At 44.8% G+C, this 72,089-nt stretch overlaps 1 protein-coding gene across 1 annotated transcript; it reads right to left on the reverse strand.

The window, feature by feature from the left end:
* Nucleotides 1-2,867: 2,867 nt before the first annotated feature.
* Nucleotides 2,868-54,897, reverse strand: LOC149470421 (vomeronasal type-2 receptor 26-like). Its single transcript, XM_089664305.1, has 4 exons — nucleotides 54,157-54,897; nucleotides 19,849-20,070; nucleotides 16,738-16,861; nucleotides 2,868-4,090 (listed from the first exon to the last, which is right to left on the reverse strand). Exons 1-4 carry the CDS (start codon nucleotides 54,895-54,897, stop codon nucleotides 3,198-3,200), a joined length of 1,980 nt encoding a protein of 659 aa, XP_089520431.1. The 3' UTR covers nucleotides 2,868-3,197.
* Between the last annotated feature and the right edge of the window lie 17,192 nt (nucleotides 54,898-72,089).

Consider the following 72,089-nt stretch of genomic DNA (forward strand, 5'->3'; position numbering starts at 1 on the left):
TTGCACACATCTCAAGAGGGATTTGGGACCACTCTTCTTCACAGATCTCTAAATCCTTCAGGTTTCTTGGCTGTCACTTGGTAACTCGAAGTTTCAGCTCCCTCCATAAATTTTCTGTAGGATTAAGGTCTGGAGACTGTCTAGGGCATTCCATGACCTTAATGTGCTTCTTCTTGAGCCACTCCTTTGTTGCCTTGGTGGTATGTTTTGGGACATTCTCATTCTGGAAGACCCATCCACCACCCATCTTCAGTGTTCTGGCTGAGGGAAGAAGGTTCTCATCCACGATTTTACAATACATGGTCCCATCCATTGGCCCCTTAATGTGGCAAAGTCAGCCTGTACCTTTAGCAGAGAAGCAGCCCCAAAGTATAATGTTTCCACCTCCATGCTTGACTGTAGGGATGGTGTTCTTATGGTCATAGTCAGCATATTTTTTTTCCTCAAAACACAGCAAGTCAAGTTAATGCCAAAAAGCTCAGCTTTGGTATCATCTTACCACAGCACTTTCTCCCAATCCTTCTCTGAATCATTTAGATGTTTATTGGCAAACTTCAGGTGGGCCTGTGCATGTGCCTTCTTGAGGAAGGAGACCTTGTGGGTTCTGCAGGATTTAAATTCATGGCGGAAAATTGTGTTACCAATGGGTTTTTTTTGGTGACTGTGTCCCAGCTGCCTTTGAGATTATTCACAAGCTCCTCCCATGTAGTTCTGAGTTGGTCCCTCACTTTTCTCATGATCATCCTTACCCCATCTAATGATCATCCTTACCCCATGAGGTAAAAACATGCATGGAGCTCCAGACCGAGGGCAATTGATTTTGTATTTCTTCCATTTGTGAATAATCAGTTTAATAGTTGTCTCCTTCTCACCAAGCTTCTTGCTGATGGTCTTAGAGCCCATTCCAGTCTTGTGGGGGTCTACAATCTTGTCCCTGACATCCTTTGACAGTTCTTTGGTCTTGCCCACAGTGGTGCCCATGAAAGAGATTCTGTGGACAGGTGTCTTTTATACACGAGTTGTCGTTAGGATCACTTTCTTAAATTGACAGGACTAATGTGTGTGCCACATAAGAACATACACAGTCTGTGGGAGCATGAATTATTGTTGGTTGGTAGGGGATCAAATACTTATTTTACTCACTGAACTGCAACTCAATTTATAACATTTGTATCATCTGTTTTTTCTGGATTTTTGGTTGATATTCTGTCTCTAGCATTTAAAATACAACTATGATTACATTATAGACCCTTCATTGTTTTGTAAGTGGGCAACTGTATAAAATCTGCAGTGGGGAAATAATTATTTTCCCCTCTCGTCTGTTTGGTCTCCAACTAAGTACATGACTGAGATGGTTTCCCATTAGAGGTTTTATGTAAGCAATTTGCAACCCTCACTCAGGCGTTAAAGAACTTGCAAGAGGGATATTATCAATTGGAGGATTACCTGCAGAATCTTTCTATGTCTACTGCTCCCACTGATCAGAGCCTACCTGCCACATCTGCAGTATCTGCTGTTCCTGCTCAGGAACATTCAGTTGTTTCCCCCACTGTGATGGTATCTCCTCCAAAACCAAGGGTGACTGTTCCTGAACGATTCTCAGGTGACCAAAGGATATTAAGGGCCTTCAAGAAAGCCTGAAAACTATATCTGGCACTCCAGCCAAGGACTTTTTCCCTTGAAACTGTAAAGTTGGTGTTTTTCATCTCCCTTCTCTCTGATGAACCTCAGCCGTGGGCCCACAACCTGTTGGAGCAAAAGAGTCTTGTCCTCAATTCTGTCTCCATGTTCTTTAAAGCCATGGGGCAACTGTTGATGCCATTCATTCCCTTCAGCAAGGGCGTGAAGCTGTGGAGGACTATACTGTCGACTTCAGTAAATGGTCTGCAGACATGGGTTAGAATGAAGCTGCTGTAAGATATCAGTAGTGGCCTGGCCTGTCCAAAGAACTCAAGGATGAATTGGCCAGAGTGGGGGTTCATACTTTATTAGAAGGCCTCATCCAGTTGGCTATCCAACTTGATTGATGCCTGCGGGAACGGTGGTCAGAACAAACTCATACCTTCATGCACACTTGGATGCTGCCCAAGATTCCTTCTATCACTATGTATATGTATGCCTCCTCTCCGGCTGCTGCTTCGAAGGGAGAACCTATGCAAATTGGCCTGGTACATTCCACTATGACTCCTGAGAAGAAAATGTGCTGCCAACAGGCTAATCTCTGTCTCTACTGTGGTGGAGCTGGACACCTCCTACACAACAGACCAGTGAAACCTAGTAAGTCCACTTCACCTTGTCCTGCCTACTTCCTATTCTCTGGATCTTCCTTTGCTCATATCACTCTTCCCATCTTTTTACAGGTGGCAGAAGGGGAAGTCAAAGTTCAGGCAATAATTGACTCTAGATCATGCAGTTGCTTTCTGGACATTACTTTGGCAAATAAACTACAGATACCTCTTAATTTCAAGAACCAAAACTGGAAGTTCATCTGTCTGATGGTACCACCCCCCGATTAGGGCCTTCTACTCAAGAGACTATACCTATCTTTACACTGACAGACTGTGGTCACCAAGAAGTCCTCTGCTTTGATGTACTTTGTTAACCTATGTTTCCTGTAATCCTTGGAATTGCATGGCTGAGGGCTCACAACCCGCAGATTGATTGGCTCAAAGGAAAGCTCTCTTTTACATCAGCCTCCTGCCTTCAGCACTGCTTTGCTCCTGAACCCACATACCCTTTGGCTGGCACTGGCTGGGTGGTTAAACAACAAAGTGTTCCACTGACATTAGCAGCTTATTAAAGAACATGTTTAATAATTTACATTTATGGAGGGTAAAATTTTTACCATCTTGAAAAGCGATGGGTGGTGATGGTATCTGACACTTAATAAGGAGAAACCAGTGTCCAGAGGGGAACAAAAACATCACAAAGTGACTACTTTGTTCTATAGCGATATAACTGCCAGTGGGAGGAACTACTACACCCAGCAGGAGACAAGGTCTCCCACAACCCAAAGTGTCAGATACTGGCGGTGTTCTTAGTTCTTCAAGAGAGCAAAAATTAGACTCACCATCTACCTGAGAGGTAAGTAGTAAATGTTTAAAGTTATCATTCTCAATACACTAACAAAATACTAAAATTAACAATATTCGACATGAAGCTATAGCTACTGGTAGCCCAGTGTTCCTCCATAAATATTAGTGGATAACTGTTTTTGTATTCAGGTCAGGTCTGAACAGAATTATGTAACATTTGTGGAAAAATATACAGCCAAGAAGTCCAGTACTTGATGCCATTATAGCAAACACCTCCACAGCCACCATGTATTTCCCTCTGGTGCTCAGATAGGCCGGGATCATGGCAATCCAGACACTGCAGAACACCAGCATGCTGAAGGTGATGTGCTTGGCCTCATTAAATCTGTCCGGTAATGTTCTGGCTAAAAATGCTATAATGAAACTCACAGCTGCCAGAAGCCCCATATATCCCAGGACAGAGTAGAAGCCGATAACTGAACCCTCATTACACTGAATGATGATCTTTCCCTGATAAGAGTGAGTGTCCTGATCCTGGAAGGGAGGAGAAATAGACAACCAAGTGACACAGATTATGACTTGAACCATTGAAAATACACAAATGATAAGATTGGCCAGTTTAGCTCCCATCCATTTCTTCCAGTGGCTCCCAGGTTTGGTGGCTTTAAAAGCAAAGCACACCATGATACTTTTGGCAAGTAAAGATGAGACAGCAACTGAGAAGATGACACCAAAAGAGGTGACACGCAACATGCAGGTTACATCTACTGGATGGCCGAGGAACAAGAAGACACAAGGGAAGCTCAGCATGATGGAGACCAGGAGAAGATAGCTTAGGTTACGGTTATTGGCTTTAACAATGGGGGTGTCTTGGTAATGTATAAATATTCCCAATATTAAACCAGTCAGAAGACAACAGAGGATGGAGACGGCTGAAAATACTGCCACAATGGTGTCATCAGTGTAGGAGAGAAATTCCACCAATTTTGGAACACACCGATCCTTCTTCTCATTGGGCCATTCATCATCAGGACATTTCATGCAGTTTTCACTGTCTGCAGGAAGAACAATACAAACACAATGAGTATCAGGGTCCAAGCTTTTGAGGAAACAAATTGTCTCGTGTTGTCTCAAAGCTAACAATGGGATTTCCATCAGTGTATTGTGGGAGAGTAAAAGAAGATATAAAATATGGGCTAAATATACATATAATATTTAAATGTTAGATTTACTAATTTAACCTCTTCACGCCGGCCGCACACAAATGTGCGGCCTTCCGGCGTCTGGGCCTAGACTCCGAGCGGCCGTACATTTGCGTGTAATTAACAAAAAACATATGTGCTGAAAGCACGCACCCTGCGCGCTCCCAGCACAGATATCTGGTACTCACGGAAAGGTCCCGGTCTGCTCTTTCGATCGGGACTTTTCCCGATCATGTGACCGCCGTGATGATGCGTCACGGCGGTCACATGATCCCTAAACCCCGCCCGTCCCGCCTCCCGACTTCTGAAATGCTTAAAGGGCCGGGAGGCACCGGCGGGAAGGGGTTAATATAGATAGATCAGTAGCACTACTCCAGTAGGGGCCACTAGATGATGTCTGTCCCCTGTTGCTGCCCTGACCTTGCAAGCTCCCCCACCCTTCTGACACTCCAGGTTCAGACATGTTTAGACAGAGCAGCGCTTACCAACCCAATTGCCAAGAATATCAGCAAAGAGCACAATAAAGGCAATGGACACTGCAATGGAATAGCCACAATTGTATTGAATACCTTTAAAAACGTCTCAAGTTATTTCTTAGGGAAATACAACTATTTGTAGCAAAACACACAGTTCAATGGACTATAATGGTAATATCAAGAGACGAGGAACACTACATGAATGAGATCAGCAGATTAGATATAACCAATGTACATGCAAGTGCAATACATGTTATAGGGGGAAAACCTCAGAAAGATGTCGGTTCCCTATGGACCACTGTAATGGGACCAAATGAATACCTTTTGATGAGTATCTAGTATAGGGATAGAGTGCCTCTTTACCAGTGCGGCTCCAGAACAATTTTGGTTCATTTTTTGGCAATAAAATTACTTAAACCCCCAGATCATTATATATTTTCTGAAAGCAGAGGCCTTGCAAAATAAAAAGCTGTGTAGTTGCAAATGTTTATGTCACGTGATATTTGAGCAACTGTTTACTAAATGCAAATTGTCAAGAAAAAAATATAATAAAAAGAATTTTAGTGCAAAAACACTCAAGATAATACCCACTTTTGCTTATAATGTAAAAGATGACTTTTTTTGAGTAAAAAGATAAATATTTCATGTCTTAGGTTTTGGGCAGTCTTTTAGTTTTTTGGTGATATTGTGGGTGCACACAATCGTAACACAGGTGATGCTTTACAAGCATTTGCAGCTCATCAGTTTAGAGTTAACTGGGGTCTCCTGGGCTATTGTTCTCACTGTGAGGTATGCGGTGATATGTCACACATGTAGTGCGACCGCGATTTACATACGTGTTTGTGCAGGTGTGCGGGGTTAACAGGGTTTATGGCAATTGTTTTTATTTCAATATATTTTATTATAATTTTAATTTTTAAAACATTTTTCTTTTTTTACATTTAGTTTTACTTTATTTGTATCACAAGGGGTTAATAAACCCCGATCTGATAGCACTGGGTATTATTATTATTATACAGTATTTATATAGCGCCAACAGTTTGCTCAGTGCTGTACATTACAATGGGAGACAGTACACAAGACAGTACAGTAACAATACGATTCAATACACGAGGGGTTCGAGGGCCCTGCTTCTTGGAGCTTACAATCTAGGAGGGAGGGGATAGTCTTACAGGAGGAAATAACTGTGGGGGATGAAGTGGTAGGAAGAGTGGAGGAGTTCAGTAAGTAGCTGAGGGGTAGGCTTCCCTGAAGAGATGGGTCTTCAGGGAGCGCCTAAAGCTGAGGAGAGTAGGTTATAGTCTGATGGATTGGGGTAGGGAGTTCCAGAGGATGGGGGAAGCCCTGGAGAAGTCTTGGGGATGGGCATGGGAGGAGGAGACCAGGGAACTAGAGAGTAGGAGGTCTTGTACAGTTTGGGTGGTATTTGGATACCAGATTGGTGATGTAGTTTGGGTAAGTATTATGAACAGCTTTGTACATCAATGTTAGCATTTTGAATATTAGCCGTTGGGCAATCGGAAGCCACTGGAGGGATTGGCAGAGGAGGGTGGCGGATACGGAGCGGTTTGTGAGGTGGATGAGTCTGGCCGCAGCATTCAAGATGGACTGAAGCGGGGATTGCCTGCGGTGAAGTAAACCGGTGAGGAGGGAGTTACAGTAATCAAGTCATGAAATAATAAGGGAGTAAGTGACAGGTACTCTTTATGGAGACATTAGGGGTTTCAAAGACCACAGATGTCTCTCACTCCATCTAACCAAACACAGTTTGGCTTTGTTAGATGTGGCCCCTGGCTGTTTAGAGATCGAGGCATGGATTTGTCTTGGTCTCACAGTGCTTTCCCTCCCTTAGCCAGAGGATGTGTTCTCAGGCTCAGTTAAGAGTGGAGATCCTGGGAAGCATGGTAGGAGTTGGGGGCAGCAGCAGGAGGAGGGGAGTGGGCACCGCACTGTCGACTCTGTGAAAGGATTGCCAATTAGACAGTAGCCGGCTGAACAAAAAATACATAAGCTGATGGCTGCTACTGCAGTGTCCGCCCTCTGTGAGTGTTCCATTAAGTTAGATATGCTACATGTGTTCTGTTTGTGTAACTTCTCCTTCTTACCTATTATATTTTGTGTTGCTGTTATTGGATTTTCTTCACGAGTACCTCAGTTCACAGGAACCAGCAACTCTGCATATCCACACTGGAACTTCCCACATGGAGAACTGTGCCATGAAAGCAATGCTCCTGGTTACTTACCAGGGGACCATGGTTTTGTACACTCCCCATTATTTGATGTTACGCTCATTCCAACTTTTGTTGCCCATTGTATCTCTGAATCTTCTTTAAACTACGTGTACACTGGCCAGCCCCAAACATAACTCTCCTTGCAGCAGAAAAATGTTAAAAGTGGCAAAAAAGGGGTACCACATTTTTGCCATATTTTTTGCCACGTTTAGCACTTGAAGTTTATTAATTCCATTGCCCAGAGCACTTGCCACTGAAATGAATCAATTCCCAACTGCTAAACAAAACTAGCAATTAGGCACGTTTGGTATATTGTGGCCAAAATTTTCCTCTCCTCTACACGATTCTTCTGAATTCTGGAGGGATGTTTACCTATCCCTAAACTCTGACAGAAGCCTATGTGTACATTCACATATAGGCTTTAGTTGAGTTGAGTTCAGAGGCTTTGGCAAAAAATGCCAAAAGCTCCTCAACTAACATTTAGGAGCAGCAGTGTACCCGAAGCCTAAAGAGATATCTGGGAGGCCCATATCAGGCATGTGACATTTTGTTTGCTTTGTATGAGATGGCCTGTTCCCTACTACAATTTTGCCTCTCTATATACACTTTTGTTAATTTTTTGTTTTGGATGAGATGTATTATTTACTGGAATGGGACACATCTACCTGCTCTTCGTCATGTAATGCCTGGTCTTTCCCATCCCAGAGCCATATGTGCTGGCTACACATTAAAAGGATGTTAATGTTCATATCAGAAGTTCAAAGGGTTCTGTTGCTTCTTCATTGCTGGTTTACCCTCAGTCCCTGAATATGTGCAGCATGCAATAAAAGCTTTGGTATCTGTCCTACAAGGTGGATTGCCTTTCCGGAGGAGGAGGATGGCAGTAGAATACCCTCTTTTTCCCTTGGTCTAACCATAAAGCAGTTTGATAATTACCTGACTTCAGATCTATGGATTTGTTAACACCTTTGAATTGTACAGTTTGACTCATTTGAGCTCACTGTATGGGCATAGTTTTCTATACTGTATTATCTCTATTTACATTGCAGCTGGTCCCGTGTGCCTGATTGAACCCTCATCTGACAATGTTGAGATGCCCAGTTGTCCAAGACCAGGTGAACATTACAGCATTCATACTCTATACATAGGCATATGTCCTTACTCCAGGATACTCCCTGTATTGCTTTAGAAACCTCCACCAAAGGTTTTCTTTCTGACTTGAAACTTTCTATGTTGCGCTGATCACTTCTGAGATGTTTCCTTGCATGCCGTTTATAGGCAGGTGCAGGCTACAGGTAGGCAGGTGCAGTTTCGGTGCTCGTCCATAGTGGCAATGTAGCTGGTGGAGGAAGTCACAAATCGAGTTTCTCCGTGATTACCTCTGTCCTCTGGGGCAGTGTTCTGATTGGCTACACTTGATCTAGGTGACCCTGGTGGTCATCTTGGGTCACACAGAGTCTTTATAACTCCCTGCCCCCAGGTTTTGGGGTGCATTGGAGCAAAGTGCCTAGTGTAGGGACAGAGCTCCAGCGTGTCAGGGACAGCACTAGCGGTAGGGAGAAATTCCGGAGGAGTAGGAAAAACTTAGGGCCTTCTCCTGTAACTCAAAAAGCTCCCCTTTGCCTTAGACTGGCCAGGCTGCACTCCACTCCCCTGGACAGGAGCTGTCTCCAGCTCAGGCCAACACACTGCTGACTCTTTGCTTTGATTGTTGGAAGCTTCCCGATAGGGTGTGATTCCCCGTCGAGCTGTTGTACTGTTTTACTATTTTGTAATACATAGTTTATTGCAATCCAGAACCCTGTGTACTTTCTGCCACCACACTGTGCTTTACCTAGTCCATAGGTTCATCTTTGTTCATTTGTAAGCACATGGATGGCTCCTATGCTCCATGTTCTGTTACCTGCCCCATGTAGTAATGCCTGGGGCTCTTTGGCTGCTCCTGCCTGGGATTGTTGTGTTAACGCCCTATACCTTGGTTGTTTCCATATACTTCTAAGGTGGCCTAGGTAAATGTTATCTTTTCTTACTCCACCATCCCCCCGCTTACCTACTTTTCCTTCTCACTTCGGCAGTTGGCAATATATTTGCAAATGTATCAGTAGATCATTAGAGACAAGCCATCCATGTTAGGCGGCAGACCTGAAGGAGTATAAAATTAAAGTAGTGTTTTTCCAGGAAACACATTTTCCAGCTGGAAAGATTCCTAAGATGACAGCTTATTATTATGAATATTATTGTAACACCCTACATTAATACTGGTTGCAGGATGTTAAGTGAACACAAGATGGCAGTGTTCTACAGTTCAGTTCTAAGCCTTGTTGAACTTTTATGCTGGTAGTGGGACAAACAGACAAGGAGTGAACAGACTACATTTCCCAGGAGAGCTGACAAAGGAGCTGGAGCATATACTGTATATTGAGATGCCTGGAAACTTAATAGGAAGGAAGTGGATACTGAGAGGGGAAAGATGTCTGTGTGTGAAAAAAGGCCATCCAGGACTTGATTATTATAATACAGGATTTATATCACACCCACAGTTAGTGCAGTGATTTACCAAATAAAGGGAGACAGTACAGTTACAATACAATAAAATAATAGATTGTGAGGAACCTGCTAAGAGCTTACAATTAATAGGGTGGGGCAAATGGTACAAAAGGAAATAACTGTGAGGGATGAGCTGATAGAAGAATAAAAAGTTAGTCTGCTATGTGGAGGTGGAATAGGCTTCCCTGAAGAGGTGAGTTTTCAGGGATCTCTTCAAGGTGGCCAGAGTAGGGCGAAAAGAGAAGTCCTGGAGATGAGCATGGAAGCAGGAGGTCTTGGGAGGACCGGAGAGGATGGTCTGGGTGATATTTTGAGACAAGATTGGTGATGTAGCTCTGAACAGATATGTTGCTGGTATTTTTAATTGTATTCACTGGGCAATCGGAATCCAGTAAAGGGACCCAACCTCAAAGCATTATTTAATTGGGCAACTATGGGACCAATGCAGCTAACATGGAGGGGCATTTAGGGGCAGAAAAAAAGACAAATGCCTGTAAAACAGGTGTTTAGGAGCTCCGGTGTACCTGAAGCCTCAGGCTTCATTCACACACAGAGATTTCAGCACCGCTAGGGATGTCTTGAGTTTTTTTTCTGCCTCTAGATCTGGGATCAGCAACCCGTCGATCGCGATCTACTGGTCAACTGTGGCCAGGTGATGGGTAGACCATGTCTCTGTATTGCTGACCCTGAACTGCACTGGTCCTCCCTGGTACTGTCAGAGCAAGAGCATGGTGGAACATAAGTTCCTGAGCAGGGAGAGAGCCGGGCGGGTGGAGAAGGGGAAAAGAGAGCTGGGTGGGCAGAGTGGGAGAGAGCCGGGTGGGTGGAGCGGGGGAGGAGAGAGGCAGGTGGGAGGAGCGGAGGAGGAGAGATCCGGATGATTAGAGTGGGGAAGGAGAGAGCCAGGTTGGTAGAGCGAGGGAGAAGAGAGCAAGGGAGGAGAGAGAAAGGAGGAGAGAGCCAGGTGGGTGGAGCAGGGGAGGAGAGGAGGCAGGTGGGTGGAGGGGAGGAGGATAGAGCCGGGTGGGTGGAGCGGGGGAGGAGAGAGTTGGGTGAGTGAAGTGGGGGAGGAGAGAGGCAGGTGGGTGGAGCGGGGGAGGAGAGAGCCAGGTGGGTGGAGCGGGGGAGGAGAGAGCCAGGTGGGTGGAGCAGGGGAGGAGAGAGCCAGGTGGGTGGAGCAGGGGAGGAGGGGAGGCAGGTGGGTGGAGCAGGGGAGGAGGGGAGGCAGGTGGGTGGAGGATAGAGCCAGGTGGGTGGAGGGAGGAGAGAGCCAGGTGGGTGGAGCAGGGGAGGAGAGAGTCGGGAGGAGGAGAGAGGCAGGTGGATGGAGGGGAGGAGGAGAGAGTCGGGAGGAGGAGAGAGGCAGGTGGATGGAGGGGAGGAGGAGAGAGCCGGGTGGAGGAGAAAGGCAGGTGGATGGAGGGGAGGAGGAGAGAGCCGGGCGGGTGGAGTTGGGGAGGAGAGAGCTGGGTGGGTGGAGTGGGGGAGGAGAGGAGTAGAGAGCCGGGTGGGTGGAGGGGAGGAGTAGAGAGCCGGATGGGTGGAGGGGAGGAGGAGAGAGCCAGGTGGCTGGAGTGGGGGAGGAGAGAGCCAGGTGGGTGGAGCGGGGGAGGAGAGAGCCAGGTGGGTGGAGCGGGGGAGGAGAGGAGGCAGGTGGGTGGAGGGGAGGAGGATAGAGCCGGGTGGGTGGAGCGGGGGAGGAGAGAGCCAGGTGGGTGGAGCAGGGGAGGAGAGGAGGCAGGTGGGTGGAGCAGGGGAGGAGAGGAGGCAGGTGGGTGGAGGGGAGGAGGATAGAGCCATGTGGGTGGAGCGGGGTAGGAGAGAGTTGGGAGGAGGAGAGAGGCAGGTGGATGGAGGGGAGGAGGAGAGAGCCGGGTGGAGGAGAAAGGCAGGTGGATGGAGGGGAGGAGGAGAGAGCCGGGCGGGTGGAAGGGAGGAGGAGAGAGCCGGGCGGGTGGAGTGGGGGAGGAGAGAGCCGGGTGGGTGTAGTGGGGGAGGAGAGGAGTAGAGAGCCGGGTGGGTGGAGGGGAGGAGTAGAGAGCCGGGTGGGTGGAGGGGAGGAGGAGAGAGCCAGGTGGCTGGAGTGGGGGAGGAGAGAGCCAGGTGGGTGGAGCGGGGGAGGAGAGAGCCAGGTGGGTGGAGCGGGGTAGGAGAGACCCAGGTGGGTGGAGCGGGGGAGGAGAGAGCCAGGTGGGTGGAGCGGGGCAGGAGAGACCCAGGTGGGTGGAGCGAGGGAGGAGAGAGCAGGGTGGGTGAAGCGGGGGAGAAGAGAGCTGGGGGAGGAGACTTGTTCTCACATGCATCTACATCTCCCGATGAAGCTCAGATCCTGCAGTGTCCTTGCATCTCCTGTAACACAGCCAAGGGGCAGAGAGGAGGATGGGATGAGAGCAGCTAGGGACAGGGGAGGAAGTGTTGGTGCTGATGGACATCGAACTGTCACAGGGCTGAGCAAGGCAGGAGGAGGAGAGCACTGCCTAATAGCCAGACTGCTGTCACTGGTGTGGAAAGACTACTTGGGTCTGTGCCACTTATTGGGGACCCTCTGTACCCTCCACCCTGCTGACCTCACAGACACACACTGCCCCCCACCCCTCCCCACAACACCTGCTGACACAGACAGAAAAATCCCCAAAAATGACTAGGACCAGCGGGGAAGGGGGATGGGTGGTGAGGGCACCGGAATCTGCACTAGGGGAGAGAAGGCATATATTTTGTTATTGGGTTTGCTAGGGCTACATTTGTCATTGAGGGGGAGACATTTACTAGAACCGATTGGCTGTATTTCCCTCCAGCAGCCACTGAAAGCCAGATTCTCCTCCTCTCCATCGCCGCATTCAGCAGCTGCTGGGGAAAAATACAGCCAAACGATTCTAGTAAATGCCGCCCCACCTCCTCTCCTCTCTGTTGCCCCAGTCTTCCTTGTATCCTCCTCCAACTCTGCAGAGCTGCCAGCTTCCTCCTCTAGCTGGCTGTTGAGAACAGAAGCATAGTAAACTAACTTTACTATTCTTCAGTTTGTGAATGGACAGGAAGCCGCTCAGCACACAGCACTTCCCATTCATTCACTGTCTAGTGCAGCTGAGGCTGCAGAGAAAGGGACTGGGGAATCTGTGTCCTCACTCCCTTTGTCTGTCTCAAAATTGAGACAACAGGGGTCTGTTTAAAATCAGGGGCGACTGACCATTTGGAAACTCGGGTACTGCCCGAGGGCCCGGGGTCAGTATGGGGCCCCATGAGATGCCCCTGGTACTTTTTTCATAGTCTTTTTTGAGTTTGGGCAAGGACACAGGGGCCCCATGATCCCCTATTGCCCGGGGGCCCCATGAGTAGTCAGTCTGCCCCTGTTTAAAATTGTAAAAAATTAAAAAAAATAAATTAAAAAACTACTGACACCAACCTCTGCCCTAATGACTGACACTGTCCACTTTTAAGGTAGGATAAGTTTAAATTTTTACAGTGATATTTGTTTTATTATATTTTTTTCCAAACTTTCCTTGTTATATAGTTAGGTCTTGCTAGTTAATTTCCTAAAAAAAAAAAAAAAAGGGTGCTGAACCTCATTGATCTTGGATCACTTTTATGTTGTTCAGGTAGATCTCCACCTCTCAGAGGTTGCCTACCCCTGATCTAGTCGGCCCTCCATGTTGTCCTGTGTGTCCATATACACATAGGAATTTAGAGGCAGAAAGGCAGGTTAGAGGCAGCCATGTTTTGGCAGAAAAAACCCCTGCTGCTTCTACACGCATCTAAACACGCATTAATGCTAGCATGTCAATCACTTAAGCGTTAATTCATTTTCATGGGCAGAATTCTGGCCAATGAAACAAATTACCGCCCAAGTGCTAAAAGCATTTCACGCCTTTACACACATCAAGTGTTTTTTTCGGGCCGCGTTTTTGCAGAGAAGAGGAAAGGTGTTTAGCGCTTAGCTACACGCCCTGTGTGCATGGGGCCTAACATGACCCCCCCCCCAGACTGACAATACTGATGTCCAGAGGTGTCCCCTGTGCTCCTCCATCTACAGTGGAGACACCCTTACACAGGAAGTGAGTTGCTGACCAGATCACCAGCTGAAAAAAAAAATAATTCATCGCATTTAGGGATTGGTAAGGTGCAATTTCTGAGTTTTGTTTTTGGGTGTTGATACGCTTTAAGGTTGTGTATGCTGAGTCATGTGCCAGTATAGTGCTTCCTGGGCGGCACAGGGGCTAAGTGGTTAGCACTTCCACCTGGGAGTACTATGGTCATTGGTTTGATTCCCAACCATGGCACCACCTGCCTGGAGTTTGCATGTTCTCCCTGTGCCTGCGTGGGTTTCCTCTGGGTACTCCAGTCTCCTCCCACACTCCAAAGACATGCTGGTAGGTTAATTGGCTCCTGTCTAAATTGTCCCTAGTATGTGTATGTATGAATGTGAGTTAGGGACCTTAGATTGTACGCTCCTTGAGGGTTAGGGACCTTAGATTGTACGCCCCTTAAGGGTTAGGGACCTTAGATTGTACGCTCCTTGAGGGTTAGGGACCTTAGATTGTACGCCTCTTGAGGGTTAGGAACTTTAGATTGTACGCCCCTTGAGGGTCGGGGACCTTAGATTGTACGCTCCTTGAGGGTTAGGGACCTTAGATTGTAAGCTCCTTGAGGGTTAGGGACCTTAGATTGTAAGCTCCTTGATGGCTAGGGGCCTTAGATTGTACGCCTCTTGAGGGTTAGGGACCTTAGATTGTACGCCCCTTGAGGGTTAGGGACCTTAGATTGTACGCTCCTTGAGGGTTAGGGACCTTAGATTGTACGCCTCTTGAGGGTTAGGGACTTTAGATTGTACGCCCCTTGAGGGTTAGGGACCTTAGATTGTACGCCCCTTGAGGATTAGGGACCTTAGATTGTACGCCTCTTGAGGGTTAGGGACCTTAGGTTGGATGCCCCTTGAGGGTTAGGGACCTTAGATTGTACGCCCCTTGAGGGTTAGGGACCTTAGATTGGATGCCCCTTGAGGGTTAGGGACCTTAGATTGTACGCCTCTTGAGGGTTAGGGACCTTAGATTGGACGCCCCTTGAGGGTTAGGGACCTTTGATTGGACGCCCCTTGAGGGTTAGGGACCTTAGATTGGACGCCCCTTGAGGGTTAGGGACCTTTGATTGGATGCCCCTTGAGGGTTAGGGACCTTACATTGGACGCCCCTTGAGGGTTAGGGACCTTAGATTGGACGCCCCTTGAGGGTTAGGGACCTTAGATTGGACGCCCCTTGAGGGTTAGGGACTTTAGATTGTACTCCCCTTGAGGGTTAGGGACTGATGTGAATGTACAATATATAGGTAAAGCGCTGCGTAAATTGACGGCGCAATATAAGTACCTGAAATAAATAATTATTTAGTACCAGAGATCACAGTACTGCCCTGACAATGCCTTCATCTGATTTTGTCTCCAGGAGGATGAAACCAGCGTTGTTCAGGCATCATACAGGGTCATCATCTACTTCCTGGACTGAGAGATGTCACAATCTCTTGGCTGTGTTCTTAGATGTCAGACACGGATCAGCCCCTGCTACAGACTCCCACCTTGTGACTTGCTATGAAGCTACAATGTCAGGAAAGAGGAGACTGAGGAAACGCTTCCTCCTGCCTGCAGCAGACCAATGACATCATCTTAGCTTAGGAAAAGCCACTGACTGGAGCTCAAGGATAACATTTTTAACATCTTATATGTGGAACTTTAGAAAAAAAACTTTACTGTTGCTGTACATTGTGATCAGGGGCGAACTGACAACTCATAGGGCCCCCGGGCAATAGGGGATCATGGGGCCCCTGTGTCCTTGCCCAAACTAAATAAAGCCTATGAAAAAGGTACCAGGGGCATCTCATGAGGCCCCCTACTGACCCCGGGCCCTCGGGCAGTGCCCGAGTTTCCAAATGGTCAGTCTGCCCTTGATTGTGACATATCAGGAATTTATTTATTTAGACTTGTGAGGCTATGAAAGGTCCACTTTAGTTATACAGTGTAAAAATACCTATTGATGCTCTCAGAAAAAATGAGGAGGAATTCAGTAGTTTTGTAGTAGTAATAGTGGAAGTAGTTGTAGTAGTGTAAGGGCGTGACGCATGGATTAAATCTAGTGTGCAATGTTAAACTGCAATATGCTCTTTGGTCAGTAGATGGCAGCAAAGTACAAGAATCGATTTTGTAGTGACTTTTGCTAAGACCAGATAAATGCTTATTTACCCTATAAAGTTTAATGAATACTAATTTAGGGGCCGAGTAGGACCCTCAGAAGGGTCATAGTGAACTGTAAATGCGGGTTTGAGGCTGCAATTAAGAAATGACTTACTGCATCACAAACTCTATGGGAAGGGGAGGAGTTCCTGTGCTGAGGAGGAAGTGGAGTCTGGGTCTGGCTGATGGATGCTGAGGACATCTGGAGAATCTGTGTGGGGCCTAGAAGAGGATTTACGGCTCACAGAGGAATCTGGCGAGGGCACCTAAGGAAGATTCACAACGAGGCCAGGAAACAAGTGACTGTATGGTCTGGTTCCGGAGTGGGTCAGGAGAAAGCACCAAGAGCCTGCCAGGGAACCGTAAGTGCGGCTTTGCCGCAGCACATCGCACCACACGTGGTCAGTGACATTTTGGATATACCAGAAAGTTACAAGAGACACACTCCACTTTCCTTTGGATTACAAATAGTATTGCACAATACTTAGGGTGCACCCCAACGTTATATCTTGCTCAGGAACAATCAGGCGCAGCCAGGCTGCTTTCTGGACATTGGGGAAAAGTCCGCAAGTACGGGGTTAGTGTTAGACAGCATTATTCTTACTGTATGGTTATGCGCTGTTATCATTCTGTTTACGTATGCTCAACTACATGATCACTATAACTGTTCAGTAAACGTAATTGTTGTAAAAGAACCGCTGTCTGTGTGGCATCGTGTACCCTCTGAATCTGTGGGCCCAGCCCTCGAGTTTCCTTCAGTAGCAAAATATAACTGGGCAGGGCTGATACCATTCCTTTGGTTTTAGTCCACAAACTCCTTTGTGATGTCAACAGACAACAGGATTTAGGAGATAAATACATTTCTGGCAGGATCAACAGATATCTTTCTGCACTTGCAGGGTCTTTATAGTGATAGATGGGGAATGTGCACACATTACAGAGATGTACTTCATAGATTATTTCCTGACACACACTAACTACAGCGATAACTTCTGACCAGTCCAACAATAATTTATTAACAAATACAAACTCTACCGGAAATGTTGGATATCTCCCCTTCCGGACACGAGACGCACTCATAGCAGCATTTATGAATGGAAGATGCAAACTTTTTTCTGCTTCCAGGTAAACAGCGATCTGAGCACCGAGATACCGGAACCTGAAATCAGATGTTATTAATATTATTTCCATAACTTCTCATGAGGCCATGCAAATTAAGTGTTACAAATAGGAATGAGGTTCAGGTTTTCCTCTCCCATGGGTTCAAGGTTACATAGTTAGTCTGGCTGAAAAAAGACCAAAGTCAATCCAGTTCAAACAGCAAAGCACAATACAATTTGCTCCTGCAGGGGAAAAAAACTCCTCCTGATCCCCCGAGAGGCAATCGGATATTCCCTGGATCAACTTTCCTATAAATATTATATCCAGTTATATTCTGTGTATCCAAGAAAGAATCCAGGACTTTCCTACAGCAATCCACTGAGCTGGCAACAACCAACTCTTGAGGGAGTCTATTCCACATTCTCACAGCTCTTACTGTGAAGAAACCTTTCTGTGTTTTGAGATTACATTTCTTTTCCTCCAAAGAGCGCCCCCTTGTCCTCTGTGATGATCTCAGGGTGAATAGCTCTACAACGAGTTCACTATATGAACCAATGATGGATTTATACATGGAGATCATATCCCCCTTATGTATTTATACATGGAGATCATATCCCCCCCTTATGTATTATACATGGAGATCATATCCCCCCCCCTTATGTATTATACATGGAGATCATATCCCCCTTATGTATTATACATGGAGATCATATCCCCCTTATGTATTATACATGGAGATCATATCCCCCCTTATGTATTATACATGGAGATCATATCCCCCCTTATGTATTATACATGGAGATCATATCCCCCTTATGTATTATACATGGAGATCATATCCCCCTTATGTATTATACATGGAGATCATACCCCCCCCCCTTATGTATTATACATGGAGATCATATCCCCCTTATGTATTATACATGGAGATCATATCCCCCCCTTATGTATTATACATGGTGATCACATCCCCCCTTATGTGTTATACATGGAGATCATATCCCCCCCTTATGTATTACACATGGAGATCATATCCCCCCCTTATGTATTACACATGGAGATCATATCCCCCCTTATGTATTACACATGGAGATCATATCCCTCCTTATGTATTATACATGGAGATCATATCCCCCCTTATGTATTATACATGGAGATCATATCCCCCCCTTATGTATTATACATGGAGATCATATCCCCCTTATGTATTATACATGGAGATCATATCCCCCCTTATGTATTATACATGGAGATCATATCCCCCCTTATGTATTATACATGGAGATCATATCCCCCCTTATGTATTATACATAGAGATCATATCCCCCTTATGTATTATACATGGAGATCATATCCCCCCCTTATGTATTATACATGGAGATCATATCCCCCTTATGTATTATACATGGAGATCATATCCCCCTTATGTATTATACATGGAGATCATATCCCCCCTTATGTATTATACATGGAGATCATATCCCCCCCTTATGTACTATACATGGAGATCATATCCCCCTTATGTATTATACATGGAGATCATATCCCCCTTATGTATTATACATGGAGATCATATCCCCCTTATGTATTATACATGGAGATCATATCCCCCCTTATGTATTGTACATGGAGATCATATCCCCCTTATGTATTATACATGGAGATCATCCTGTCACCAGTGCAGTACAGCGTCATCATATAACTGGCATGGCGGTGATCAGGGACACTGACTGGTGACAGTGTGAAAAACAAAAATATATATATTTTTTTTAATTAAATTTGTTTTCTTTTTTTAAAGATTTTTTTTTCATATTTCACTATGACCAAAGTAGTACAATATTACCATAGTAACATTGTACTACTTTGGGGAAGTGATCAGTATTTTTTTTTAACACAATTTGCTTATAGCAAAGAATTACTTTGCTATAAGCAAGCATTTACCTGAATGACATCGATTCATTCAGGTTTATTTTTTTTTTTTTTTTTTTGTGCTTAGCTGGGATTTGGCCACAGCTAATCACATGACATGTGCATGTGATTAGCTGTGACCATTCACAGCTAGGCACTAGTATACAATGGATGGCATGAATGAAGCCATCCATTGTATACAACTGTCATGTGACCTGCTGTGATTGGTCACAGCAGGTCACATGGTACCGGCAATGGGGGCCGATACTCAGATCTGTCATCGGCCGTGTCCGAGGTACACAGCAGGTGACAGATCATGCTGCTGCGCGGCTCTGCAAGCGCGCGAACTGTGCATGTGCGGGAGGACGCCATATGGTGGCCTCCCGGAAAGTTAGTGCATTTTTACGGATGCCATTTGGCCATAGGCCGGACGTCAAATGGTTAAGGAATGACATCAACGTCACTCCCTGTGCTTCTGGCATATGGACAGCAATGCGTCAATGTAAAAATCCCCGAAGGAACAAAGGGTCCAAGGCCAACACATCTTATAGGCATTACATTATGTTATAAGGACATTATGAACTTCTTGAGGGTCACAATTGATGTATTAATGAAAATCTCTTTATTTCAGCACTGCTGTATCTATATAAAACCTATATCCAATGTCACATATTCCAAAGGTTTACCCTCCCCCCCCCCCCCATTACCTTCTATGCCAACTTTATTCTATAAGAAAAAAATAGAAAATAAATATCTTGTAAGAAACGTTCCACGTGCACAATATTGCTGCCATCAACAACCTTCCCTGACTCCAGAAATGACCCCTTTCACGAACAGGGGCAGACTGACCATTCGGGTACTCAGGCACTTCCCGAGGGCCTGGGGTCAGTAGGGGGCTCCATGAGATGCCCCTGGTACCTTTTTCATAGGCTTTTTTGAGTTTGGTCAAGGACACAGGGGCCTTATGATCCCCTATTGCCCGGGGGCCCCATGAGTTGTCAGTCCACTCCTGTTCACGAACATACACATTTACAAGTATATCTTATATCTCAGAAGAAGGCTGAAAAATCCTTTTAAGTACAAATTATGAACCTCTTCAGCAAACAATATAAACAGAAAACTTCAAGTCATTCTTACTTTGCCGGTTTTCCAGAGGATGATATCACTCATTCTGGGATATGTTTCAGGCACAAAGTCTGGGCCTTGGATAATGGCAATCTGGGTAAACTGAAAATATTCAGGGCTAAAAAAAACCCAACTTTCTAAAATAAGATTTGTTTGAATTTCCTTCTTCTCATTAAAGTAGATCTTTGCTCCGGTTTGGTCGGTGTAATAAACATTTCTCACGTATTTGTGCAGCTTTTCATGGAAGACAAAAATATACACATTATCATATACAGGTCAAAGAGTTCTGAAATAAAAAGTCTGCTGAAAAAATACAAAGTGGTCAGATTCAGTGTATGAGGTGGCCTTTCTAGGAATGTGAATAGGAATTAATGAATCAGGAGAATCCCCTGATCTAATAATTCAGAAAATCATCAATATTTCATTTTATTTTCAGTATGGACAAATTTATATGTATATATACACTATATTGCCAAAAGTATTGGGCTGCCAGCCTTTCCACGCACATGACCTTTAATGGCATCCCAGTCTTAGTCCGTAGGGTTCAATATTGAGTTGGCCCCGCCCTTTCCACACACATGACCTTTAATGGCATCCCAGTCTTAGTCCGTAGGGTTCAATATTGAGTTGGCCCCGCCCTTTCCACACACATGACCTTTAATGGCATCCCAGTCTTAGTCCGTAGGGTTCAATATTGAGTTGACCCCTCCCTTCCCACGCACATGACCTTTAATGGCCCCCCAGTCTTAGTCCGTAGGGTTCAATATTGAGTTGGCCACGCACATGACCTTTAATGGCCCCCCCAGTCTTAGTTCGTAGGGTTCAATATTGAGTCAGCCCCGCCCTTTCCACGCACATGAATTTTAATGGCCCCCCAGTCTTAGTCTGTAGGGTTCAATATTGAGTCGGCCCCGCCCTTTCCACGCACATGAACTTTAATGGCCTCCCAGTCTTAGTCCGTAGGGTTCAATATTGAGTTGGCCCCGCCCTTTCCACACACATGACCTTTAATGGCATCCCAGTCTTAGTCCGTAGGGTTCAATATTGAGTTGGCCCCGCCCTTTGCAGCTATAACAGCTTCAACTCTTCTGGGAAGGCCGTCCACAAGGTTTAGGAGGGTGTCTATGGGAAGGTTGGACCATTCTTCCAGAAGCACATTTGTCAGGTCAGGCACTGATGTCGGGGGAGGAGGCCTGGCTCACAGTCTCTGCTCTAATTTATCCCAAAGGTGTTCTATGGGGTTGAGGTCAGGACTCTGTGCAGGACAGTCAAGTTCCTCCACCCCAAACTGGCTCCTCCATGTCTTTATGGACCTTGCTTTGTGCACTGGTGGGCAGTCACGTTGGAACAGGAAGGGGCCATCCCCAAACTCCTCCCACAAAGTTGGGAGCATGAAATTGTCCAAAAAGTTGCATTTTTGGTTCTATAAACTTCAATGGAAACGCTGAAGAAAAGCATGGGGTGTGTTTTTAGTGCATTTTTATTTTAAATATGCCTAGCAACAAGAAAAAGAAAAAAAAAAAAGTAAAACTGCAAAACGCATCAAACATGCATCAAAACATCAAAAATGTGCAAAAACGCAATGCAGAAATTGCTCAAATGCAACCTGCATAGGTGTGAACCTAGCCTAAGAGTTCCCTTCACTGGAACTAGGGGGCCAAGCCCAACCCCTGAAAAACAATCCCGCACCATAATCTCCCCTCCACCAAACTTTACGCTTGATATAATGTAGTCAGGCAAGTACTGTTCTCCTGGCAACTGCCAAGCATAGAAACATCCATCGAATTGCCAGACAGAGAAGCGTGATTGGTCACTCCAGAGAACAGAATCCAGTGGCAGCATGCTTTACACCATGGCATCTGATGCTTTGCATTGCATTTGGTGATGTAAGGCTTGGATGCAGCTGCTCGGCCATGAAAACCCATTCCATGAAGCTCTCTACGCACTGTTGTTGGGCTCATCTGAAGGTCACATGAAGTTTGGAGATCTTTAGCCATTGACTCTGCAGACAGTTGGTGCCTTCAGCATGCGCTGACCCCGCCCTGTCATGTGACGTGGCCTACCACTTGGTGGCTGAGTTGCTGTTGTTCCCAGTTGCTTCCACTTTGTTATAATCCCACTAACAGTTGAGCGTGGAATATTTAGTAGCCAGGAAATGTCACGGATGGACTTATTGCACAGGTGGCCACCTATCACGGGACCACGCTTGGAGTCACTGAGCTCCTGAGAGCGACCCATTCTTTCACCAATGTTTGTAGAAGCCGTCTGCATGCCTAGGTGATGATTGTATACACCTGTGTCCATGGAGGGGATTGGAGCACCTGAATCCAATGATTTTGAGGGCTGGCCCAATACTTCTGGCAATACAGTGTATATACTGTACTTGGTAGAGAAAAAAAAATGTCTGTCTATTACACTCAGGCTATTAACACTAAGAGATAAGCAGAGGACAGAGAAAGCGTCATATGAAGTGATTGGCACTGATTGTTATTAAGAATTTTCAAACCCATCTTTATGTATTGTTCATTACCACAATGGTATCGCCATTGTCTGAGGGTTTTATAGCTGGACCGTTCCTCTCTTTTAGACTTCTAAGGGCTTGATACTGTTCAACTGTCAAATTTCATGCGATAGATCCTAAGCAGGGGCGGACTGACTATTTGGAAACTCGGGCACTGCCCGAGGGCCCGGGGTCAGTAGGGGGCCCCATGAGATGCCCCTGGTACCTACATAGGCTTTTTTTTAGTTTGGGTAAGAACACAGGGGCCCTATGATCCCCTATTGCCCGGGGCCCCATGAGTTGTCAGTCCACCCCTGATCCTAAGGCCATATTCTCTATCTCCTCCACCATTCATCTGACAAATAACTCTACACTTGGGTTATGTCTGAGTTGGAAACATAATGGATTTCTTTTTATATTCCAGTTGTGATTTTGAACTGGAGGTAATGTCAGTAGTATCTGTAGGAGAAAAGCCTATCCAGACTGAGAGCATTCAATAGGGGTGTTGTTTGTTTTGCAATACTTTGCATGTGATCACTGATTGGCCAATCAGTGATCACATGATCAGGACCTCGTACAGAGGTCGCGTCCGATGACACTGTTCAACAATTTTTGTTTTTTGCCAGTTTTGGAAATGAAAGGATCCATTTCTTAATGAATTTCACATTCTGAGTTCAAATATAACAATGAAATTTGTCAATTGGCTCTAGTTTTTCTGTAAACGGAAAGTTTTCTACTATAGGCGTAATGACTACATAATGCACAATAATTATATAGATAGATGTCTTTCCACAAATATAAAGCAAGTGATATTGACTACATAACAAAGCCTAAATGGCATAATATATTGCATAGGATTACCAAGAAAAATTATAGCCATAAGCTAAGTTGAATCATTTTAATACTTAGGATTCTCACTAGTTTTGTCTTCAGTTTGTGTCGGTTTTGCTTCTCTTGGCTTTTCTCTTGTATTCGAGAAAAGGGCTATCTCTTACAACTGCACGTGACTACACGCTTCAGGTTCTTCCTCACTTGACTCAACCACGAAGGATTCTGGTGCTTTAGGAATTGGTAGCCCCTCTCCATGAGGAACTGGACGTATTGCCGATGGAATATTTGGATAGTGCACAGATAACTTTTTCTTCTTATTTAGCCCTTTTACAATTGGAGGCACCATACAAAAGTAACAATTACTAACATGATCTGTTGGCTCTCTCCAAATCATTGGCACAGCGAAAGGCATAGATGCCTTTTTTCCATTCAACCATTGCTCCAGTGCCGTCCCACAAGAATTGCAGCATATATGTGGTGCCCAGCTCTTGTCCTGGTCTCCTATCTTGCAGCCAAAATACAAGTTGTAGGCTTTCTTAATCATTCCTGTTATCCTCCTTTTTTGTGAGATAAAAGTTATTTCACCGCAGATATAGCAGAAATTATCTGCTTTATTCACACAAGTTCGAGGCATTACTGAGTAGCCTATATAAGCATAAAACGAAATGTAAAGACGCTGTCGAACTCCAATCAGCTACAGATACTGCAGCTTTTATGCAGTGAAGTGATGCAATTAAAGGCTAATATTGCATCATCGCAGTATACATGCAATTTTCTATTGGTCACCAGTATCAATTGCGCAATATGCAGCTGAAGTTGCATCATAATTTTGAATGGCTTACGTCATTAGATGGGTGAATATATCATGGAAACTAGAGCCAATCAACATTTTTTAGGGTCATTTTCGTTTTCAGCACCCCAAAATTATGTAAGATTAGCAAATTTTATGCCCAAAACTTTTTACCTGTTGAACAGTGTGATCGGTGTTTCACTGTGTCCGGAGGACACAGCGGGCACCGGATTGCGGTGCTGTGTGCTCCCAGGGAGCGCGCATAAGCAGGGTGCGGGGAGGCCATTTATAAACGCCCACCTGACCCTGCACTGGCACCATCTGGCTGTTTATATACAACGGCTGGTCGGGAAGTGGTTAAGGTAAAAACAGGGTAAACAAAGATGGCGGCTCCTGCACACACCAGAAAAGACCTCACAAGTAGAGATGAGCGAATCGAACCAGGCGAACCGGAATTCGAGTCGAATTTCAGGAAATATTCGATTCGCGGCGAAACCGAAATTTTGCCTACTTCGGGTGCACGAATCGAACATTTCCCGATCAGCCGGCAAAAGTGTCCCTGCAGTGAGCTCCGCTATTTCTGACAGTTCTCTGACAGAAGGAACACATGTTTAGCGGTTGAAACATTGTATCTATTAGTTTACATTTAGGATACAGATGTTTCAACCACTGTTCATGTGAAGAAGCTGTGAGAGAACTGTCAGAAATAGAGGAACTCTGCACATACACTTTTTGCCGGCTTGGAATTATTCTTCTTTTCATCCTACTTCTTCTTCTTCTTCATCTTCATCCTCAGAAGAAGAGGATGAGGATGAGGATGAAGAAGAAGAAGAAGAAGTAGGATGAAAAGAAGAATAATTCCAAGCCGGCAAAAAGTGTATGTGCAGAGTTCCTCTATTTCTGACAGTTCTCTCACAGCTTCTTCACATGTACAGCGGTTGAAACATCTGTATCCTAAATGGAAACAAATAGATACAATGTTTCAACCGCTGTATGGAAGGACAGTCCCAGAACTGTCATTAATAGTCTATTTCTGACAGTTCTATGACATTCCCTCCATACAGCGGTTGAAACAGCTGTATGGAGTGAATGTCCCAGAACTGTCAGAAATAGACTATTTATGGCAGTTCTGGGACATTCACTCCATACAGCGGTTGAAACATTGTATCTATTTTTTTCCATAAATGATATTCTGCAAATACACTTAGAGGAGCGCTGCAGATACACTTTTTGCCGGCTTGGAATTAATCTTATTTTCATCCTACTTCTTCTTCTTCATCCTCATCCTCATCCTCATAAGAAGAAAAAGAAGAAGTAGGATGAAAATAAGAATAATTCCAAGCCGGCAAAAAGTGTATCTGCAGCGCTCCTCTAAGTGTATCTGCAGAATGTCATTTATGGAAAAAAATAGATACAATGTTTCAACCGCTGTATGGAGTGAATGTCCCAGAACTGTCATAAATAGTCTATTTCTGACAGTTCTGGGACATTCACTCCATACAGCTGTTTCAACCGCTGTATGGAGGGAATGTCATGGAACTGTCAGAAATAGACTATTAATGACAATTCTGGGACTCTGACAGTTCCATGACATTCCCTCCATACAGCGGTTGAAACAGCTGTATGGAGTGAATGTCCCAGAACTGTCAGAAATAGACTATTTCTGACAGTTCTGGGACAATCACTCCATACAGCTGTTTCAACCGCTGTATGGAGGGAATGTCATGGAAATGTCAGAAATAGACTATTAATGACAGTTCTGGGACTCTGACAGTTCCATGACATTCCCTCCATACAGCGGTTGAAACAGCTGTATGGAGTGAATGTCCCAGAACTGTCAGAAATAGACAGAAACTGTTACAGAACTGTCCTTCTTCTCATCCTTCTCCTTCTTCTCATCCTTCTTCTCATCCTTCTTCTCATCCTTCTTCTCATCCTTCTCCTTCTTCTCATCCTTCTCCTTCTTCTCATCCTTCTCCTTCTTCTCATCCTTCTCCTTCTTCTCATCCTTCTCCTTCTCCTTCTTCTCATCCTTCTCCTTCTTCTCATCCTTCTCCTTCTCCTTCTTCTCATCCTTCTCCTTCTCCTTCTTCTCATCCTTCTCCTTCTCCTTCTTCTCATCCTTCTCCTTCTCCTTCTTCTCATCCTTCTCCTTCTCCTTCTTCTCATCCTTCTCCTTCTCCATCTTCTCATCCTTCTCCTTCTCCTTCTTCTCATCCTTCTCCTTCTCCTTCTTCTCATCCTTCTCCTTCTCCATCTTCTCATCCTTCTCCTTTTCCTTCTTCTCATCCTTCTCCTTCTGCTTCTCCTTCTCCTTCTCCTTCTTCTCATCCTTCTCCTTCTTCTCATCCTTCTCCTTCTTCTCATCCTTCTCTTTCTCCTTCTTCTCATCCTTCTCCTTCTTCTCATCCTTCTCCTTCTTCTCATCCTTCTCCTTCTTCTCATCCTTCTCCTTCCTCTCATCCTTCTCCTTCTTCTCATCCTTCTCCTTCTCCTTCTTCTCATCCTTCTCCTTCTCCTTCTTCTCATCCTTCTCCTTCTCCATCTTCTCATCCTTCTCCTTCTCCTTCTTCTCATCCTTCTCCTTCTTCTCATCCTTCTCCTTCTCCTTCTTCTCATCCTTCTCCTTCTTCTCATCCTTCTCCTTCTCCTCATCCTTCTCCTTCTCCTTCTTCTCATCCTTCTCCTTCTCCTTCTTCTCATCCTTCTCCTTCTCCTTCTTCTCATCCTTCTCCTTCTCCTTCTTCTCATCCTTCTCCTTCTTCTCATCCTTCTCCTTCTCCTTCTTCTCATCCTTCTCCTTCTCCATCTTCTCATCCTTCTCCTTCTTCTCATCCTTCTCCTTCTCCTTCTTCTCATCCTTCTCCTTCTCCATCTTCTCATCCTTCTCCTTTTCCTTCTTCTCATCCTTCTCCTTCTTCTCATCCTTCTCCTTCTTCTCATCCTTCTCCTTCTTCTCATCCTTCTCCTTCTCCTTCTTCTCATCCTTCTCCTTCTTCTCATCCTTCTCCTTCTTCTCATCCTTCTCCTTCTTCTCATCCTTCTCCTTCTCCTCATCCTTCTCCTTCTTCTCATCCTTCTCCTTCTCCTTCTTCTCATCCTTCTCCTTCTCCTTCTTCTCATCCTTCTCCTTCTCCATCTTCTCATCCTTCTCCTTCTCCTTCTTCTCATCCTTCTCCTTCTTCTCATCCTTCTCCTTCTCCTTCTTCTCATCCTTCTCCTTCTTCTCATCCTTCTCCTTCTCCTTCTTCTCATCCTTCTCCTTCTTCTCATCCTTCTCCTTCTCCTTCTTCTCATCCTTCTCCTTCTCCTTCTTCTCATCCTTCTCCTTCTCCTTCTTCTCATCCTTCTCCTTCTCCTTCTTCTCATCCTTCTCCTTCTCCTTCTTCTCATCCTTCTCCTTCTCCTTCTTCTCATCCTTCTCCTTCTCCTTCTCCTTCTCTTTCCTCATCTCCAAGGGCATTTAAATTAAAGGTACAGTGTTCTGCACTAATTTAAAGGCTCTCTGAAGCCTAGAAACCCTTTTTATAAGTCATCTTCGTAGCGAAGAAATTCGCATCGAATCGAATTTCACACTGGAATTCGCCGAATCAGCCGAATCGAATTTTTGAGAAATTCGCTCATCTCTACTCACAAGTTTCCGTCCTGCGCATTACGCCACAAGTCACGTGGCTTCTTCAGGGATCTGCTATACCACTCCCAAAACTTTCTTGCTCAATAGTTACATTCATGAAAAATTCTAAGATCTTTTTCTAAATCCTCATGCTTAACAGAAAATGATGTCTCCAGTCTATGATAACAAGGAATCACTTGAATCTACTCACACTCCTACACCTCTTTCTTGGGGTACACATTCACACTCACACTCCTACACCTTTCTTGGGGTACACAAAAATAAATCCAATAAGTTTCCAACTCAGACCCAACCCAAGTGTAGAGTTATTTGTCAGATGATTCTTGTGATGGCCACCTGTGGGTTTGAACAGGGGAAGACACCCCCTCCAGCCACAGAATTCTCTCATCTCTTTAAAGTAGTCCTTTCTATCTGAACACCCCATCACTGCAGTCACTCCAAAGCACGTTTGCACAATTCAACAACAAAAATGGAGCACTGGCTCTTTAAGGGCTCCTAGTTTCTTTCCTGCAGGTTCTCCTCATCTGTACAGACTGTGCTCTCTTATGCTCAGAAATGCAGTTCATAACTTGTATAACATTCACTTTTCAGCGGAAACTCCATATCTGTTCAATGGAACCCTCCACCATATGTGAGAACCAGTCTGAGTGGGATAGTGTCAGGTCAACTCTCAATGCCAGTGGCTGTCCATATCCAATGCTGTTTCCCTTGACAATGCAGGTGCAGGTAGACCAGCTATCAATGTACAGCTTGCAAGAGGATTTAGTGTGGGAAACCCAGGCAAGACACCGAGGCAAGGGTGTTTGTGGTGCAATGAGTGGGGGCATGCTGTCTCCAAGTGCCTTTTGCTAGAACTTACAGCACAATGTGACATGGCCAGACATGACCTGTGTCTGCATTTGGGAAGCCTGCTCGGCGTGCCAGGAAAGAGCAAAAGGCTGACCAGAAGTTTAAGAGGCGTGTGGTTCCCTGTAGGAATGCTGGTGAGGTCAGGCCTGCTGACTGTATGGTAAAGATGTTGCCTACAGATGATGGAGGCAAAGTAAAGAGGAAAAGAAAGAATTCAGCATGCTTGAAAGAGCCAGCAAGGTTCAGCTGAGAGAGAGCCATCTCCAATTGCAACAACAGAAAGTGTGTTGCCAGGAAGGAGGAGTATCGGGGGAAATGTGACTCAGCATCCCACTCTACTTGTTGGGAGACACCAGGAGGGAAACATCTTGGCGAAAAGTCATCCGGTACCATGCTTGGAATGTGATCAGATGGGGCAGGATATCATGACTAGACCCAGGTTTTGGTATATGGCTGGAGATAAAATTGCTGGGCAAGAGGCTTCACCTGCAAGCCCAGTCTCATATATAAAATGTCTGTCTTTCATGCCCCGGCAACACAGAGGAAGTTACTTTTAAGCCTACATGGGCTGTCAAAGAGCCTGAGATGCCTGCTCTAGCTTCACTCTTTAGCCGCCTGGGTGAAATGGCAGGTACAAGTAAAGCACAGGACATAGCAGATTAGTTCCAGATCCAACACACTCAAATGAAAATGGTGAGGCCTACTATGTTGATGGAGGTGATTGTAGCCGTATTAGTGCACTTGCAACAGAAACAATTGAGTACTGTCCGTGATACTTATTTTTATTTGTACTAACATACAATTTTCAGGATGGAGAAAATTTATGTTGATGTAGAAAACGTTTTCTCATGACTCCAATGCTGGAATTGCTAATGCAGTGATTAAAGACAATAACTGTGAGACTGTCCACTGGCGTGAGAGTGACCCCGATTGGGAAACCCACTGAATGTTACCTTGAGAGACACTTGCCTCCTTACAATGTTCTGTATACCCTTTAAATGTTTAAGAATCCGGGAGGCGAGGCGGGGTTTAGGGTCATGTGACCACCGTGACACGCCATCACATGATCTGGAAAGGTCCTGATCGAAAGAGGAGATCGGGACCTTTCTGCGAGTACCGGGCATGTATGCTGGGAGCATGCAGGGCGCGCGCTCTCAGCACATCTGTTCTTTTTTAACCTCCCTGGCGGTATTCCCGAGTGTAGCTCGGGGTAACATTTCAGTACCAAGAGCGGTAACCCAGAGCTACACTCGGGAATACCATGCGGCACTGCTCCGGCATGTGTTCTTCACTTACCTTACCCTGCGCTCCCACGATGTGTCCCCTGCAGCGTCCCCGGCCATCTCCTCCGGCTGATTCCGGCATCCGGCTTCTGTGTCCTGTCCCTGTGACGTCGGGACGTACGGGCGCCGCCGCCGCCGCCGGCGGGAAATTTAGAGATTTTAAAAAATGTCATTTTTTTTTTTTTACATTTTACATAGTAAAACATTGCTGTCTCAACCAATTTCACATACATTTTGTCCCGAGTGCTTTGTCCTGCGCCCTGCCTGCATTTTGTCTGTTCTTTCTGCCTGGAAACTGAGAAATGTCCATGGCGTCCAAAAAGTGTCCCTTTAGGTCAAAAGCGGTTTAGATCAGCTAGAGAACAGCGATAGTAAATCAGAACCACTTGCAGAATTGAGTGATAATGATTCGTGGGGGAAATTCGTCATCAGACACTGAAAACGATTTTGCGACTGAGCTCAGCAATGTGCGAACTTGGCGCTCTATTTCACATTTCAGTGTTTTTGGTTTGATTATATTATTGAATTAAATTTTTTATTATTTTTATGATTATTTATTAAATTATAATTTATGATTTTGTGTTTCAAATTTTATCCTACCCGGGATGTTTACTAGACTCTTGTTCGGACAGATTTCAGTGAGTTTTTCCTAAAAATTACAGCCTACAATAAAAAAAATACATATTTCCATGCAAAAAAATGGTACCGCTTTCAGCACCAAAAATCTGAAATAATCATACCGCCAGGGAGGTTAATAGAATGCTAATGTTAATGTGCGGCCGCTCGGCGTCTAGGCCCAGACGTCGGGAGGCCGCACATTTGCGTTCGGACGGCGTGAAGAGGTTAAGACAGCAGAGGTGTCCCAAGGAGCTTGATGTGTTAGAGCCAAAGATTACCCAAACAACCGTGGGCCACCCTGTCGGGTAAGAGTATTTTCCCAAATTAAGTTTTTCTATGTTTTTGGAAGAGCCAGAAACTCATAACAATGAGACTATATTATAGCAGTCTGCCATTGATGAAATACTGGTGGGTTCAACACAGACTTACAATATGGAAAATGTGGTAATGGACTTTATGTTTAAAGATACGGTGTGGCAAACAGACAAAGTATCTGGCAAGATTGTGAAAAGGTTCAAAGCTAGATGGGTATGATAGGACTATAGTAGAAATGGTGCAAAGCAACATTCATAGAGAGCACCAGGCTATGGTGGCAGCTGACGACAAGGCTACCTCCAGCTGGGAGGAGGCCCCTTTAAGAAACACAACCTCTATAGCTTCAACCTCCCCATATCCTTAAGGATTTAGGTCTGGATTCTAGGTTCCCTTTATAATAACAAACATGTTATTTACTTGTACTATTTACCTTGAGGGGTCCTGGTCGGTTGGACGAACAGGTACTGTGGAGTACTACTAATTGAAGTGCGGTAAGCAGGCTGCACTAGACAAAAATGGTCATTGTTGAAAGAGTTTGATACAGTGTTTGTTGGTAATATTGAAAATTGTTTCAATGTTCACTGCTGGGTTGCTGCCTGGTAATTTGGTGTATTAAAGGTGGACTGCTAGGCAAGTTGAAGATGTCCCTCCACATAACAGTGTGATGGAACGTACGGTACTATGCAAAATGTAACAATCTCTTATTACAAATAATAGAACTGCAGACATTATAGTACTGTATGTGAATTTGATGCAATATCTTATTCGGCCACAAGATGCCACTAGCAACAGTTCCAGATCCAGCTCTATGATCGGTTTGGCACAGGAAAAAGAGGGAGAGACGTTTTGGAGAGGGTAGGTGAAGGTCAGTGCGGAAAGGCTGGCGAAAAGAGGAACCCGTTGTCATTGTTGGACACCAGAGACAGCGCTGCAGGATCTTAGAGGACTGAGAGGAGGCTGAACAGTTGAACTGAGTGAAAGATCATATAGGACGTGAGTACTGCTGTCTGCAACTCCCTCCATGAGGTCGGTGGTACTCTGCTGAGTCGCCATTTTAGAGACACACTGACACAGAGAGAGATACCCAGTGGAATTTCCCGCCAAGTCGCTGTATTGATTTTACCAGCACCAGAGATTAGTAAAGTGTGTGTCGTCTCCCTCGGTTGTCTGCAAAGTCTGAAACCATATATCGGAGACAGTGAAATTACAGAGAAATCCCTAAATGAGAGATATGTGCTGAAGTGAGAACAAGCCCTTTACCCAGGATTGCTACTATATTTTTCAAAGACATTTTTGTAGGATTTTCTGATGAAATCAGCCACATTCTGTTTAACAGTTCACCTATATTAAAAAGAGCTCCAACGGGCCCCATCTAGAGACTGCAGAACTTTTGTTCTGGTCAGATATCAGGAAACAAGGGGAATGTTTGTCACTCATTATAGTTAAGTGCTGGTAACTATTTTATGCAGTAATGTTTATACTTGTTAATATATGTGTTTGGTATAGGACATGTTATGTCCATAATATACATGATTATCCAATACGGTTACTAAGATTCACTACGCTTAGAGTCATAGGTGATATTTGCACCCTGTTTCTAGATGGAATAAATCCCCCAGGGAAATTTTATCTCTTAAAGCCAGTGTGTGTTTCATTGGATTCTGCTGTGTTGTCAGTCCAGGTAAGAGCTGTGAAACCCACATCATATACCAATATATTGATAACACCCAGGGGTGTGCTACAAAAAGGAAGTTGTGAAAAAATGTTAAATCGATGTTAAACTCACTGGCCTGTAATTGCCGGCTTCTACCATGCTGCCCTTCGTGTGGATAGGTACAACATTAGCTGTCTGCCAGTCATGGGGAACGTCTCCTTTTAGAAGAGATTTATTAAAAAGATCAATTAATAGTCCAGCAACTAGACCTCAACGTTCTCTTAGAACTCTGGGATGATCCATCAGGGCCCATTGCTTTATTAATCTTTAACCGAACCAGTTCCTCTGCTACCTCGTCTTAGGAAATCCTAAAAATGTTCCATCATTACTAGAACCAATATGATTTCCCAACGTACTATTGCTAGTATAATATATTTATGAGAAGACTGAACAAAAGTAGTTGTTTAAGTGATTTTCTACATCCAGATCTCCCTTAACATAAGTGTTGTGCCCAGTTTTGATTTTTGTGATCCCATCAAATTTTTTTCTATCACTAATGTATCTAAAAATGGTTTCATCTCCTTTCTTAATAGATTTAGCAATTTCTTCCTCTTTCTGTGCTTTGACAGCGCTGATAATGTGTTTGGCCTCCTTTTATCTGTTCTTACTCTTCTCTGTCAGCTACGCCTCCTGTTTCCTGGAATCTCCGATATGCTGATTTTTTTTCTCTTCACTATCCTACTTACCTCTTTAGTGAACCATATTGTTTTTTTTTTCTTCTGTTTATTCTTACTAACTTGCCTGATATATAATCTAGTTGCCTCCAGGATGGTAGAATTTAAAAGTGCCCACTGATTACTTACTCCTGTTTTACTCCAACCTTTTAATTTATTTTTTTTAGAAATTCACCCATTTCAACAAGATTTGTCTTTTTGAAATCAAAAACTGTTGTAGATGATTTTTCAGTTCATATTTTATCAAACCAAAGATTTTGATCACTAGAACCCCAATTTTCTCCCACCTCACCATTAGACAGTTGATCCCCATTGGACAGTACCGGGTCTAGAATAGGATCACCTCACGTTGGACTTTTTACTAACTGTTTTAGAGAAAGACCATTCAGTGCTCCTATTAGATCCCTGCACTTGCCCGTAATAGCAGATTGAGAATTCCAGTTAATGTCAGGTATGTTGAAGTCACCCATACATAGTCAAAACCTCCCTCTTCATTGCCATTTGAGCCATCTCATAAATCAAAACATCAGTGACCCCCCCCCCCCCCATGTGGGACTGTAGGGACTGGATCCTTTTCTTTAAAGGCCTCATTGCTTTTTCTGAAATCAGCAGAATGATGGACTTTACCAAAAAGCTGTCATTTTATTTTGTCTGTCCACAGCACATTCTTCCAAAGCATTTTGGCTTGCTCGGGTAAGTTTTGGCAAACTCCAATCTGGATTTTTTTATGTTTCTGTGTCAGCAGTGGGGTCCTCCGGGGTCTCCTACCATAGTGTCCCTTTTCATTCAGATGGCGACGTATACTGTGAGCTGACACAGTTGTACCCTGTGCCTGAAGGTCAGCATGAATTTGCCTGGAAGTTGATGGAGGTTCTTTATCCACCATTCCAACAATCCTTTGTTGCAATCCTTGATCAGTTTTTCTCTCTCGTCCATGTCCAGGGAGATTAGCTACAGTGCCATGGGCTGTAAACCTTTATGACGATGTTGCGCACAGTGGACACAGGAACATTGAAATCTCTGGAGAAGGACTTGTAAGCTTGAGATTGTCCATGCTTTTCCACAATTTTTGTTCTCAAATCCTCAGACAATTCTTTGCTGCTCTCTCTTCTCCATGCGGCACACAGAGACACCCAACACAAAGGTGGAGGCCATTTGCCACCATTCTCATTGGTTGCCGGTCTGATTTCTATATTGTCAGCACCTGGTCATTGATACAGGTGAATTTAATTACAAAGTACAGGAGTGTCACAGACTTGGGATGCAATTTATTGCTTACAATTTTTAGAAGATGCCAATAATTTTCCCCAGTCCATTTTTGGGGTTTTGTGTGAAATGTGTCAGATTCGGCTTTTTGTTTCTCCACTTTTTTGTGTCATACCAATACAAACAGAATAAATAAACATGAGAATGCCAAAACATTTGTCATTGCAGCAATTTTATAGGCAAATTGGTGCGCTATCCGACAGCAATGCAGAGATGCCAATATTTTTGGCCATGACAGTAATTGACTTCTTTCATTTGTTTGTTTTCTAAATATTTCTCTGTCTATTTTAATGTATTGTAAGTTATTTTTTAAACATGGAAAAACACATTAAAAAAACATGCAATAGAATTAATATTGACACCACTGGCGACAAAGGGAGCTAATTAACAGGGACCACCTGCTAATTAAATGTCAATGCCTGCTAATAATGTGAGAACATGTGATTCTAATATTTGTGTGCCCCCTCCTCTTCCTACCCTCCTTCCCTGTTTAATACCCCCTCAACACTCCATATGCTTTACCAAGGTTCAACACGAAATCAAGAATACCTCTAATATTGAAATTTTGTAAACCTTTATCAACCCCAGCCGATTGGTGGGGTAAATATTTCATACCATGATGTATTACCATGCTTACCAATGAACTGAATATTCTATGTTATGTTCTCAAAAATGTCAATAACAATATTGAAATAGAATATTTGTGTACCTTTGACTACAACAATATTGCATTTACTAGTGCCAGTTGCAGTGTGCATAACTTCACATTGAATGGGTGATCCTCAGTGAACTCTGTGGCACGTCACACCCTTAGCCACTTGCCTACCAGGCACTTATACCCCCTTATTTACCAGGCCAATTTTCAGCTTTCAGCGCTGCCGCACTTTGATTGACAATTGCGCGGTCATGCAACATTGTACCCATATGAAATTTTGATCATTTTTTTCTCACAAATAGAGCTTTCTTTTGGTGGTATTTAATTGCCACTGGGCGCTTTACTTTTTGCGCTATAAATAAAAAAATTGCAAAAAATTTGAAAAAAAAAAAAGTTTCTTTGTTTCTTTTATAAAATTTTCCAAACAGGTATTTTTTCTCCTTCACTGATGTGCGTTGATGAGGCAGCACTGATGGGCACTGATAGGCGGCACTGATGGGCACTGATAGGCAGCACTAAAGGGCACTGTTAGGCAGTACTAATGAGGTGGCACGGATAGGCGGCACTGATAGACAGCACTAATGAGGTGTCACGGATAGGCGGCACTAATATGCAGCACTGATAGGTGACACCGATTATGGGTACTGATAGACGGCACTGACTGGCATCACTGATGGGCACTGACTGGCGGCACTGACTGGCACAACCCCTGGGCACTGACTGGTGGCACTGACTGGCAGCACTGCTGGGCTGAACTGGTGGGTGGCACTGGTGGGCAGCACTGGTGGGTGGGCACAGGTGGGTGGCACTGGTGGGCACAGGTGGGTGGGCACAGGTGGACACAGGTAGGTGGCACTGCAGAGTGGCACAGGTGGGTGCACTGCTGGGCACAGGTGGGGGCACTGCTGGGCACGGGTGGGCGGAGCTAGTGGGCGCACTGCTGGGCACAGGTGAGCGGAACTTGCGGGTGTCACTGCTGGGCACGGGTGGGCGGAGCTAGTGGGCGCACTGCTGGGCACAGGTGAGCGGAACTTGCGGGTGTCACTGCTGGGCACCAATCATCAGGGCACTGATCATCAGTGCCCTGATGATCGGTGCCGATCCCCGCTCTGACAACTGCCGGTTCTCGGCAGTACTTTCCTCACGATCTGACAGCGTGAGGAAAGTGCAGCCGAGAACCGGCACTTGCATTTCCCTGTGATCAGCGTGTCATTGGACACCGCTGATCACGTGGTTAAAGGCCGCTGTGATTGGCCTTTTACCACATCACGTGATCAGCTGTGTCCGTAGGACACAGCGATCACGGAGATCGCCGGGTGCACGCCCCCTGAGGCGCGCAGGAGAGCGCGTTCTGGGAGGACGTCATATGACGTCCACCCAGAACTGGCCGGCCGCAGTGCAGCCGTCATTCGGCTATCTGCGGTCGGCTACTAGTTAATTAGTAACCTGGAGGTGCAGTTATTATTATTATTATTATTATACAGTATTTATATAGCGCCAAAGGGTATGCTCAGCGCTGTACAGTAGCAAGGGGGACAGAACATGAGACAAGACAGTAACAATACAATACACGAGGGGTTCGAGGGCCCTGCTCTTTCGAGCTTACAATCTAGGAGGGAGGGGGAGGTGGTACAGGAGAAAATGGCTGTGGGGGATGGAGTGGTGGGAGGAGTGGGGGAGGATAGCTGTTAGGTGAGGTCAGGAGTTAGGTGAGGTTGGGGTAGGCTTCCCTGAAGAGGAGGGTTTTCAAGGTGCGCCTGAAGGTGAGGAGGGTAGGCGACAGTCTGTTGGATTGGGGTAGGGAGTGTAGTGCCTTTTGAGATTTATCAAAAACATAACTTCATTCCGACAGCAAACCAGCCTAGCCATCTGTTAAGGGTTAACTTTTCTTGGTTGAAATTCAAAGGACCCTCTAGTGAAGACATGCAGATAATGGGTGAAGGGAGCTTTTTCCAGAGACAATAGACTGTTTGACTATCTACAGGTGGCCTAAGACCTACAATTCTGAGAAGTTTAAATTGGCGACTATGAGACTAGCTAAAATGTGTATATGTCAACAAATACTGTTTGTATATTGGGGTTGAGGAGAGTACATCTACAAAAGCTAATCAGACAGTCAAATAAGACGTTGGACCTCTAAACATTGAGTCACCACACCAATAAGTGAACAATATATGAGACATACTTGCAAGTCTGAGAAGAGTAAACAAAGCCTTGAAAAGAGTGATGAGTCAACAGTCTTTTCAAACAGTTTTTCTTTAAACTACAAGGACAACTGGTGGTTGCCCTATTATCATTACAATGGACATAAATAGAGATGAGCGAAGAAATGAAAAATTCGATTCGACTGATTCGGCGAATTCGTGGACAATATTCGATTCGAGTCGAATAAATTCGCTGTGAATTTAACTTAAAAAAGGGTGTTTCTAGGCTTCAGAGAGACTTAATATTAGTGCAGAACACTGTACCTTTAATTTAAATGCCCTTGGAGTCTGCTGGGGAAGAGAAATAATACTGTCTGTCAGTATGACATGCAGATGAGTGCCGTCGATCTTAGAATCACTGCACACTTCACTCCTTTGGCCAGTCACGGGGCCAAAACCAGTGTTTGGAGCCACAGTGTGGCGGTGGAGGCAGCAGCAATGGGAGGCCATACAGCAACCTATGACAAAATGGAAACCAGCAGGAGCGTGAGGAGACCTGAAAGTGGCACATGGCAGAGTGGGAGCAATGGGAGGCGGTACAGGGACCCAGGTCACACTATGGGCCCAGCAGCAGCGTGACCAGGCGGTACGGGGGCCCATGGCCGATATGGGGCTTGGTGGCACCTATGGAAGGCCTGTAATCTGCCAGCAACCTATGACAAAATGGACAACCGCAGGAGTGTGAGGAGATTTCAAAGTGGCACATGGCAGAGTGGAAGCAATGGGAGGCCGTACAGGGACCCAGGTCACACTGTGGGACCAGCATCAGCGTGAACAGGCAGTACGGGGGCCCATGGCCGATTTGACCTCATTCATCCCATAGTCCTGCCGACTCACGAATAGCGTGGCCTCCTCAAAGGGCCTGAGCAAGCGCAGGTGTCACACATGAGCTGACAATGGCTGACATCTAAGTTACACAGGGAGTACCTTTATCCGCTTTTAACATCAGGAAATCTGTGATGGCCTTTAGCTGTTCGTAAAGGCGGTCTAACATATGTAGGGTTGAATTACACCTTGTTGCAACGTCACAGCATGAGGAGTCGGTACGGGGGCCCATGGCAGATTACATGTCTGGCAGCAGCTATGTGAGGCCCGTAATCTGCCTGCACCCTATGTCAAAAAATTTAACACACCAGCAGTGTGAAGAGACCTGAAAGTGGCACATGGCAGCAGAGTGTGGCGATGGAGACAGCAGCAATGGGAGGCCATACAGGGACCCATGACAGACTCTGGACTTGGCAGCAGCATGAGGAGGCGGTATATAGGGGCCCATGGCAGATTAGGGGCCTGGGAGCAGCTATGTGAGGCCCGTAATCTGCCTGCACCCTATGTCAAAAAATTTAACACACCAGCAGTGTGAAGAGACCTGAAAGTGGCACATGGCAGCAGAGTGTGGCGATGGAGACAGCAGCAATGGGAGGCCGTACAGGGACCCATGACAGACTCTAGACTTGGCAGCAGCATGAGGAGGCGGTATATAGGGGCCCATGGCAGATTAGGGGCCTGGCAGCAGCTATGTGAGGCCCGTAATCTGCCTGCACCCTATGTCAAAAAATTAAACACACCAGCAGTGTGAAGAGACCTGAAAGTGGCACATGGCAGCAGAGTGTGGCGATGGAGACAGCAGCAATGGGAGGCCATACAGGGACCCATGACAGACTCTGGACTTGGCAGCAGCATGAGGAGGCGGTATATAGGGGCCCATGGCAGATTAGGGGCCTGGCAGCAGCTATGTGAGGCCCGTAATCTGCCTGCACCCTATGTCAAAAAATTTAACACACCAGCAGTGTGAAGAGACCTGAAAGTGGCACATGGCAGCAGAGTGTGGCGATGGAGACAGCAGCAATGGGAGGCCGTACAGGGACCCATGACAGACTCTAGACTTGGCAGCAGCATGAGGAGGCGGTATATAGGGGCCCATGGCAGATTAGGGGCCTGGCAGCAGCTATGTGAGGCCCGTAATCTGCCTGCACCCTATGTCAAAAAATTTAACACACCAGCAGTGTGAAGAGACCTGAAAGTGGCACATGGCAGCAGAGTGTGGCGATGGAGACAGCAGCAATGGGAGGCCATACAGGGACCCATGACAGACTCTGGACTTGGCAGCAGCATGAGGAGGCGGTATATAGGGGCCCATGGCAGATTAGAGGCCTGGCAGCAGCTATGGGAGGCCCGTAATCTGCCTGCACCCTATGTCAAAAAATTTAACACACCAGCAGTGTGAAGAGACCTGAAAGTGGCACATGGCAGCAGAGTGTGGCGATGGAGACAGCAGCAATGGGAGGCCGTACAGGGACCCATGACAGACTCTAGACTTGGCAGCAGCATGAGGAGGCGGTATATAGGGGCCCATGGCAGTTTAGGGGCCTGGCAGCAGCTATGTGAGGCCCGTAATCTGCCTGCACCCTATGTCAAAAAATTTAACACACCAGCAGTGTGAAGAGACCTGAAAGTGGCACATGGCAGCAGAGTGTGGCGATGGAGACAGCAGCAATGGGAGGCCGTACAGGGACCCATGACAGACTCTAGACTTGGCAGCAGCATGAGGAGGCGGTATATAGGGGCCCATGGCAGATTAGGGGCCTGGCAGCAGCTATGTGAGGCCCGTAATCTGCCTGCACCCTATGTCAAAAAATTTAACACACCAGCAGTGTGAAGAGACCTGAAAGTGGCACATGGCAGCAGAGTGTGGCGATGGAGACAGCAGCAATGGGAGGCCGTACAGGGACCCATGACAGACTCTGGACTTGGCAGCAGCATGAGGAGGCGGTATATAGGGGCCCATGGCAGATTAGGGGCCTGGCAGCAGCTATGTGAGGCCCGTAATCTGCCTGCACCCTATGTCAAAAAATTAAACACACCAGCAGTGTGAAGAGACCTGAAAGTGGCACATGGCAGCAGAGTGTGGCGATGGAGACAGCAGCAATGGGAGGCCTTACAGGGACCCATGACAGACTCTGGACTTGGCAGCAGCATGAGGAGGCGGTATATAGGGGCCCATGGCAGATTAGGGGCCTGGCAGCAGCTATGTGAGGCCCGTAATCTGCCTGCACCCTATGTCAAAAAATTTAACACACCAGCAGTGTGAAGAGACCTGAAAGTGGCACATGGCAGCAGAGTGTGGCGATGGAGACAGCAGCAATGGGAGGCCGTACAGGGACCCATGAGAGACTCTAGACTTGGCAGCAGCATGAGGAGGCGGTATATAGGGGCCCATGGCAGATTAGGGGCCTGGCAGCAGCTATGTGAGGCCCGTAATCTGCCTGCACCCTATGTCAAAAAATTAAACACACCAGCAGTGTGAAGAGACCTGAAAGTGGCACATGGCAGCAGAGTGTGGCGATGGAGACAGCAGCAATGGGAGGCCGTACAGGGACCCATGACAGACTCTAGACTTGGCAGCAGCATGAGGAGGCGGTATATAGGGGCCCATGGCAGATTAGGGGCCTGGCAGCAGCTATGTGAGGCCCGTAATCTGCTTGCACCCTATGTCAAAAAATTAAACACACCAGCAGTGTGAAGAGACCTGAAAGTGGCACATGGCAGCAGAGTGTGGCGATGGAGACAGCAGCAATGGGAGGCCGTACAGGGACCCATGAGAGACTCTGGACCTAGCAGCAGCATGAGGAGGCGGTATATAGGGGCCTATGGCAGATTAGGGGCCTGGCAGCAGCTATAGGAGGCCCGTAATCTGCCAGCACCCTATGTCAAAAAATTAAACACACCAGCAGTGTGAGGAGACCTGAAAGTGGCACATGTTTGAGGCATGATTCATGGCGGATTTAGTCAGTTGTGTCAGGAACTGGTGGTTTGAAATCCAGACTAATCCACGCCTGATTCATTTTCACAAACGTGAGTCTCTCCACACTTTGGGTGGACAGTCGTGTCCTCCGCGGAGTTACAATACCTCCTGCCGCACTAAACACGCGCTCCGATGCCACGCTACTGGCCGGGCATGACAGCCTTTCAAGGGCAAATTCAGCTAGTTGGGGCCAAAGGTCAAGTTTCGTTGCCCAGTAGTCAAGGGGATTGTCTACCTCGGTTGGCAGGGTGCTGTCCAAGTAGGCCCAAGCCTGTTGTTTGAGCTCCTGCTCCAGGTCCACCTGATGCTGCTGCTGCTGCTGCGGCTGGTTAGTAGTTTCCTCACTGCGCTGGTGAAGAAAGCTACTCATCATCGACTGCAGACTGAGGCAGCCACTGCTGGTGGAGCTGCCACTGCTCCTACCACCCCACCCCTCCCCTGCTGCCATGCCAGCGGAACGCGAGCGCACAGGGCCCACAGTGTCTGAGGATGGACGTTGGCGCACAAAGGCAGAGACCAACTGACTACATAGGTGGTTTTTATAGTACGTAATTTTGGCCTCCCTCTCAGCAGGTGTGAAAAAGGCCACCATTTTGGACCGGTAGCGAGGGTCCAACAAGGTGGACAGCCAAAAGTCATCCCTCTGTCTGATGGTTATTATTCGGCTGTCGCTACGCAAGCAACCGAGCATGCTATGGGCCATTTGTGCCAAGGAATGCGAGGGACTCCCTGCCTCCATCTCCACAGCATACTGCCACGGTGCGTCTGGGTCCTCTGTCTCCTCCTCCTCCTCCTCTACCAGATGCTCCTGCTCCTCCACTCCTGTCCGCTGAGTGGAAAAACCACCCATTTCACTCAATAATTCCTGAGCACAAATGTCCTCCTCTACCTCCTCCTCTTCTTCCTGTCCTGCCCCCACAGGGGTCATGTGGCGTTGAGATCTGTGCGCCACGTCTACCGCACCCTGACCAGCCATTGTTAACAGCATTTGTTCCAGGACGTGCAACAGAGGAATGACGTCGTTCATCCCATAGTCCTGCCGACTCACGAATAGCGTGGCCTCCTCAAAGGGCCTGAGCAAGCGGCAGGTGTCACGCATGAGCTGCCAATGGCTGACATCTAAGTTACACAGGGGAGTACCTTTATCCGCTTGTAACATCAGGAAATCGGTGATGGCCTTTCGCTGCTCGTAAAGGCGGTCTAACATGTGTAGGGTTGAATTCCACCTTGTTGCAACGTCGCAGATCAGGCGATGCTGTGGAATTCCGTTCTGCCGCTGCAGCTCAATGAGGGTGTTCTTTGCGGTGTAGGAATGGCTGAAATGCATGCACAGTTTACGTGACATTTTAAGGATGTCTTGCAGTGGGATGGTGGATTTTAGGAACCGCTTGACAACCAGATTGAACACGTGAGCCATGCATGGCGCATGGCACAACCTTCCTTGACGCAGAGCAGACACCATGTTCTTTCCGTTGTCAGTCAACATGGTTCCGATTTTTAGTTTGCGCGGAGACAGCCATCTGTCGATTTCTCTGTTCATTACACTCAGCAGTTCCTCCCCTGTGTGACTACGTTCGCCAAGGCATACCAGGTGCAGCACAGCGTGACACCGTTGCGCCCTGCACATGTGATATGCCGGTCGGGTAATGGGACTTGGCACGGGGGTGGCGGCTGAGGACACGGCGGAAAAAGAGGTGGTAGAGGCGGACATGCTTGCTGGACCAAGGACGTGCAAACGTGGAGGCAAAAGCGTCGTGACCTGTCCAAGTTGCTGGTGCGGCTGTGCCGGCACCACGTTCACCCAGTGGGCCGTAAATGACATGTACTGTCCCTGACCGTAGTTACAGCTCCACACGTCGGCGCTGCCGTGCACTTTGGCAGAGACCGACATGCTCAAAGACTGGCCCACCATCTCTTCTACATGTGAATGCAGGGCTGGCACTGCCTTTTGGGCAAAGAAATGACGGCTTGGCACTCTCCACCGCGGCGCGGCACAAGCCATCATTTCTCGGAAAGGTGCTGAGTCCACCAGTTGGAAAGGGAGGGACTGCAGCACCAGCAACTTGGACAGGAGGACGTTCAGCTTTTGCACCGTCGGGTGCGTGCTCGCAAACTGTTGTCTCTTGGATACGGATTCCAAGAAAGACTGTTGACGGAATCCGAGAAGAGGAGTAGCAGGAGAAGGAGCATCTGAACGAGCGGAAGATGCCAACGAGCGACAACTCCCCTCAGCAGAGGTGTTGGAGCCTTGACTGGCTGATAGAGGGCGATTGACGACGTCGGGTGACGGAGCAAGTAACGGAGCGGGTGATGGAGCGGGGGCTGGGGCAGGCAGAACCGCCGTATGTTTATCACGGTTTTCCCAGGCCACCGAATGGTGACGCTGCATATGCTGACGCAACGCTGTAGTCCCAACATGGGCCCCCTGGCCACGCTTGCATTTCTGGCCACATAGTCGACATACGGCTACGTTTACTTCCTCGGGCGGCTTGAGGAAAAATTGCCACACCACCGAGTAGGAAACTTTGCCCCCGCTACTCTTCACTGGCTGACTGCTACTTCCTCCGTGCGCACCGGCACCACTACTGGCCGTGGTGGTAGGCTGCAGTGGAGCTGGTGCTCTACTCCGTGGACGTTTGGCTCCACTGACACTGATGCGACCCTGCTGCTGTCTCCTGGGCAACCCACCGACTGTTTTGCTCGCTGCCAAGCTGCCACCCTCTTCTCCTGATGATGCGGAAGAAATTGCCTGATGACGACAAGGCTGCCAAGTGCGATCAACCTCCTCATCATCAAGTAGGGTCTCCGCCTCACTACTAGCCCCCTCGGCTGCGTCTGGGTCAGGAGACAGACCTGTCTCTAGACCGGCTACCGAGCCACTCTCCTCGCCAGTACTTGTTCGCTTGGCTGCTGAAAAGGCCGATGTCTCCCCCCGTTCCTGACCGCCCTCTGTTAGCTCTTCCTCACTGTACAGTGGGGCTGAGCCCACAGCATGCGATACTTCGCTTGGTGAGGGAACAGCAAAGGACAGGGGCAGGTAGAGGACACGTGATTTCAGTGGGCTTGCTCCCGGGCCATGCCAACTAACGGTTGTGTCTGACGTACCCACCGACCGTTGGCTGTAGGTGTCAGAGGTGACCTGGGAAGAGGAAGACGACCGAGCCAACCAATCAATGACGGCAGGGTTGTCGGTGGAGACACGACCGCTGGATGACACCGGGAGCACTGGCCTCTGGCTGCGAATACTGCTGCCTCGACCCCTTCCTCTGCTGCCACGTCTGCTCGCTCCTAAAACATTGCCTCCTCTGCCACTCCTCTGCATGTTGTCTGACATACTATTTAATTCAACGATTAGGTGTCCCTGAGTAACAATTCTCTGGCACTCAGTAACAATTCTGTCTGTCCCTGAGTATGAATTCTGTGGCCCTGAGTAACAATTATGTGTCTGTGCGAGTAACAATTCTGTGTCTGTGCGAGTAACAATTCTGTGTCTGTGCAAGTAACAATTTTGTGTCTGTGCGAGTAACAATTCTCTGGCACTCAGTAACAATTCTGTCTGTCCCTGAGTAACAATTCTCTGGCACTCAGTAACAATTCTGTCTGTCCCTGAGTATGAATTCTGTGGCCCTGAGTAACAATTCTGTGTCTGTGCGAGTAACAATTCTGTGTCTGTGCAAGTAACAATTTTGTGTCTGTGCGAGTAACAATTCTCTGGCACTCAGTAACAATTCTGTCTGTCCCTGAGTAACAATTCTCTGGCACTCAGTAACAATTCTGTCTGTCCCTGAGTATGAATTCTGTGGCCCTGAGTAACAATTCTGTGTCTGTGCGAGTAACAATTCTGTGTCTGTGCAAGTAACAATTTTGTGTCTGTGCGAGTAACAATTCTCTGGCACTCAGTAACAATTCTGTCTGTCCCTGAGTAACAATTCTCTGGCACTCAGTAACAATTCTGTCTGTCCCTGAGTAACAATTCTCTGGCACTCAGTAACAATTCTGTCTATCCCTGAGTATGAATTCTGTGGCCCTGAGTAACAATTCTGTGTCTGTGCGAGTAACAATTCTGTGTCTGTGCAAGTAACAATTTTGTGTCTGTGCGAGTAACAATTCTCTGGCACTCAGTAACAATTCTGTCTGTCCCTGAGTAACAATTCTCTGGCACTCAGTAACAATTCTGTCTGTCCCTGAGTAACAATTCTCTGGCACTCAGTAACAATTCTGTCTATCCCTGAGTATGAATTCTGTGGCCCTGAGTAACAATTCTGTGTCTGTGCGAGTAACAATTCTGTGTCTGTGCAAGTAACAATTTTGTGTCTGTGCGAGTAACAATTCTCTGGCACTCAGTAACAATTCTGTCTGTCCCTGAGTAACAATTCTCTGGCACTCAGTAACAATTCTGTCTGTCCCTGAGTAACAATTCTCTGGCACTCAGTAACAATTCTGTCTGTCCCTGAGTAACAATTCTCTGGCACTCAGTAACAATTCTGTCTGTCCCTGAGTAACAATTCTCTGGCACTCAGTAACAATTCTGTCTGTCCCTGAGTATGAATTCTGTGGCCCTGAGTAACAATTCTGTGTCTGTGCGAGTAACAATTCTGTGTCTGTGCAAGTAACAATTTTGTGTCTGTGCGAGTAACAAATCTCTGGCACTCAGTAACAATTCTGTCTGTCCCTGAGTAACAATTCTCTGGCACTCAGTAACAATTCTGTCTGTCCCTGAGTAACAATTCTCTGGCACTCAGTAACAATTCTGTCTGTCCCTGAGTATGAATTCTGTGGCCCTGAGTAACAATTCTGTGTTTGTGCGAGTAACAATTCTGTGTCTGTGCAAGTAACAATTTTGTGTCTGTGCGAGTAACAATTCTCTGGCACTCAGTAACAATTCTGTCTGTCCCTGAGTAACAATTCTCTGGCACTCAGTAACAATTCTGTCTGTCCCTGAGTAACAATTCTCTGGCACTCAGTAACAATTCTGTCTGTCCCTGAGTAACAATTCTCTGGCACTCAGTAACAATTCTGTCTGTCCCTGAGTAACAATTCTCTGGCACTCAGTAACAATTCTGTCTGTCCCTGAGTAACAATTCTGTCTGTCCCTGAGAATGAATTCTGTGGCCCTGAGTAAGAATTCTCTGGCACTCAGTAACAATTCTGTCTGTCCCTGAGTAACAATTCTCTGGCACTCAGTAACAATTCTGTCTGTCCCTGAGTAACAATTCTCTGGCACTCAGTAACAATTCTGTCTGTCCCTGAGTATGAATTCTGTGGCCCTGAGTAACAATTCTGTGTCTGTGCGAGTAACAATTCTGTGTCTGTGCAAGTAACAATTTTGTGTCTGTGCGAGTAACAATTCTCTGGCACTCAGTAACAATTCTGTCTGTCCCTGAGTAACAATTCTCTGGCACTCAGTAACAATTCTGTCTGTCCCTGAGTAACAATTCTCTGGCACTCAGTAACAATTCTGTCTATCCCTGAGTATGAATTCTGTGGCCCTGAGTAACAATTCTGTGTCTGTGCGAGTAACAATTCTGTGTCTGTGCAAGTAACAATTTTGTGTCTGTGCGAGTAACAATTCTCTGGCACTCAGTAACAATTCTGTCTGTCCCTGAGTAACAATTCTCTGGCACTCAGTAACAATTCTGTCTGTCCCTGAGTAACAATTCTCTGGCACTCAGTAACAATTCTGTCTGTCCCTGAGTAACAATTCTCTGGCACTCAGTAACAATTCTGTCTGTCCCTGAGTAACAATTCTCTGGCACTCAGTAACAATTCTGTCTGTCCCTGAGTAACAATTCTGTCTGTCCCTGAGAATGAATTCTGTGGCCCTGAGTAAGAATTCTCTGGCACTCAGTAACAATTCTGTCTGTCCCTGAGTAACAATTCTCTGGCACTCAGTAACAATTCTGTCTGTCCCTGAGTATGAATTCTGTGGCCCTGAGTAAGAATTCTCTGGCACTCAGTAACAATTCTGTCTGTCCCTGAGTAACAATTCTCTGGCACTCAGTAACAATTCTGTCTGTCCCTGAGTAAAAATTCTGTGGCCCTAATAACGTTTCTGTGGCCCTAAGTAACAATTCTCTGGCACTGAGTAACAATTCTGTCTGTCCCTGAGTATGAATTCTGTGGCCCTAACTAGCGTTTCTTTGTCCCTAAATAACGATTCTGTGGCCCTCATTAACAAGTCTGTGTCCCTGAGTAATGGTTCTCTGTCCCTAAGTAACTTCTCTCTGTCCCCAATTCTCGTTTCTGTGGCCCTAACTCTGTCCCTGTCCCTAGTACAGAGCGGTCTGCCTCTGTTCAATGACTGCAGGCAAATGAAGATTTCCAAAATGGCCGCTATATATACCTCGACCATTACACAGTGCTGGCTGGCTGGCTGCTGATTGGCTGATGCGATCACATGTCGTTGAGGAATGCATTATGGGGCAGCGCGCCTTGTCTGCGCGCCTTCCCCGACATCCCCGCTCCGTCGCCGCACATGTCAGCCGCCATTTTCGGAAAAATTTTGATTCGCGCGTCCGAATTAGGCTGTTTTTCGGATTCGGCACGAATCGAAATTTTTCCGATATTCGACTCGAATTCCACTTCGGATACTTCGATTCGCTCATCTCTAGACATAAACATCAGTATTGTGTCATTCTTAAGACTAAAAGTTAAAGCTTGGAACTTATATTTTTACCCACAAAGACATTAACAGAAAGATACATTATTCCCACTCTTTCTGAAACAAAAATACCTTCAGCAATGGGGATTGTATATCACTAACTTGAGTATTGAAATGATGAAAAGTAAGATATATTGTGAATTAGTATCAGTTGTATGTTTTATCAGAAAACAAATGCTTTCACACAAGTTTGTATGTCAGGGAAATGAATAACTGAATACACATATATCTTCTATAGTCCTATCTAGAACATTATAGGTATAATCAAATATATATCTGGATGAGACGTATATTTTATTACCTGAAATCACCTTGGGTTCTTGAGGTGTGAGTCATCATCAATACTCAAATTTTTCTATGATACCTGACTGCCACCTTGTGGACAGGTGAGAGATAGCTTAGGTACATACATTTCTCAACCGGCCAATCAAAAAGCCTGTTGGGAGGGTCTTTTAGAACAATAGTTTAGATGGTATAAAAAGCCATGCACCTCATTTAGAGAAAAAAAAAACCCTCACTGGAAAAAAACACTCACTAAGAAAAAACCCTGGAGAAAAACCTGAAAAAAAACTGACTAAAAGAACCTGACTGAAAACTGACCGAAGAAGCTGAAGAAATCTGAAGAGGCTGAAATCCATCCCTGCTGAATAAGCACTCTTTCATCCTTTCAAACTTTTAAAAACTTTTCACTAATCTTCTAAACTCTCTGAATCTATACCATACTACATTTTCCAACACTGCCTATCTATCACTTGCCCCGTGGCCATTATTCTGAAGGCGTTTCCATTGCCAGCTGAATCCACTGGGAAGGTGTCATAGTCCAAGTTCTGGGTGTGGTGAGACTGTCCATCTAATATTGTATTGTATATTTCCTATGTGTTTAGAGTGATAAGAATTACCTTAGAGTGATAACAACTGCATTGGGTGTTCACATATATATAGAGAGATCCCGTATTACTGTTAGATATTGTTGGTGTTATATTGCAAATTTTACATATTTCATAAATTATAAAATTTTAGTAGTTAGAGTATAATTTATCAGAGAATATCTTCTCCCATTCCTATGGCCACGATATGAGAGAAAATAACCTCTGAGATACTCTAAATTATCAGTTATTACTAGATTTAATTTTTAATCTTTATCATTATTAGAAATATTGTAATCTTGTTTATCATTATCTAGAAATATTGTATTGTGTATAATATTGGTATAGTATATCTTTGATCGTGTGTACCAATATCCATTCATCACCAGTCTTTTGCGTTTTGTGTTAATATATATATAATTTTTGTACATAAATAAATTTATATATTTATCTATTATAAGGCAAATTTTGTGTGTATGGTACGAAATCATACTGGCTAAAAGGATTCAAGGTATAATAATAAGTGGTGATCAAATTATCAAGGGGTCCAAATTATTGGTTCACTAAATATTTGCCGTATTTGACGGCTGGAGGCACTGTAATATTTTATTTAAGGGAAAGGGACACCACCCTTTATAAGTAGAATAAATCCTTACATAAACCACCACAGGAGTTCCAGAGGATGGGGGAAGTCCTGGAGAAGTCCTGCAATCGGGCGTGGGAGGAGGAGACCAGGGAGCTAGAGAGTAGGAGGTCCTGTGAGAAGCGGAGGGCACGGGTAGGGTAGTATTTGGGTATCAGGTCAGTTATGTAGTTTGGGGCGGCATTGTGAATGGCTTTGTAGGTCAGGATTAGCAGTTTGAATTTGATGCGTTGGGCAATCGGGAGCCAGTGAAGGGATTGGCAGAGGGGGGAGGCAGATGTGGAGCGGTTGGTGAGGTGGATGAGTCTAGCAGCTGAGTTTGGGATCGACTGGAGTGGGGATAGCGTTCGTTTGGGTAGGCCAGTGAGAAGGGAATTGCAATAGTCCAGGAGTGAGATGATGAGGGAGTGTACGAGTTGTTTGGTGGTGTCTGGGGTGAGGAATGTGCGTATCTTGGAGATGTTGCGGAGGTGGAGCCTGCAAGCTCTAGATAGCAGTTGGATGTGGGGTAGGAAGGAGAGGTGGGAGTCCAGGGTGACACCCAGGACTTTGGCGTGTGGGGTGGGAGAGATGGTGGTGTTGTTAGTAGTGATGAAGAGGATGGGGGGGCACGGGGTGGGGGGAAGACCAGGAGCTCAGTTTTGGATACGTTAAGTTTGAGGAAATGGAGCGACATCCAGTCTGATATGTCGTTTAGGAGGTGAGCGATATGAGCGGAGAGTAAGGGGGTGAGGTGGGGAGTGGGGAGGTAAATTTGGGTGTTGTTGGCATAGAGGTGGTAATTGAAGCCGTGAGAGTGAATAAGTTTGCCAAGGGAGGAGGTGTAGATGGAGAAGAGGAGGGGCCCGAGGACAGAGCCTTGGGGGACCCCGACAGAGAGGGGGAGGGAGGGGGAGGTGGCAGTGTTGTAGGTGACGCTGAAGGAGCGTTTGGAAAGGTAGGTGGAGAACCAGGAGAGAGCAGCGTCCTTGATGCCAAGGGAGTGCAGTTTGGCAAGGAGGAGAGGGTGGTCAACAGTGTCGAAGGCCGCGGAGAGGTCAAGGAGCAGGAGGATAGAATAGTGGCCATTGGCTTTGGCGGTTAGCAGGTCGTTGGTGACTTTAAGAATGGCTGTTGAACTGTCATATTAATTAATGACCGTCTGCATGTACTGTATACTGGAGGTGGGATCTCACTGGAGAAGCCCAGTAGGAATACTGTGATGGAGAGGGCATGTCCATGGACACCATTTTGTGGACAAACAAAGCTATGTTTTCACTGTAGAGCGCGGGGTGATGAGCAGAGGTATCATGGTGTCACACATTTCTGCATTTATGTATCTATAGCACCTGTATTCCCAAATACCAGATTGTACCGGCACAAAGAACAGATGAAGGCTGAATAATGGTGACATCACTTTCTCACTAAAACTTTATTGAGACAACCAAAGTTAAAGACATCCTCTTGTTCACTCTTGAGGACCTCCCTTCTCTGACATGTTTCACTCTTACGGGCTTTGTCCTAGAGACAGGGGCACATAATCTAGATGCACAAAATATTTAAAGGATAAGTTCACCTTAAAAAAAAAAAAGAAGTTGATTACGTTTTTTTCTTAGGAGCCTGTAACGCATTGTACCCATGATCAGTAGATTTCGGATGCAATGTCAAACTTCTGCAGACTGTCATTATAGCTCTCTGTCCATAACTCCCATAGGCAGGCAGTTACTGAAGTCCAGGAAGATCAATTTACTATGAGAGTGCTCACCAGCGCCCTTGCAGTTCATTGAGAGCTACGAGTCATCTGCCACAATGGAAGATGGTAGTTGTAGTTCATTAATTCACAGAACTCTGTAAATGAATGATGCGGCTGTGTGGGTGTCACAATGGGGGTCAGATCAGGGTGCTGGCAGGTGTTTTGGTAACATGTTACTCCCTGAATATGGATGCAGCATAGAACATGTTACTAAAGGTCAACTTATCCTTTAAGCACTTGATGTCAAGAGTTTGTGGTAGTGAGCTCTTGTAGATTGCCAACTCAGGGTTCCCCAGGGCATGGAATCTAAGCAGCAGCCTTCTTCTTTACCAGAGCCCCTGATGGTGGGGATGGACTTGCAGCAAGCTGGAACCATGTCATGGCCCCCCAGGTATGCCCAGCTGAGGATGCAGAGACCACTTGCCTGTGCAGACTACAACCAGCAGGAGATAAAAGGAAATCCAGGAGACAAGCCGAGGTCAGGATGGGTATCAAACAAGCACAGATGGTGAACAAAGCCGGGTCAGTACACAGGTAGTCAGGCACAAGATGCACAACAATGACCAGGTGCCCAGAGAACTGTGAAGTTGTTCAGGCAAAGTGGCCTGAGCTGAGCATGTATTATATAGGCAACCAAACAAGGGGGAGGGCCAGGAAATGATGGAAGGGAATAAAACCCAGAAAACAGCAGGCGATGCCCATAGGTGAGCACAGCCAAACCACACATGTGAAAGGGATCAGGGCAGGAAAATCACTGCAGCAAAGAGGTAGGAATACACAGCAAGAAACTGCAGGCTAACTTGTGACACTTTCACTCCGGAAGGTTTCAGCCTTATGGCCAGATCATTTGTTGCTATTCAGCACTGGCAATTGTGCGGTCATGCAAAATTGTAAATAAATGTAAATTATATAATTTTTTTCACACAAATGGAGCTTTCGGTGGTATTTTATCAACAATGGGTCTTTTATTATATAATTGATAAAAGCCTGAAGCTTTTGAAAAAAGACAATATTTTTCTACTGTTATAAAACATAGAATACCTAAAAAAAAAAAAAAAATGTAATTTCTTCATAAATTTAGACCAAAGTGTATTCTGCTACATGTCTTTGATAGAAAAAAAAAATCCTGGTAAGTGTATATTAAAAGGTTTGTGCGAAAGTTAAAGCATCTAAAACCTATGATATATAAATACAGGCATATGTATTTATTTAATGGTGGTGATCAGCGACTTATAATGGGGCTGTGATAGGGTGGTGGGCAATCTGACACTAACTGACTCTGGGTAACAGACTCACTGACATCTCCAGTGGCACTAATACAGTAATCAGTGCGAATATGTACATAGGGCAGCACAGTGGCTAAATGGTTAGCACTTCCGTCTGGCAGTACTAGGGTCATTGGTTCGAATCCCAGCCACGGTACCACCTGCCTGGAGTTTGCATGTTCTCTCTGTGCCTGCGTGGGTACTCTGGTTTCCTCCCACACTCCAAAGACATGCTGGTAGGTTAATTGGATCCTGTCTAAATTGGCCCTAATATGTGTATGTATGAATGTAAGTTAGGGACCTTACATTTTACGCTCCTCGGGGGCGGGGACTGATGTGAATGTACAATATATATGTGTAAAGTGCTACATAAATTGATGGCTCTATATAAGTACCTGAAATAAATAAATATGTAACACCCCTGCCGTTCTTCAGAGGATGTTAAAAGAGACGCAAGGTGGCAATGTCCTGCAACTCAGTGGCACGCGCTCTGGTGAAAAGCTTTATGAATTTTTAAGGCTGAACCGTAGGATTTTGCTGGGAGACAGCAAATTAATAGACTACATTTCCCAGAGGAGCTGGCGTGTGGGCAGAGAGATAGATAGTTAGATAGATAGATAGATAGATAGATAGATAGATAGATAGATAGATATACAGTGGGGATCGAAAGTTTGGGCACCCCAGCTAAAAATTTGTATTAATGTGCATAAAGAAGCCAAGGAAAGATGGAAAAATCTCCAAAAGGCATCAAATTACAGATTAGACATTCTTATAATATGTCAAAAAAAGTTAGATTTTATTTCCATCATTTACACTTTCAAAATAACAGAAAACTAAAAAATGGCGTCTGCAAAAGTTTGGGCACCCTGCAGAATTTATAGCATGCACTGCCCCCTTTGCAAAGCTGAGACCTGCCAGTGTCATGGATTGTTCTCAATCATCGTCTGGGAAGACCAGGTGATGTCAATCTCAAAGGTTTTAAATGCCCAGACTCAGCAAATTTTGGATGGTAACTTGATGCCATCTGTGAAAAAGCTGAAGTTAAAGAGAGGATGGCTTCTACAAATGGATAATGATCCTAAACACACCTCGAAATCCACGGGGGATTACATCAAGAGGCGTAAACTGAAGGTTTTGCCATGGCCTTCACAATCTCCTGACCTCAACATCATTGAAAATCTATGGATAGACCTTAAAAGAGCAGTGTGTGACAGACAGCCCAGAAATCTCAAAGAACTGGAAGACTTTTGTAAGGAAGAATGGGCAAAGATACCTCAAACAAGAATTGAAAGACTCTTGGCTGGCTACAAAAAGCGTTTACAAGCTGTGATACTTGCCAAAGCGGGCAGTACAAGATATTAACTCTGCAGGGTGCCCAAACTTTCCCAGACGCCATTTTTTTGTTTTCTGTTATTTTGAAAGTGTAAATGATGGAAATAAAATCTAACTTTTGTTGGCATATTATAAGAATGTCTAATCTGTAATTTGATGCCTTTTGGAGATTTTTCCATCTTTCCTTGGCTTCTTTATGCACATTAATACAATTTTTTAGCTGGGGTGCCCAAACTTTCGATCCCCACTGTGTGTGTGTGTATATATATATATATATGACAGGAAGTGAGCTGGGAGAGTTGGTTGCAGGTGTGAGGAGAAGGTAGTGCAGAACGCCTGAGGACAAGACTGGGCCGTAGAGAGAGAGAGAGAGTGGAGATAAAGGGAGGAATAGCTGACTACTGACATCTCCTGGAGGACTACCTTGTCGGCCAGTGACGCAGAGTGCTGCTGTCAGGCATAAACTCTGCAGGACCGCTAGGGAACCCCATCTACATTCAAAAATTGAAATTTGGACTATTAGAATGTGTCTCTTACTATGGTGTACACAAAGCAATTGGCAAAAAAAAATCAATACAATACAAAAATTGGTGATTTCAGTTTTCCTAATCATCCAGACCAAAAGAGGGATCTTATATCATATACAATAGGAATATAGTAATATAAACCTTTATTACCCAACTTACTATGTGCTGGAATCTATTTGGTTCAGATTTATTTATCTTCATGTACATTTCATGTATAGCTCTGGCCAGAACATGTACAGCCCTGTAGGCATAGGAAGGTATAGGTGTATAACTGGTAAAAAGTTCTGACCAATCTGTTAAATCTGGACAATATTTTAAAGGCAACCTATAGGTGTGTTTTAAAATGTCATTTTTGTATTGGTTAGGGGAAAGGCAGTTATAGCATAAAATCCACATATCTTCCAGTATTGGGTCATATAGACAGCTAGAGACGTTGCCGTGACTATAATTATCATAGTTTAGGTCCAGTATTGGTGGCCATAAAAATATGAAGCTGCAGTTGATTGGTGTTCGGTCGCCGTCATACAGATTACTTATTTTACTCCATGATGGTGGAAAAATAAAGGTGATATTTCCTATAACAGAGGGTATATGGAAAGTAAGATGATAAAAGTAGTTTGTGCAAGGTCCACACACTATGACAACTTTAGCTGTTGATTCACTAATGATCTTTATTTTCCGAATATCACTTTCAATACCTTCAGTGATTTGAATGATATAATCTGTGCAGATCCCATGTTGGCTCATCATCTTACTCAGTTCTTGGGATTCTTCATCACCACTGCCATCCCATGCTGTTAATATTCCAACCCAATTCCACCCAAAATGCTGCAACAATTTAAAAAGAGCTGTATACCGGGCCCGGTCGTCTGGTGTCATACGGAAGAAAGTTGGGTACATTTTTCCATTAATACGGGGAGTGTCAACGACTCGATAACTGATCTGGATAAGATATTTGGAAATATTTTAACGGGATGTTATTATTCAACGAAAATATGAGAAATATAATATATAAATGGCACACAAGATCTCATCTTTATTTTTTTCTTTTCTAATAAACGAAGTACATACCTTCTCCAGCCTCACATCCAACCCTTAATTCCCCTACAACAGCTACTCACTCTAGGGCTGCTGTAAAACAATAGGACTACGCTGATATATACTATATTTAACTTGGTTACATAGAACATACAACTTTTCCAATCCATGCATCTACCGGCCCAATGCAATGTCCATATATTCCCCCTTAATTGCACTATATGGTCCTGCAGCTGTCTAATATACGGCACAAGGAATGCATGCAGGCCATAAAACAAAAGCAAAAGAGATGAAGTTCATGGATCTAGTGCAGCAATGGGCAAACTACGGCCCGGCGGACCTTTTAATCCGGCCCGCGGAGCGTGGCAAACATCGGCTGTCAGAATGTGTGTAGGCGGGGCAGCGTGAGGAACTTGAGGGGAGCTAGGCTCCTCTCACAGTCCGCCCTGAAGACCAGAACGGCGCGGAAACACGGCGAGAGGAACGCGCGGAGCAAAGGTAAGTGAATTGACACAGGGGGGACTTGGCTTACTACTTGGGGGGGAATAGTACTGTGGGGGATGAAATACTATATGGGGGATGAATTAATATGGGGGATGAATTACTATGGGGGATGAATTACTGTGGGGGATGAAATACTATATGATGGATGAATTAATATGGGGGATGAATTACTATATGGGGGATGAATTACTATGGGGGATGAATTACTATATGGGGGATGAATTACTATGGGGGATGAATTACTATATGGGGGATGAATTACTATATGGGGGATGAATTACTATAGGGGATGAATTACTATATGGGGGATGAATTACTATGGGGGATGAATTACTATATGGGGGATGAATTACTATGGGGGATGAATTACTATATGGGGGATGAATTACTATGGGGGATGAATTACTATATGGGGGATGAATTACTATGGGGGATGAATTACTATATGGGGGATGAATTACTATGGGGGATGAAATACTATGGGGGATGAATTACTATATGGGGGATGAATTACTATATGGGGGATGAATTACTATGGGGGATGAATTACTATATGGGGAATGAATTACTATGCTTACTATGGGGGAATATTACTATACTTACTATGGATGACACATACACATCATTCATCTACTCTTGGTCCGGCCCCCGGGTCCAATATATGCGGCCCTCAAGTCAAAAAGTTTGCCCACCCCTGATCTAGTGCAATAAAAGAGTTTATTAGCAATAAAATGATAAGCTCAGTATGCAATCAGATGTGATCAGGTAGAGGGGTGCTTTCTACAAGGCCTCTATGTCTAGGAGCGGAGGCAAACACGGGGACCGGCAGTGTTGCCAAGTCTTGGCAAAGACCTCCTTCCCCACCTACTGTCAGACCAGGCAAAGTATGCCACATGCCAACGTCTCATCTGTTAGGGCTCCCTCTGCACAGTACCTACAAAACCAGACTGTTAGCATACGGCAATCTTCCTGTTGTCCTAGGCAACTTGTTTTTGGGGTGGATCCCCCTTTGTCAAGCCTGTCAGTATCTAGGACAGAAAAGTGCTTGTAGGTTAAGTTCCCCTTTTACAGAAAAATATACCAACAAGGGTCCCCTGTATGTTAACCATTTGCCGCCCGCCCTATGGCCGAATGGCGGCCGGCAAATGTCGTCAGCGTTCCAGGTGGACGCCATATGATGTCCTCCCACACATGCGCAGATTGCGCTCCTGCAGAGCCGCGCAGCGGCGCGATCTGTCACCGGCTGTGTACCTCGGACACGGCCGATGACAGATCTGAGTATCGGCCCCCGTTGCCGGTACCATATGACCTGCTGTGACCAATCACAGCAGGTCACATGAACGTTGTATACAATGGATGGCTTCATTCATGCCATCCATTGTATACTAGTGTCTAGCTGTGAATGGTCACAGCAGGTCACATGCACATGTCATGTGATTAGCTGTGGCCAAATCACAGCTAAGCACAAAAAAAAAAAAAAAAAAACCCTGAATGAATCAATGTCATTCAGGTAAATGCTTGCTTATAGTAATTCTTTGCTATAAGCAAATTGTGAAAAAAAAAAAAAATACTGATCACTTCCCCAAAGTAGTACAATGTTACTATGGTAACATTGTACTACTTTGGTCATAGTGAAATATGAAAAAAAAAATTAATAAAAAAAAATATATATTTTTTTCATACTGTCACCAGTCAGTGTCCCTGATCACCGCCATGCCAGTTATATGATGACGCTGTACTGCACTGGTGACAGTATGTAATAAAAAAAAAAATAGTGAAACTGATTTTTTTAATTTTTTCATTTTCCGAAAAATTATGACAAAAAAATACAACTTCAAAAAACTCGCCATGCCTCTTATGAAGTACGTCGGACTGTCTACTCTGCAAAAAGGGGTCATTTGGGAGATATCTGTACTGTCCTGACATTTGGGGGATATCTGTACTGTCCTGACATTTGGGGGATATCTGTACTGTTCTGACATTTGGGGGATATCTGTACTGTTCTGACATTTGGGGGATATCTGTACTGTCCTGACATTTGGGGGATATCTGTACTGTTCTGACATTTGGGGGATATCTGTACTGTTCTGACATTTGGGGGATATCTGTACTGTCCTGACATTTGGGGGATATCTGTACTGTCCTGACATTTGGAGGATATCTGTACCGTCCTGACATTTGGGGGATATCTATACTGTCCTGACATTTGTGGGATATCTGTACCGTACTGACATTTGGGGGATATCTGTACCGTCCTGACATTTGGGGGATATCTGTACCGTCCTGACATTTGGAGGATATCTGTACCGTTCTGACATTTGGGGGGATATCTGTCCTGTCCTGACATTTGGGGGATATCTGTACTGTTCTGACATTTGGGGGATATCTGTACCGTCCTGACATTTGGGAGATATCTGTACCGTCCTGACATTTGGGGGATATCTGTACCGTTCTGACATTTGGAGGATATCTGTACCGTTCTGACATTTGGAGGATATCTGTACTGTCCTGACATTTGGGGGGATATCTGTCCTGTCCTGACATTTGGGGGATATCTGTACTGTCCTGACATTTGGAGGATATCTGTACTGTTCTGACATTTGGGGGATATCTGTACTGTCCTGACATTTGGGGGGATATCTGTACTGTTCTGACATTTGGGGGATATCTGTACTGTCCTGACATTTTGGGGATATCTGTACTGTTCTGACATTTGGGGGATATCTGTACTGTTGTGACATTTGGGGATATCTGTACTGTTCTGACATTTGGGGGATATCTGTACTGTCCTGACATTTGGAGGATATCTGTACTGTTCTGACATTTGGGGGATATCTGTACCGTCCTGACATTTGGAGGATATCTGTACTGTCCTGACATTTGGGGGGATATCTGTACTGTCCTGACATTTGGAGGGATATCTGTACCGTCCTGACATTTGGAGGGATATCTGTACCGTCCTGACATTTGGGGGATATCTGTACTGTTCTGACATTTGGGGGATATCTGTACTGTCCTGACATTTGGGGGATATCTGTACTGTCCTGACATTTGGAGGATATCTGTATCGTCCTGACATTTGGGGGATATCTGTACCGTCCTGACATTTGTGGGATATCTGTACCGTACTGACATTTGGGGGATATCTGTACCGTCCTGACATTTGGGGGATATCTGTACCGTCCTGACATTTGGAGGATATCTGTACTGTTCTGACATTTGGGGGGAAATCTGTCCTGTCCTGACATTTGGGGGATATCTGTACCGTCCTGACATTTGGGAGATATCTGTACCGTCCTGACATTTGGGGGATATCTGTACCGTTCTGACATTTGGAGGATATCTGTACTGTTCTGACATTTGGGGGATATCTGTACTGTCCTGACATTTGGGGGATATCTGTACTGTCCTGACATTTTGGGGATATCTGTACCGTCCTGACATTTGAAGGATATCTGTACTGTTCTGACATTTGGGGGATATCTGTACTGTTCTGACATTTGGGGGGATATCTGTACCGTCCTGACATTTGGGGGGATATCTGTCCTGTCCTGACATTTGGGGGATATCTGTACTGTCCTGACATTTGTGGGATATCTGTACCGTACTGACATTTGGGGGATATCTGTACCGTCCTGACATTTGGGGGATATCTGTACCGTCCTGACATTTGGAGGATATCTGTACCGTTCTGACATTTGGGGGGATATCTGTCCTGTCCTGACATTTGGGGGATATCTGTACTGTTCTGACATTTGGGGGATATCTGTACCGTCCTGACATTTGGGAGATATCTGTACCGTCCTGACATTTGGGGGATATCTGTACCGTTCTGACATTTGGAGGATATCTGTACCGTTCTGACATTTGGAGGATATCTGTACCGTCCTGACATTTGGGGGGATATCTGTCCTGTCCTGACATTTGGGGGATATCTGTACTGTCCTGACATTTGGAGGATATCTGTACTGTTCTGACATTTGGGGGATATCTGTACTGTCCTGACATTTGGGGGGATATCTGTACTGTTCTGACATTTGGGGGATATCTGTACTGTCCTGACATTTTGGGGATATCTGTACCGTCCTGACATTTGAAGGATATCTGTACTGTTCTGACATTTGGGGGATATCTGTACTGTTGTGACATTTGGGGATATCTGTACTGTTCTGACATTTGGGGGATATCTGTACTGTCCTGACATTTGGAGGATATCTGTACTGTTCTGACATTTGGGGGATATCTGTACCGTCCTGACATTTGGAGGATATCTGTACTGTCCTGACATTTGGGGGGATATCTGTACTGTCCTGACATTTGGAGGGATATCTGTACCGTCCTGACATTTGGAGGGATATCTGTACCGTCCTGACATTTGGGGGATATCTGTACTGTTCTGACATTTGGGGGATATCTGTACTGTCCTGACATTTGGGGGATATCTGTACTGTCCTGACATTTGGAGGATATCTGTATCGTCCTGACATTTGGGGGATATCTGTACCGTCCTGACATTTGTGGGATATCTGTACCGTACTGACATTTGGGGGATATCTGTACCGTCCTGACATTTGGGGGATATCTGTACCGTCCTGACATTTGGAGGATATCTGTACTGTTCTGACATTTGGGGGGATATCTGTCCTGTCCTGACATTTGGGGGATATCTGTACCGTCCTGACATTTGGGAGATATCTGTACCGTCCTGACATTTGGGGGATATCTGTACCGTTCTGACATTTGGAGGATATCTGTACCGTTCTGACATTTGGAGGATATCTGTACCGTCCTGACATTTGGGGGGATATCTGTCCTGTCCTGACATTTGGGGGATATCTGTACTGTCCTGACATTTGGAGTATATCTGTACTGTTCTGACATTTGGGGGATATCTGTACTGTCCTGACATTTGGGGGATATCTGTACCGTCCTGACATTTGGAGGATATCTGCACTGTCCTGACATTTGGGGGGATATCTGTCCTGTCCTGACATTTGGGGGGATATCTGTACCGTCCTGACATTTGGGGGGATATCTGTCCTGTCCTGACATTTGGGGGATATCTGTACTGTTCTGACATTTGGGGGATATCTGTACTGTCCTGACATTTGGGGGATATCTGTACTGTCCTGACTTTTTGGGGATATCTGTACCGTCCTGACATTTGAAGGATATCTGTACTGTTCTGACATTTGGGGGATATCTGTACTGTTCTGACATTTGGGGATATCTGTACTGTTCTGACATTTGGGGGATATCTGTGCTGTCCTGACATTTGGAGGATATCTGTACTGTTCTGACATTTGGGGGATATCTGTACCGTCCTGACATTTGGGGGACATCTGTACTGTCCTGACATTTGGGGGGATATCTGTACTGTCCTGACATTTGGAGGGATATCTGTACCGTCCTGACATTTGGAGGGATATCTGTACCGTCCTGACATTTGGGGGATATCTGTACTGTCCTGACATTCTTGGACCTCAAGAAATTAGATTGGCTGTCAGTACTTCAGGATTAATCAATTTTCAGATCTATACCATCGTTTGTGAACTCTATAACTTTCTTACAAACTAAATAATACATCCTAATTTGGGTTATTTTCACCAAAGACATGTAGCAGAATACATCTCGGCCTAAATTTATAAAGAACAATTATTTATTTGCAAACTTTTATAACAGAAACAAAGAAAAATTTGTTTTTTTCAAAATTTTTGGTCTTTTTTTGTTAATTTAGCAAAAAATAAAAAACCCAGCGGTGATTAAATACCACCAAAAGAAAGCTCTAGTTGTGTGAAGAAAATGATAAAATTTTAGTTTGGGTACAATGTTGTATGACTGCGCAATTGTCATTCAAAGTGTGAGAAAGCTGAATTCTGAAAACTGGCCTGGGCAGGAAGGGGGTAAATTGCCCAGTATTGAATTGGTTAAAACACACTGAGGGGGATTAATTCAAACTGGAGCAGCCAGTATCTGGACCAGCTTTCCATGGCAACCAATCATCCTCTGTCTTCAGGTTGTTCAGATAAGCTTTGAAAATGACAAATAGAGGCTGATTGGTTCCCATGCATAGCTGCTCCAGATTCTGATTTCTCCATTATTAGTAAATTCCCCTCCCTGTGCAGTCTGGTATAATGTTGTTTAATGTACACGCCCTATAGGTAAGCCATTTGAGCCCCCAGAATTTTTGCTAAAAACCCCCGTTCTCTGTCCTGCCTTATTGCCACAACCCATTGGTTGCTCACCCCCAGTATCACAGGAATGAGTGGTGTTCCTCATTCAAATCCAGCACATGAGCAGTGTTCTCTCTCCCAGTCATCAGCAAAGTTCTAGAAAAAAGGTCTGTGCACACGTACATGCCAACCTCACCCCTGGGTGACATCAGTGGCCCATCCTGGGCTTTGATGAAACAGGCACACGTGTGCTTCATGGGTGCATTTGCATTTAATTATGTGTGCAGGGGACAAGGTTGCTTTAAAATTTCTTTAAACGTTTAATTATTGGATCAGTGGGGTGACATTAAAGTTACATCCCGAGTTGTATGTAAGCATAGGAAGTAGTTCCCTGGTTTGGTCAGTTGATTCCATGGTAAAAGGAGGCAAGGCCACAAATTCTGCATTGTGATCCCTAGCTAAAGCAAGAGTCTATCTGAGATGGGACCCAGAATAAGGGAAAGTGAGAGATGGAAAGCCAAATATGGGGAGAGTGACCAAACCCAAGGTATGTACACCACTGCGCAGTTCAACCATTGCTTAGCTAAACCACAATTCCAGCCAGATCAATGTCCATGTTTCTACCAGGAAAACATAGACTAGTTTAGCCTATGCATCTATACTAAACCCTGATACCCAGCCTGTGGCCGTTTGGCACTTTTTGTGCAGCCCTCGGGGTTCCTTCAGATTACCTCTATTGTCCTTTGATAGCAGGATTTCAAGCAGTCTTGTGTAATATGTCTCCTGAAGCATGTCCCCAGTTTCTAGCTACACTCATAGCATGTTCAGTCTCTGGCAGTCTCCTTCAGCATGTCCACGATCTATGACCATCTTTTCATGACCTCAATCTCTGATCACCTCTTGTATCATGTCTTCAGTCTCTGGGCATCACTTGTAATATACCCACAGTCTGCTCTCTAATCTTGTGTGCCTGCTGTCCCTGACTCCAAATATTTCCTTTGGTGATGTAGAGGGACACACTTGAAGCCCACCATAACAAGAAAGTTGACCACTGCTGGTCTTTTTTGTGATAACAACTACCTCTTACGAGATTGTCGGGAGCAATATCATTACAGTGAATCCACTATTACAAAGGTATATTGTAACTGTTAAGTATGTGCCTGGAAATGTTGAGAACTGAACTGTGTGAGATCCATGTCCATGTGTTATGAAGAATTCCTCCAAGTAAACAAGTTTGTTTGTTCACCTTCTCGTAACATACACTGTCTGAATAGAGACCCATTTCTCCTCATTAAGTGACAGGACTTTGCAGGACAAAGTGTAACTGAATGTAATATACAGCTGGTGTATAGAAAGAAGATCAACCAGTTCAGGACTGGGAAGGTAGTGGCTGGCGACAAACATTCTGTGGGAAGGGTGGCTCGATGCCAGTTTAGCCTTCCTTCCCAGTGGTGTGATCTGATGTTAGGCCCACCGTGTCTTGGGGACCTGTGAGATGGGGAAACAGCTTTCATTGTTTGAACACTGATTGAAGTAAATTAAAAATGTTCTGACTGACATTCTGCAGTTTAGCCACAAGATGTCACTGTTTTTTCCAACAGCCTCAGACTGCATAGAGATTTCTATTAGAGATGAGCGAATCGAACTTGGCGAAGTGGAATTCGTTTCGAATATTAGGAAAAATTCGATTCGCATCGAATCCGAAAATTAGCAAACTTCGGATGCACGAATCAAATTTTTCCCGATCGGCCGATTTTCATCCCTTCTACAGCCGGCAAAAAGTGTCCCTGCAGAGAGCTCCGCTATTTCTGACAGTTCTCTGACAGTTCCTTCACATTTACAGCGGTTGAAACATTGTATCTATTTGTTTCCATTTAGGATACAGATGTTTTTATTCGGAAACAAATAGATACAATGTTTCAACCGCTGTAAATGTGAAGGAACTGTCAGAGAACTGTCAGAAATAGCGGAGCTCTCTGCAGATACACTTTTTGCTGTACTGGAATTCTTCTTATTTTCATTCTTCTTCTTCTTCTTCTTCTTATTTTCATTCTTCTTCTTCTTATTTTCGTTCTTCTTTTCATTCTTCTTATTTTCATTCTTCTTCTTCTTCTCCTTCTTCTTCTCCTTCTTCTTTTCATTCTTCTTCTCCTTCTTCTTTTCCTTCTTCTTCTCCTTCTTCTTCTCCTTCTTCTTCTCCTTCTTCTTTTCATTCTTCTTCTTTTTCTTCTTTTCATTCTTCTTCTTCTTCTTCTTATTTTCCTTCTTCTTCTTATTTTCCTTCTTCTTCTTCTTCTTCTTCTTCTCCTTCTTCTTCTCCTTCTTCTTTTCATTCTTCTTCTTTTTCTTATTTTCATTCTTCTTCTTCTTCTTCTTATTTTCCTTCTTCTTCTTATTTTCCTTCTTCTTCTTCTTCTTCTTCTTCTTCTTCTTCTTCTTCTTCTTCTTCTTCTTCTTCTTCTTCTTCTTCTTATTTTCCTTCTTCTTCTTCTTCTTCTTATTTTCCTTCTTCTTCTTCTTCTTCTTCTTCTTCTTCTTCTTCTTTTCCTTCTTCTTCTTCTTCTTCTTCTTCTTATTTTCCTTCTTCTTCTGCTTATTATTATTATTTTCCTTCTTCTTCTTCTTCTTCTTCTTCTTCTTCTTCTTCTTCTTCTTCTTCTTCTTCTTATTTTCCTTCTTCTTCTTCTTCTTCTTCTTCTTCTTATTTTCCTTCTTCTTCTTCTTCTTCTTCTTCTTCTACTTCTTCTTATTTTCCTTCTTCTTCTTCTTATTTTCCTTCTTCTTATTTTCCTTCTTCTTATTATTTTCCTTCTTCTTCTTCTTATTTTCCTTCTTCTTATTTTCCTTCTTCTTCTTATTTTCCTTCTTCTTCTTCTTATTTTCCTTCTTCTTCTTCTTCTTCTTATTTTCCTTCTTCTTCTTCTTATTCTTCTTCTTCATCCTCATCTTCTTCTTCTTCTTCTTCATCCTCATCTTCTTCTTCTTCTTCTTCATCCTCATCCTCTTCTTCTGCTTCCTCATCCTCATCTTCTTCTTCTTCTTCATCTTCTTCTTCTTCATCTTCTTCATCTTCTTCTTCATCATCATCTTCTTCTTCATCATCTTCTTCTTCATCATCTTCTTCATCATCTTCTTCATCTTCTTCTTCTTCTTCTTCATCCTCATCTTCTTCTTCTTCTTCTTCATCCTCATCTTCTTCTTCTTCCTCTTCCTCTTCTTCTTTCTCCTCTTCTTCCTCTTCTTCTTCCTCTTCTTCTTCTTCATCTTCTTCTTCTTCATCTTCTTCTTCTTCATCTTCTGCTTCTTCATCATCTTCTTCTTCATCATCTTCTTCATCATCTTCTTCTTCATCTTCTTCATCTTCATCTTCTTCTTCTTCTTCTTCATCTTCTTCTTCATCTTCTTCGTCGTGCCCCGTGACTGCCCAAATGAGTGAAGTGTGCGGTGATTCTAAGATCGACGGCACTCATCTGCATGTCATACTGACTGACAGTATTATTTCTCTTCCCCAGCAGACTCCAAGGGCATTTAAATTAAAGGTACAGTGTTCTGCACTAATATAAAGGCTCTCTGAAGCCTAGAAACCCTTTTAATAAGTTAAATTTGCAGCGAATAAATTCGCATCGAATCGAATTTATTCCGCAAATTCGGCGAATCAGCCGAATCGAATTTTTGAATAATTCGCTCATCTCTAATTTCTATATTCTTGACGGGGTGGGGTTTGACACTTGGAGAGTGAACAGGAAAAAGAAGGGTAGCCATGCTTGAGAGAGAAGATGGCTGAGTGATCTGAGAATCCGTCGCCATCCAGCTGTGAGGACAGCCCTCCGTAATCAGAAATTCACTTGAGTGAAGCTGATGGTGTTGAAGACGCTAACCCTGGTCAAAGAAAGGAAGATTTGCTGCCAGGAAGCTGATGAGGACAGAGGAGCAAAACAACATATACTGCTGATGACATCGCATGCTTAGCGGAGAGACATCTGTTCTGTTCAGAGTCACCAGCGGATGCAAAGCAGACCCGGGTCGGTAAGATCGTGCACGCACCTCATTTTAGTGTTGGCGCCTATAGGACTGAGACAGGCCTATAGTTAGTTAGTTAGGGTCTCTGTTTGTGTCAGGCCACAAGTGTTGTTACTGATCATTGGAAGGACTCCACAACTTAAAGTGGCATTTCACATTGGAGAGCTGATAACATCCTACAAACTCAAGCCAGACTGGCGTTTTGCTCAGAAGGAATACTCAGGCAAGTGCTACAGGACCAGTTATGGGAGGGGGAATACTGTAGATTTGTGTAAGATTGTATGCTGTTGTGCTGCACCGTAGGCTAGCCCATACCGTACACCCATACACTGATTCCTGCTCTTTTAGGGTAATAACGGGAAAAAAAATAAAAAAAAATAAAAAAAACAGGTAAGGTGTAGCAGCTTATTTGTGCCCACCAGTAGGTAAATTACTACACTTTCTACCTTCATCCATCAGAAGGCGCTGTGCTGTGCAGCACAAGGGTCTCAGCCTTTGGGCTGGGTGTATGTAAATTTTTTGTATGTTCTCAGCAGTTGTGGTTGTGTTTATTTGCCACATCTAAGTAAAATTCTGTTGTGACAAAAGCTGGTGTTGGAGTTGCTTTCCTCGTTCGTGACTTCACTGTATCCTGGGGAGCCCACCCCGGTACACTGCTTACAGCAAAGTGCATAGTGCCCCCTTCCATGTTTATTGGCAGGGGCCAGAGAAGGGGGATGTGATAAAGAACTGGTGGAGGAGAATCAGTGGTTTGTGCCATTTCCCTCATAATGGCGATCTGTAGTCTATTGTCAGGACAGGTATGAACAAACTGGCTTCCGACTGGGAAGACAATGGTGTCCTTCTAGTGTTGGGCCTGTGAAGTTGGTCTGGTGATTGGTCATGAAAGGTGCTGAACTCATTTTATGTGGTTGGGGCTGGCTGAGGGTATGCAGTGTTCTCCTGGGCTGTCAGCGTGGGCCTAGCAAACAAAGGAGCTTTGGGTGAGGCCCCGCCCCCCACAAGCTGTTTTTTCTTTTCCTTGAAATGCCTGGTGAGCGTTGTTTATATTGATTGATGAGGATTTGCATCCTTGGGCAGTGTGACTGGATTTCCAGTACTGGATTTTTTAAAATAAGGGACTTGTCAAATGTCTGTGTGTTTATAAGTGTTGCTTTCTTTTTTAAATGAGTAGGGTTACTATGTACTTCATACTCATTCATGTGGGGAGGGGGGGTGTATATCTGAGGGCCTCCTTATCTTAAAGGGTACTTCCAGATTCCAGTAAGTCCCCATGGTTATGGGGAAGAGGCCCTTGTCTTCAACTACATTTGCCCCTTAGTGATGAGGGCATTTGGTCTGGTATGGTTATTGTCTTTCCTGACATGCCAGGCTGTTCTTTAATTAGGTTCTATTAAAGATTTCAGGGCAGACCCCCCAATATTTTTTTCAAGAGATTCCTTCTTAAAACTATACTAGATCTGAACGGTCTAGAATGAATTTTGGGGAGGAAGCCCTGTTATGTCTTTTTGCTTTTTTTCCTCAGGGTTCTTCCTTAAAATGAATACCAAATGGATTTGGTGTTAATTTTTGGGGGACCTCACCCTTCTTTTTTACAGCAGAAGTGACAAAAAAAAATTGGCGGCAATCTACTTTTCCCAGACCATTTCCAGAAAAGTAAATGTATGATTTGAGGAGGTCCCTGTGTTCCTTTTTTTTTACAAAAGGAAGCTTACAAAAAATTATAACTCCCAACAATTTAAAAGTGGAACACAGGGCCTGGCAGCGAAAGGGTCAAACTCAGGAGTCCAGGCCATTTTTGTAATTTTTTTTCATTGATTTTTTTATTTTTCTAGGGAAAAATGACTGCTAGAAAAAACTAAACGGTGTGAAAAGTGGACTTTATAGGCACCACATACATGATTACAATAAAATAAACAGACTTTATTTTGACAAATGTAAACATCTACACTGTTAAAAAGATCATGGGGAAATCACTGCCAATATGTAACCTTCTCTTTAGATAATGTTACATAGATACAGAGATTGTATTCATATCTTTTCCTACTCCAATGGTCAACGCGTTTCGCATATAGCTTCTTCAGGACCGTGTATTTAAGGAGTTATATAAACATCTTAAAAAAAAAAAAAATACAATAAAAAGGCTCACATGGATGGAACAGACTGCCGAGAGACCCAAATATAAGGTCTTGCAGGCGGACATAGGGGAATCAAGAGGGACCAACATCCATATGACACCGGTGCAATGACACTGGAATAGCCAATCAATGCTATAAGATGAATCAATAAAGCTAGATTAGCTTCAATACACATGTACCCACCAATATTCAAATCACAGGCCCACATCACCTCATTGTTCCCTCTGGATACTTACATAGGGTTCACGCAAAATGGTTAGAGGGTTCCTCACATTAGATAAACCCACAGTGCTTACAGGGTACAAATTCATCCAAATTAGAAAATGTAGTACTCCTGTTCATAATACAGAGGGAAAAGAGGAGAAAGCCCCTCAATAAAAATACTTATAAACCCTTCCTTTATCTAGTAAAATATGCCACAAAAAAAAAAAATCAAAAATGGCTTACTTGTATCTGGTCAAACAATCCAACCATCCGCATACTTATATGTATCTCCACAGTGGACCCCAACCACTGCTGGCCTCAGATATGGATATCCTTATGGGGTGGGCATCAGGCTGTTTTTTAAATAGGGAAGTCGGTTTCTTTTTTTATTTATAGATGAGGATATACTAAGTCCAGCATAGATATATGTTACCTCTCCTGCCCATTCACAACCTATATACAAGCTCTCACCTAAGAAATTGAGGGTCATGAATCATAGATGTTGTAGCTTTGAATCAAGGAAAGAGAGATGTATTTTAGCTCCACTCCCCCCCAGAACGCCTAAAAGAAAGAATGCCTCAGTTCAGCCAAACACATATTGACATTAACGTGCCCCACCATATCAAGATCCATAAAAGTGTATAAATCTACCTTTGGGTCCTCAGCCAACAAGCGTCCAACATCCTGCCACTGCACCACTGACTGACTGTTGCTCTTATACTCCTGCCGTGCCAAATACCTTGCCCTACCATATCAAGATCCATTAACGTGTATATATCTACGTTTGGGACCTCAACCAACAAGCGTCCAACATCCTGCCACTGCACTGCCGACAGGCTATCCCTCTTATACCCTGCCAATGCTGGCGTCAAGGCAAGTGCCTCCTATCGTGCATGCGCAATATGGTGCCCAACACGGTGGTGCATACAAACTGGCCAAGGACCCGGTCACAAGATGTTACACGGGGGCATGGGTCGGCTGGAATTGGGAGCCCTCCATCACCCATCCCCCAAGGTGGATCCTAAGAGGCTTGTCCAGAGGAGGTCCCAAAACTAAATGCACCACAACCATTACCCAAGAGGGGTGGTCCAAAAGGCACATATGTCTGCTCAAAGACCAATTGGGCTCAAACACAAACCACTACCATTTTCCTGGAGACCATGAGCCATATATCAATTACATATAAATGTACTTTTTACATAATATCAAATATACAATTCATTTACATAGAAATAATGATACAATCAGTTCTCCCACTTAGAGTGGGAATGTACCTACAATGTGAATTTCAGACCCCTCCATGATTTCTGAGAGACAGAATTAAAAAAAAAATTCAGGAAATCACATTGTATGATTTTTAAAGAATTTATTTGTCTTGAGGCACACAGCTAACCCTTGGATTGCCCTGCATGTTAACCCATTCCTGCCCAGTGTCATTAGTACAGTGTCAGTTCTTTTTATTAGCACTGATCACTGTATTGGTGTCACTGGTAATGTCAGTGACACCAACTCAGTTCCCCAAAGTGTCAGAATGCCCGCCACAGTCCCGCAGTAAGTCGCTGATTGCCGCCATTACTAGTAGAACAAAAAAAATCCCAGTATACAGTTGTCCTCAAAAGTTTGCATAGCCTGGCAGAAATTGTGAAATTTTGGCATTGATATTGAAAATATGACTGATCTGCCAAAAAATGCTTATTGAAGGATGATGATCATATGAAGCCATTTATTATCAAATAATTGTTTGGCTCCTTTTTAAATCATAATAACAGAAACCACTCAAATGGCCTGGATCAGAAGTCTCCTCCCCCTGGAATGTTTGGCCTTGGTACAGACACACAAGGTGACACACGTGTTAAAATGGCAATTAGAGGTTAATGTCCCACATTTGTGGCTTTTTAAATTGTAATTAGTGTCAGTGTATAAATAGTCAATGAGTTTGTTAGCTCTTACGTGGAAGCACTGACTAGGCTAGATACTGAGCCATGGGGAGCAGAAAAGAACTATCAAAGGTCCTGCCTAACAAGGTAATGGAACAATTGTGGCTGCAATCTTTCTTGCTCTACCTGACCTTGGTTTGGTATCAAGAGATCCCTGAACTTTCCACTTCTTAATAGGTAATTGAACAGTACTGAATGGCATATTCAAGGCTTTGGACATATTTTTATGTACTTTTCCATCTTTATAAAGTTCCATTACCTTGTTACACAGGACTTTTGAAAGTTCTTTTCTGATCCCCAAGGCTCAGTATCTAGCCTAGTCAGTGCTTCCACATAAGAACAAACTCATTGACTATTTATACACTGACACTACTTGCAATTTAAAAAGCCACAGATGTGGGATATTAACCTCTAATTGGCATTGTAACCCGTGTGTGTCACCTAGTGTGTCTGTAACAAGGCCCAACATTCCAGGGGGCGGAGACTTCTGATCCAGGGGGCGGAGACTTCTGATCCGGACCATTTGGGTGATTTCTGTTATCATTATGATTTAAAAAGGAGCCAAACAATTATTTGATAATAAATGGCTTCATATGATCCTCATCCTTCAATAAAAGAGCATTTTTTGGCATGATCAGTCATATTTTCAATATCAATGCCAAAATGTCACAATTTCTGCCAGGGGGTGCAAAGTTTTGAGCACAACTGTATATACCATTTGCAAACGCTATAAATTTCACGCAAGCCAATTAATTTACACATATTGGGATTATTTTTAACAAAGACACAGAGCAGAATAGATTTTGGCCTAAAATTTATTAGGAAATTAGATTTTTTTATTTTTTTACTGGACATGCTTAATAGCAAAAAGTCAAAAATAGTGTTTTTCTCAAAATTGCCACACTTTTTTCTTCATAGAGCAAAGAATAAAAAAAACGCACAGGCGATCAAATACCACCAAAAGAGACATCTATTCGCAGGAAAAAAGACATATTTAATTTGGGTGCAGTGTTGCATGACGGCGCAATTGTCAGTTAAAATAATGCAATGCAGTAACGCAAAAAATGGCCTGGTCAGGAAGGGGGGGGGGTGGAATCCTCTAGAGGGCAAAGGGTTAAATGTTAAATCCAGTGTGTTTCCTGCTGTAGGATGATCTTATCAAAATTTCCTCCCAATTCTGGACAACGACGCATGACCCCGTGTAACATCTTGCGCATGCATGGTAGAAGGCATACTCTGTGCCGTGACATCAGCATGCACTGGTGTTGGTATTTGGATCGGCGGGGGGGGGGGGGTATTAGAGGAATGGTCAGTGGGCGGTGCAGTGGCAGGATGTTGGATGCTTGTTGGTTGAGGTCCCAAAGGTAGATATACACACTTTTATGGATCTTGAAATTAATGTCAACATATGTTTGGCCTAACTGAAGCATTCTTTGTTTTAGGTGTTCCAGGGAGGGGGGGTGGCACTAAAAGACATCTATCTTTCCTTGATTCAAAGCTACAACATCTAAAATTTATGACCCTCAATTTCTTAGGTGAGAGCTTGTATGTAGGATGTGAATGGGCAGGAGAGGTAATATCTACACGTATATCTACACTGGACTTGTTGGGTTTATTGTTGGGTTTATTGTTTGTTTTATAGACAAGGATATTCTATTTAAAATACAGCCTGATGCCCACCCCATAAGGATATCCATATCTGAGGCCAGCAGTGGTTGTGCTCCACTGTGGGGGTACATATAAGTATGTAGATAAGGACCCCCCCACCCAACACACACTCTCCACTCCTCACAAGACCTGCTTCTCTCTAGATCCCTGGTCTCCTCCTCCCATGCCCACCTCCAGGACTTCTCCAGGGTGTCACCCATCCTCTGGAACTCTCTACCCCAACCCATCAGATTATTACCTACTCTCCTCTCCTTTAGGCGCACCCTGAAAACCCACCTCTTCAGGGAAGCCTACCCCACCCCCTGCTAATTGCCAACCTCTTCCACTCTTCCTACCATTCCATCCCCCACAGCTATTTCCTCCTGTTCCACCATCCTCTCCCTAGATTGTAAGCTCGAAAGAGCAGGGCC

The sequence above is a fragment of the Staurois parvus genome, unplaced genomic scaffold (assembly GCF_062004578.1).
Source record: "Staurois parvus isolate SC_StPar_1 unplaced genomic scaffold, SC_StPar_1.0 ptg000046l, whole genome shotgun sequence".
Taxonomy (NCBI): Eukaryota; Metazoa; Chordata; class Amphibia; order Anura; family Ranidae; genus Staurois; species Staurois parvus.

What these genes read in the sequence shown, in the direction of transcription:
- LOC149470421 (XM_089664305.1), bottom strand. Translation starts at nt 54,897, where the DNA reads ATGTACCCAACTTTCTTCCGTATGACACCAGACGACCGGGCCCGGTAT. An exon ending in TCCTCTGGAAAACCGGCAAA is followed by an intron (nt 16,862 to 19,848) that starts GTAAGAATGACT and finishes ATCTGATTTCAG; the next exon opens with GTTCCGGTATCTCGGTGCTC. An exon ending in GGAGATATCCAACATTTCCG is followed by an intron (nt 4,091 to 16,737) that starts GTAGAGTTTGTA and finishes TTCTTCCTGCAG; the next exon opens with ACAGTGAAAACTGCATGAAA.